This window comes from Tachyglossus aculeatus, chromosome X2 (assembly GCF_015852505.1).
Source record: "Tachyglossus aculeatus isolate mTacAcu1 chromosome X2, mTacAcu1.pri, whole genome shotgun sequence".
Classification (NCBI taxonomy): domain Eukaryota; kingdom Metazoa; phylum Chordata; class Mammalia; order Monotremata; family Tachyglossidae; genus Tachyglossus; species Tachyglossus aculeatus.
This window is the reverse complement of record NC_052100.1, coordinates 29,191,564-29,263,652: the sequence shown is the minus strand read 5'-3', so window position 1 is coordinate 29,263,652 and position 72,089 is coordinate 29,191,564. Positions and strand designations below refer to the sequence as shown.

General features: G+C 45.1%; 1 long non-coding RNA gene across 1 annotated transcript; it reads right to left on the bottom strand.

The window, feature by feature from the left end:
- Window positions 1–40,474: 40,474 nt before the first annotated feature.
- LOC119949573 lies at window positions 40,475–43,126 on the bottom strand. Its single transcript, XR_005457231.1, has 3 exons — window positions 42,955–43,126; window positions 42,710–42,868; window positions 40,475–41,001 (listed from the first exon to the last, which is right to left on the bottom strand). It is a non-coding gene; the product is annotated as an uncharacterized LOC119949573 (long non-coding RNA).
- Between the last annotated feature and the right edge of the window lie 28,963 nt (window positions 43,127–72,089).

Sequence of the window (72,089 nt, the reverse complement as noted above, 5' to 3'; positions counted from 1 at the left end):
CTGCTTTGAGATCTGTCGTTGGAGATACTAGTTGACAACTGAACTTAGTCTTATTACAATCTGATTCAGTTTGAGTTCCAGTTCATCAATTCTTCTGTGTCCAACCCATTTCAATGTATGAGAATGGTGACAGTGACAACAGGATCAATCTGAGGTCCTTTTGGATCTCTCTCTCTTTCTCCCTCTTCTTTTCTCATCATCTCTTCCTCTCCTTCTGTCTCTCCCCCCACTTTCTCTTCCCTCTAGCCCTTTCTTCTTAAAAAAAAAAACTTAAAAGAATAATGAAGAGATAAAAGATGTAATCCTTTATTTCAAGGAACTGACAACCTAGCCAGGAAGACAAACACACACTAATTTAGGAATAGAATGAGAAAGAGATTGCAAAGATAAGATCTGTGGTTGAATAAGTGCCTAAGTACTAGAGTCTGAAAGTCAGTAATTATGAAAGGAAATTATTTTTACAATTCACTTTGCAATCCTTACCCTCAAGGAGCTTACAATCTCATGGAGATTGTAGAGAGCAGCGAGAGGGAGGTCCTTCTGCCATCCTGTTTCTCACTCGAAGCCCTCAATCTAATGGCTCTTTTTTCCATTTCCACGTGGGAGAATTGTGTTTTACATACACGCTTACATTCTTTTTTCTTAAAAAAGTGGCTGGTTTTCACAAGCAGCAAACTCTGTAAGTACACTCGCAAAATTTTAAATTTAGGTCAGAAAGAGAGTGACCTGTTTACCTTGTTTACCCTGTTCTGAGTCTTCAAGGAACACAGGGCTCCAGGAGATAGCAGCAGAAGCAGAGTGCAGGGAATTAGCTATTAAAGAGTTGGGTGAGAAGAGTTAGAATAACCAGAGTGATGGATTAGAGTATATGTATGTATATATATGTATGTATATATGTTTGTACATATTTATTACTCTATTTATTTATTTATTTATTTTACCTGTACATATCTATTCTATTTATTTTATTTTGTTAGTATGTTTGGTTTTGTTCTCTGTCTCCCCCTTTTAGACTGTGAGCCCACTGTTGGGTAGGGACTGTCTCTATATGTTGCCAGTTTGTACTTCCCAAGCGCTTAGTACAGTGCCCTGCACATAGTAAGCGCTCAATAAATACGATTGATGATGATGATGATTAGAGTAACTAGCGGGGTCAAGTCACTGCTTGGCAGCTTTAACAGGGCCCAATGTGGCCCTCCATTAGCTCCCCATCAGAAAACCCTAGCCTTCAGTTTCAAGAGAAGCAGCGTGGCTCAGTGGAAAGAGCCCGGGCTTTGGAGTCAGAGGTCATGGGTTCAAATCCCCACTCCGCCAATTGCCAGCCATGTGACTTTGGGCAAGTCACTTAACTTCTCTGTGCCTCAGTTACCTCATCTGTCAAACGGGGATTAAGACTGTGAGCCCCCTGTGGGACAAACTGATGACCTTGTAACCTCCCCAGCACTTAGAACAGTGCTTTGCACATAGTAAACACTTAATAAATGCTATTATTATTATTATTATTATGTCTCTCCATCAGCTGTTTTTTCCTAACCTATCCACTCTACTTTCCAATGATTCCTCCACTCGCACTCTTTTTTTCTCCTTGGTATTTGATGATGATGATGATGGCATCTGTTAAGCGCTTACTATGTGCAAAGTTCTAAGCACTGGGGGTGGGGATACAAAGTGATCAGGCTGTCCCACAGGGGACTCAGTCTTAATCCCATTTTACAGATGAGGTAACTGAAGCGCAGAGAAGTTAAGTGACTTGCCCAAGGTCACCCAGCTAAGTGTATTTGTTAAGTGTTTACTATGTGCCAAGCACTGCTCTAAGCGCCAAGGTAGATACAAGCTAATCAGTTCCTATCCAGGTCCTTCTGATTCCCAAGACTGTGCTCTAGCCATTAGGAAAAACGGCTTCTCCCCTCTTCCCAAAGCATTCCCTAACCGAACCTCCCTTTTGACTGTCCCTTTCCCCACCTATTCCCTTGCCTGGAATTCCCTGCCTTCTTCTTCCTCCCAATCCGCTAAGCACCCAGCTGCTGCCAAAGTGTCCCTCCATCTGTTTGTTCTATTTTACCAGCTGTTGAGACTTTTATTTACTTTTCCCTCATCTCTGAGCCACGAATGGCTGAGATCAGAACAGGCAGAGACTCATCCTTCCCCTAGAGAGGAGCACATGGACACGCCTTTCATAGATAGTCTTTGATCAGAAGGTTGATTAAAAAATGGGGACAGTTGATGTCATGCTATTTCCAGTCTAAGCGACAATTGATAGTAAACTGGGCTTATTACAGACTTTGGCTTCTAGCCCAATACCCTATCAGCTAGTCAAATTTGGATGTTGACTAGGCAGATGAAGGGCAGAGCCTTTTCAAGTTGGCATCGTTTCCAGGAAAACAGAGGGAGATAGCTAGGAATCATTCTGAAAGAAACCAGACATTTCTGGGTGAGAATATTCTATTGACGGTTATTCCCGCCCACTGGATAAAGAATCTTCAGCCAACTTTTATGACAGCTTAAAAGTAGTCTGCAATGAGCTTTTCAAAACTTTATAATGAAACTACACCTTTCAGAATCCCTTGGTGGAAAAATCACGATTGAAGGGTAGGGTTTTCTTAAAATGTGGACATGAAATATTACAATTCCTTCCTCATTCCTTAAATCTTTCCATTCTCTTCTTTGCCCTTTTTTTATCCATTTTTTTATGTTTGTCTCCCCCATTATATTGCAATTTCTTTGTGGACAAATATCAGTCAATTAATGGTATTTATTGAGTGCTTATTGTGTACAGAACACTGTGCTACATGTTTGGTAGAGCACAATACAACAGAGTTGGTAGACATGTTCCCTGCCCACTATGGGCTTGCATTCTAGAGGGGAGAAACAATAATAGTGGTATCTGTTAAACACTTACCATGTGCCAAGCACTGTATTAAGCATTGGGGTAGATACAAGATAACTAGATCCCACATAGGGCTCCCATTCCAAGTAGGAGGGAGAGCTGGTATTGAATCCCCATTTTACAGACGCGAGAACTGAGGCACAGAGAAGTGAAATGACTTCCCCAAGATCACACAGCAATCAATCAATCAATCAATCAATCAATCGTATTTATTGAGCACTTACTCTGTGCAGAGTACTGTACTAAACGCTTGGGAAGTACAAGTTGGCAACAAGTAAGTGATGGATCCAGGATTAGAACTCAGGGCCTCTCCCAAGCCTGTGCTCTTTCCACTAGTTCATCCCCTGGTCTTTAGAGTGCCATTCCACGCACATAGGTATAGTGTCCTGCACTCTGAAAGTGTTCAATAGACTATTGATTGATCGATGAATCTGTTTTTCTCTTCCTCATCTCCAAGGAGCATAAATTATCTCTAATGGATTGCTGACCGATCACTGGTGGGAGTTTAAATTATAGAGGAATGCATGGTCAGCTCTAGAAGTCAAACAATGGGCGTTTTGGAAAGGGAGCAAGGATGGAGAGGGGAAAACTGCCAAGAGGAAACAGAGTCACACAGAAGCAAAGCGACACAACAAGCCATTAGCAAAGCCAGGATTAGAGCCCTGGTCCTCTGACTCCGGGTCTGTGCTCTTTCCACTAGGTCAAGGGAGACCTTTTATATTGAGAGAACTTTCTGGAGCCCTGATGTTTCTGGTTATGTTTTCCATGGCTGGTTGCCAACTTGTACTTCCCAAGCGCTTAGTACAGTGCTCTGCACACACAGTAAGCGCTTAATAACTAAATAAAATTGAATGAATGGAGGCCTGACCCTGGCCCTAGGTGGAATGGGGGAGATGACCTTCCTTGAGTGTGTCCAGGGTCTTTATCCAGCTGACCGGGACAGAAGGCCCAGATCTTCCCATACTCCTGAAAAATTGGACAGCAGTACTCCTGCGGCTTTTCGAAAATTCTGATCCTTTCAGAAGGAGAGGGGCTCGGGAGGGGCTTTTTAAGGCAGGTGAGCTAACTCTGAAGAAGAAAGTATCGGGAGAAAGCCAAAGGGTTGGGAAAGGGAGCCCAGATGATCCTTCACTTCCACAGATAATAAAAATGATGACGATCCCTGTCTGAATCAATCAATCAGTCGTATTTATTGAGCGCTTACTGTGTGCTGAGCACTGTACTAAGTGCTTGGGAAGTACAAGTTGGCAACATAGAGAGACGGTCCCTACCCAACAGTGGGCTCACGGTCTAGAAGGGGGAGACAGAGAACAAAACAAAACACATTAACAAAATAAAAGAAATAGAATAGATATGTACAACTAAAATAAATAGAGTAATAAATACGTACAAACATATATACATATATACAGGTGCTGTGGGGAAGGGAAGGAGGTAAGGCAGGGAGGTCTAACTTCTGAAGGCCGGAAGAAGGCGTAATTATCATCATTCTCATATCTCATATTTTAATTTCATCTTTTCCTAGGTATAATAATAATAATAATAATAATAATAATAATAATAATAATACATTTATTAAGCACTTACTATGTGCAAGGCACTGTTCTAAGCGCTGGGGGTATACAAGGTGATCAGGTTGTCCCACATGGGGCTCACAATCTTCATCCCCATTTTACAGATGAAGGAACTGAGGCCCAGAGAAGTTAAGTGACTTGCCCAAAGTCACACAGCTGACAAGTGGCTGAGCCAGGATTCGAACCCATGACCTCTGGCTCCAAAGTCCGTGCTCTTTCCACTGAGTCACGCTGCTCCTCACTTCAGGTATCTGTCATGAGTACCCCTCTACACTTTTACTTAAATTGGGAACACTTTGGGTGACAAGGACACTGTCTATATCTCATCTTGTACATTTTCCCCAGGGCTTGGACCAGTGTCTTGCACACAGTCGATGCTTAATAAATCCCACTGATTGCTTGACTGATTGATTGAACTACTCTGTTGTCAGCTGGGATGCAGGCTTGGCTGAGCCTCGGTTTTACGTTGCCCTTAAACAATAACCACTATTGATTGACTGAAAGTAATACTCTCCGTTCTACTGCAGCATAGGCAGGGACTGTCAGCTAACTTCATACCTATGGTTAGGATGATGCCATTAGTAGTTTTATCTTTGACACTGAAGGACAGGTTTATGTGTGTGTTTACGTATGTGTGTGTGAGTTTCTGGACACACACAGATAAGCTCTTCAGTGTAAGAGCTGCATTACTTCGCTTCTAAGCTTGGAAACGATTCTCACCATCTCCCTGGGTTTAATGATTTAAGATGGATCAGTGGATCAATGAATCGGTGCAGCAGGATGGTCTAATGGTTAAAACACGGGCCAGGGAATCAGACAACCTGTGTCTAATCCTGGCTCTGCCCTTTGATGTCTGTGTGACCTTGGGTGAATCACTAAACATCCTTGCACCTCAGTTTTCTCATCTGTAAAATCGGGATTAAGACTGAGTGTCCCCTGTAAAACCTGGACTATGTCCAACCTGATTATTTTGTGTCTCCAGCCAGCGATTAGCACAGTCCTTGTCGCACAGTAAATACTTAAGAAATACCATTATTATTATTATTCAGCTAAAACGCCTAATGAATCATCAAAAGCAGGTCTTGACAGAGCTTAGTGTTGGGTCTGCACAGAGTGAGCCCTCAGTAACTATGAAATAGTTGTCCTTCGTATCTGACGAAGACACCGGTATTGGTGAAATTCAGCTTGTGTGACTGTAAAAGACAATGTGGAACCCAAAGTTTCTGCCAAACCCTACACACACGAAGGCGAAGGCTATCCCTTGTTGTGTTGTCATGTTTAATATTTATTTTCTTTGTTTTCTTTTGCCCCCTTGTCCTTCTTGTTCCTTACAGAGTTTCTGCTCAGAATGAGCCATTTTCTGTTTGATGTGAGTGCAGCAGGTTGACCTGTCCTCAGTAATTGACTCCCAGTTCAGCTGGGATGCCTCAGTGCTCTTCACAGAGTAAATGCTCAATAGATAATAATAATAATAATAATTGTGGTATTTGTTAAGTGCTTACTATGTTCCAGGCACTGCACTAAGCGCTGGGATAAGTACAAGCAAATTGGGTTAGGCACAGTCCCTGTCCCACCTGGGGCTCACAGTTTTAATCCTCACTTTGTATATAAGGTAACTGAGGCACAGAGAAGTAATTGTCCCAGGTCACACAGCAGATAAGTGGCAGAGCCGGGATTAGAACCCAGGTCCTTCTGACTCCCAGGCTGGGGCTCTATCTATTAGGCCACACTGCTTCTGATTGACCGATTGATGGATTGAATTAACTCCCAGCTAGCTGGGATACAGACTTAGCCAACACCTTTCTATTTCCATGTTCTTAAACAATAATCACTCTTCATGAATGGAAACCAATGCCCTTGGTCCTGCCATAGTGTGGGAGTTTGGGCTCGGCTGCAGAGAGGGAGTTGGAGAATGTTCATCCGACACCGTAAGCTTGTTGTTTCACCCTGTGCCTTGGTGAGGATAGATAAGGTTCCCACTCACACGTTTATTCATTCTTCAGTCGTATTTATGGAGTGCTTACTGTGTACTAAGCGGTGGGGAGAGTACAGTGTAACGTGCGGTGCCAGAACATGGGGAATGATGCCGTGTGGGTTTGGAACCACGTGGGGATTTATAAGAAGGCAACCTCTCATTCTACGAGAAGGGCGTTTTTTTGCCCTATTTTTGGGTGATGTGCTTCCCCAGAACCATGTCCTACTCCCCAGGGGAGCATAGTAACCGCCTAGAGTAAACTGTAGTATGCATGCTTGCTCAAGTTGCTGACGACTTGACGCCTGTCCACTTGTTTTATTTTGTTGCCCGTCTCCCCGCTTCTAGACTGTGAGCCCGTTGCTGGGTAGGGACTGTCTCTATCTGTTGCCGACTTGTATTTCCCAAGCGCTTAGTCCAGTGCTCTGCACACAGTAATTGCTCAATAAATATGACTGAATGAATGAATGATACAGCAGCTTTTGTCAGGTGCTGCGGCCGTCCCTAGCGCCTGCTATGCTGCGAGATAATTACCGTCCTTTTCATCAGCCTGCTTCGGTCGACATGTCTGCCAGGCAGTCTGGTGCGGTGGCCCTGTGGAGATAACAGCTCAGCGGATCTTTATGGAGGGTTGAGAATTCCTCAAAAAAAAATTCCCGAATTGCCACCTTCCTAATCCAAAGCTGCCCGTCAGGTCCCATGGTTAGACTCCTTAGTAATGCTGGACTCATGGAGTTTTTTCTTTTGATGATATTTATTTAAGCACTTACTACATGGCAAACACTGTTTTGAAGCACCGGGGTAGGAGAAGCAGTGTGGCTCAGTGGAAAGAGCCCGGGCTTTGGAGTCAGAGGTCATGGGTTCAAATCCCGGCTCTGCCAATTGTCGGCCGTGTGACTTTGAGAAAGTCACTTCACTTCTCTGTGACTAAGTTACCTCATCTGGAAAATGGGGATGAAGACTGTGAGTCCCATGTGGGACAACCTGATCATCTTGTAAACTCCCCAGCACTTAGAACAGTGCTTTGCACATAGTAAGCGCTTAGTAAATGCCATCATCATCATCAATGAATCAATCAATCATTCAAGGTCCTCTGATCTTTGTACTAGGACACACTGCTTCCCTCCCTTTTCAGTTCCAATAGTGGCCGTGACTATGTGCTAAGACCTGGGGCAGGTACAAGAGAAGACGGTCAGCACAGTACCATGTTCTTCTCAGTCTACGAGGTTAGGTGAGGCAGGTTATGTGACTTGTCCAAGGTCACTCAGCGGGCCAGTGGCTGAGCTGGGACTAGAACTGAGATCCTCTGCCTCCCAGCCCTGTGCAGTTTCCATTAGGCCATGGAATGATGTCCAAAGAGAAGCAGCGTGGCTCAGTGGAAACAGCCCAGGCTTTGGAGTCAGAGGTCATGGGTTCAAATCCCAGCTCTGCCACTTGTCAGCTGTGTGACTTTAGTCCGGTCACTTAACTTCTCTGTGCCTCAGTTACCTCATCTGTAAAATGAGGTAATGAGGATTAAAACTGTGAGCCCCACATGGAATAACCTGATCACTTTGTAACCTCCCCAGCGCTTAGAACCGTGCTTTGCACATAGTAAGCGCTTAATAAATGCCATTATTATTATTATTATAAATGGGGAGGACGTTCCAGGTTAGAGGCAGGATGTGGGCGAGGGGTCGGTGGCAAGGTTGGCAAGATCGAGATAGAGTGAAAAGTTTGGCATTAATAGAGCGAAGTGTGTGGATTTGGTTGTCATAGGCGATCGGGGGGTGAGGTAGGAGGGGGCAAGGTGATTGAGTGTTTTAAAGCAGGCGGTGAGGAGTTTCTGTTGGATGCAGAGGTTGATGGGGCTGTACAGTTTCTCTGCTGAACTGACGTCTGCCTCTCCTGAATTTTCAGGGTATTGTAAAGCATTCCCATCCTTGAAAGCCTTCGAGTGGTAACTTGATTTGCTTGTTTTCCACGAGGATTCTGGAGTGGAAGGACCCAGAATATATGACTTGATAAGTGAGGCCTGGGAATCCAAGCCAGCCCGCAATTTAATTCAAATGCCTGTCTAATTCTGATTTACTGCCCCCGGGACTCTGACTTATTGCTTTCCCCTCCGTCTCTCCTCAACCTGTTCTTCAGAAGCCTTTCTCCAGCTTTACCTCTAGGTCTGGGCACACAGCTAGCTTGGAATGGAGGGAATAGATCGGTGTTTTATTTAGTGCCGGCGGTGGAGATTAATCCTGGAAGGGACATAAGGTTCTTGGTGGAAGGCAGGTTGGAGTGGGAGGGAGGCTAGGAATGGGTGCGTGTTTGGGGGTGTCTCATTTATCAGATGGAGTCTGGAGTTGTTCACTGAGAGCAGGGTGTTGTTCCCACCAGACCCTGGTTCTCCTCATCTTCTAAGATCCCTTCCAGCTCCTAAAAGCCTCTCTAATTCATCCCCAATCCGCCCCCGAAGTTGTAGTCACCTGTAGGATTTATGATTAGCTGCTATCTACCCCAGAGCGCCTACACCAGTGCTTGGCACATAGTGAGTGTTTAGTCAGCTAATCGATCAGTGTCATTTATTGAGTGTTTATTGTGTGCAGAGCACTGTACTAAGCACGTGGGAGAGTACAGTACGATAGGTGATGATTATTATGGGGTTTGTTAAGCACTTACTATATGTTAAGCACTTTTATAAGCACTGGGGTGGTTGCAAGTTAATCGGGTCAGACACAGTCCCTGTCCCATATGGGTCTAAGTTGGAGGGAGAAGAGGTATTGAAACCCCATTTTACAGAGGAGGAAACTGAGGCCCAGAGAAGTGAAGTGACTCGTCTAAGGTCACACAGCAGGGAAGTAGCACAGTCGGAATTAGATCTCAGGTCCTCTGACTCCTGTGTTTTTTCCACTAGACCACCCTGCTCCTCACTTAGTAGGCACAATCTATACTGCAATCATGATGCGTGGCTCAGTGGAAATAGCCCGGGCTTTGGAGTCAGAGGTCACGGGTTCAAGTCCCGGCTCCGCCACTTGTCAGCTGGGTGACTTTGGGCAAGTCACTTCACTTCTCTGGGCCTCAGTGACCTCATCTGGAAAATGGGGATGAAGATTGTGAGCCCCCCGTGGGACAACCTGATCACCTTGTAACCTCCTCAGCGCTTAGAACAGTGCTTTGCACATAAGAAGCGCTTAATAAATGCTATCATTATTATAACTATCATTTATTTATTCAGTCCTATCCTCAACTCTTTTGTACATATGTATATTTAGTAATTATTTATCCTTTGTCTTCTTCCCGTCATACTAAACCTACTTTTGACTATGAGTCCTAGGTGGGACAAGGCCGGAGTCCAATCTGCATATCTACAATCTGTATATATGTATATATGTTTGTACATATTTATTACTCTATTTATTTATTTATTTATTTTATTTGTACATATCTATTCTATTTTATTTTGTTAGTATGTTTGGTTTTGTTTTCTGTCTCCCCCTTTTAGACTGTGAGCCCACTGCTGGGTAGGGACTGTCTCTATATGTTGCCAATTTGTACTTCCCAAGCGCTTAGTACAGTGCTCTGCACATAGTAAGCGCTCAATAAATACAATTGATGATGATGATGATACAATTTGAATCTCCCCAGCCACTGTATCTAACCATGAGAAGCAGCACAGCCTAGCAAGACGCAATCTGACCGAAGTAGACAGATCAAAGCCCTGGGAGTCAAAGGACCTGAGTTCTAACCCCAGCTCTGCCAATTACTTGCTGTGTTTCCCTGGGCAAGTCGCTTAACTTCTCTGTGCCTCAGTTTCCTCAACTGTAAAATGGGGACAGAAACCCGTTCTCCTTCCTACTTAGACAGTGATCCCCATGTGGGACAGGGACTGCGTCTGACTCGACTAACTTGTTTCTAGAACATAGAAAGCGCTTAACAAATATAATAATAATAACAGACAATCGTCATTATTATCATTATTATCTGTGGGATGATCCTAGCTCTGTGGGACCATAAGAGTTCTGCAATATTTAGCTCAGAGCACAATACGAGGAGCAAACTGACACCTAAATTCCGGGAGGTGCATGAAAAAAGATCCCCAGGAATCTGCTAAAAGCACTTAAGATTTTGAAATTGACAGTAAACGCCTCTCGTGACTGAACATGTTTTATTCACGGGAAAACAAGTGCACTCGCACCAAGGATCCTTCTTCTGAAGGTTGTGCTGTTTCTAAACACAGCAGGGGAAGAAAACCGCAGTATTATTTAATAGCTTTACCTCTCGGAGTCTGAGTAGAATAACTCTAACCTGCTAATTCAGATGTTTTAGGACGGCTTCTTACCAAAGGAGAATGAGTCTTGTGGGAGGTTTGGATTTCACGGGGGATGTCAGGGCGAAGATGAAACTTTTTCAGCCTCGTCTGGTGCCGAGGAAGTAAAGTCAAAGCTGCCTGTTTGAAATTCTAGCAGATCCCTTCGAAAGAGATCAAATAGCGATTGGAATAAGAAACGAGGGCATAGGGAAAGAAATACTGCGAGCGAATGAACTGGAGTTGAACAACACCATTAAAATATGCCAAGTCGCTGAAGCTAAATCATTATGTTGTGATTAATGAGACTCAACCTAGACAGGATTCAGGCAGAGGATAAACAGAATTGGGTCGGGGTGGATCAAATCAGAAGAAAATATCAATACGGTGAGAACGGGAATGACATGAGGCTGCAAAATATGCAGCAGGAGTCGCCATTCTGAAAGACGACGTGCGTTGGGAAAGAAATCTGTGCTGCGGTCCGATTAGGCCGCGTTTATTTGCAGAAAAGAGAACTTCTACCAAATCTAGCTGTCTTTTGCTTTCAGAGGTGGCACTTTCAGTAGGGAGAGCCCAGCCGGCCTGCGGGGAAGCTTGGAAGCTCTCCCTCCGTGGCTGGTCTCTCTGAATGTGTGGGTTGAATGAGAGAGAGGAGTCGAGGGTAACGTTAAGGCCACGGGTTTGTGCCAAGGTTATGGACTTCGGGAATAAGTTTCCTTTAGGCCCATCGGACCAGTCTGCCAGTTCTCCTTTCCAAGGCTCCCAGCAAACTCTGTTTCAGCCTGGGGAAGGGCTGGATCGGTGGTAAAGTGAGGCCTCCTCAACTCTTGGAAAGTTGAAAAGGCCTCTCGGAATGTCGGTCGGACCCGGGAGGAGCCTGGAATCCTGCTGCTCCTTTTCTATTTATCATCGTCCGCGTCGCTTGTGCTTCTGTTCACCTTTCCCTAAGTGTCTTTCACCAACACCCCCGCCCTCGCCTTCCCTCCTCATTCTTGAATTCTGGGCTTCCTCCTCCAAAACTGCGAGCCCCACTGAGAGAGAAGGTACTACGTCTCTTCTCATTGCATTTAATCTACCCAAATGCTCAGCACAGTGCTTGGCACATAGTGAGCACCGCTGATGAAGGTGATAGCATTTATCAAGAGCTTATTATGTAGCCACTGTGCTAAGCTCTGAGGTTGATGCAGTGCAATCCAATCAGATGCAGCCCCAATCTCAGTCTAAGAATGGAGACCGAGTAACGTCTCCTCATTTTCCAGATGGGGAAACCGAGGCACAGAGCAGTTAAATGACTTGTCCAAGGTCACACAACAGGCTAGCGACAATATTAAGTTTGGAACCTGATAAAATCTCACTGTTGTGGCACCATTTTTTAACCGGAAGGATAGCTTTCTCTCTCTGGACTGTAAGCTCATTGTGGGCAGGGAACGTGTCTACAGATTCTGTTGATAGTTACTTTCCCAAGTGCTCAGTACAGTGCGCTGCACTCAGTAAGTGCTCAATCAGTACCGCTGATTGATTTTATGAATAGATGATATGGGATAAACCAGCTGTGGCCATCAGAGCTACACTGTTACATCTTGCTCCAGCATATCCTACTGAGAGCTCACCTCCTCCAGGAGGCCTTCCCAGCCTGAGCCCCCTTTTTCCTCTCCTCCTCCCCATCCCCCCACCCTACCTCCTTCCCCTCCCCACAGTAACTGTATATATGTTTGTCCAGATTTATTACTCTATTTATTTTACTTGTACGTATTTACTATTCTATTTAATGATGTGCGTCTCGCTTTACTTCTATTTATTCTGATGACTTGACACCTGTCCACATGTTTTGTTTTGTTGTCTGTCTCCCCCTTCTAGACTGTGAGCCCATTGTTGAGTAGGGACCGTCTCTATATGTTGCCGACTTATACTTCCCAAGAGCTTAGTACAGTGCTCTGCACACAGTAAGTGCTCAATAAATACAATTGAATGAATGAATTATCCAAAGGCTTCCTTAGAGTAGATAATAATAATAATAATAATGATGATGGCATTTATTAAGTGCTTACTATGTGCTAAGCATTGGGGAGGTTACAAGGTGATCAGGTTGTCCCATGGGGGGCTCACAGTCGTAATCCCCATTTTCCAGATGAGGTCACTGAGGCCCAGAGAAGTGAAGTGACTTGCCCAGAGTCACCCAGCTGACAAGTGACGGAGCCGTGATGGGAACCCAGGACCTCTGACTCCAAAGCCCGGGCTCTTTCCACTGAGCCACGCCGGCCGCTTCCGTTCCCTTTATATTTCAAGGATCCCGGATCTGAATTCCCTTGAATTCTCCTAAACGGGCTGTCTCAGCTTTTTCCTCCCTGCATCATCATCATCATCATCAATCGTATTTATTGAGCGCTTACTATGTGCAGAGCACTGTACTAAGCGCTTGGGAAGTACAAATTGGCAACATCTAGAGACAGTCCCTACCCAACAGTGGGCTCACAGTCTAAAAGGGAGAGACAGAGAACAAAACCAAACATACTAACAAAATAAAATAAATAGAATAGGCCGGGTGACGAGCTCCCTTGGCCCAGGATTTTAGAGAGGAGGAAAACCACTGCTCCTTCCTTAGCTCTGGATTGGGGTGGATTCACTAGATGGCAGTAACACTTCAGTCAGAGGGTCTGCCTCATTTTCCCCCCTCCCCCTGGTCAAATCCGGAGGGAAAATAAAATATACTCCTGTACCCGGCTCATTCAGCCAAGCTGATGTACAGTAAACTCTGAAAACAAGCGCGTGGAATGAGTCTTTAAGTCCCGCGGTTTAAAGATTCCAATTAGGAGAGATTTGCCAGGCTTCGCTGTCGGTCAATCCATCCGTGGTGGTTGCCGAACACCTACGCTGTGCAGAGCGCTGTACTAAAGCCGTGGGGGAGTAGAGTGAAAACCAGAGGGGCGTATTCTCTGCCTTCAGGGAGCTTACAGTCTAATGGCTTTCTTTGTAATAATAATAATAATAATAATAATTGTTGTATTGGTTAACTTCTTACTAAGGGGTTGACCTCCGGAGAAGCAGCGTGGCCTAGTGGAAAGAGCCCGGGCTTGGGAGTCAGAGGTCGTGGATTCTAATCCCGGCTCCGCCACTTGTCTGCTGTGTGACCTAGGGCAAGTCACTTCACTTCTCTGGGCCTCAGTTACCTCATCTGTAAAATGGGGATGAAAGGAGGACTAGCTTCGCTCTCATGTACTGAAAGGCATGGTGAGGGAACTGCAGCATGAGGGATTTGGTTTAAACCCCAGGCTCTGTTTGAGAACTTGAAGAGGAAGGGCCCAATCTCGTTTCTTTCCCGACAGGCCGTTAGGTCTAGGGGAAAGAGAATCAGAGAGTCAGAGGATCTGGTTTCTACTTCAGGCAACTCCCTCGACCTCTTTTTTTTTTTAATGGTATTTGTTAAACGCTTACTATGTGCCAGGCACTGTACTAAACACTGTCCCACGTGGGATGACCTAATTACCTTGTATCGACCCCAGCGCTTAGAAAAGTGCTTGGCACATAGTAAGTGCTTAACAAATACCATTATTATTATTATATGCACAGGATCCCTGCCCACAAGGAGTTTATAATCAATCAATCAATCGTATTTATTGAGTGCTTACTGTGTGCAGAGCACTGTACTAAGCACTTGGGAAGTACAAGTTGGCAACATATAGAGACAGTCCCTACCCAACAGTGGGCTCACAGTCTAAAAGGGGGAGACAGAGAACAAAACCAAACATACTAACAAAATAAAATAAATAGAATAGACATGTACAAGTAAAATAAATAAATAAATAGAGTAATAATAGATAATAATAATAATAGACTAGACTGTGAGCTCATCGTGGGCAGGGAATCTGTCTACCAATCTGTTCAATTGTAACTTCCCAAGCGTGCAATAAATACTATTGATTTGTTGATTGATCCAATGGATTGTACCATGGGATGGCAGGCCTGAAAAAATCAGGAGAATTAACAGGAAATGCCCTGGGCCTGCGGTGACTTTTTCAGAAAGGCAGCAAAGCTTAGTGGCAAGAACATGGAACTAGGATTCAGGAGACCCGTGTTCAAATCCCAGCTTCACCCCTGGCCTGCTCTGCAACCTTAAGCAAGTCACTTAACCTTTCTGGGCCTCAACTTCCTCATCTGAAAAATGGATAAATAAAATATCTTCTCTCCCTAACTCTTAGATTGTGAGCTCCATATGAGATTGGGTCTGTTAGCATTGTTCTGTATCTACTGTGCGAGGCGCAGGAGAGCACTACGATGATTACTATTTGAAGGAAGGGAAAGATGTGGTTTGGTAATAATAATAATAATAATGATGACATTTATTAAGCACTTACTATGTGCTGTTCTAAGTGCTGGGGAGGCTACAACGTGATCAGATTATCCCACGGGGGGCTCACAGTCTTAATCCCCATTTTACAGATGAGGTAACTGAGGCCCAAAGAAGTTATGTGACTTGCCCAAAGTCACACAGCTGACAATTGGCAGAGCCGGGATTTGAACCCAAGACCTCTGACTCCAAAGCCCAGGCTCTTTCCACCGAGCCATGCTGCTTCTCTAAAGCTGTAAGGATGTTCCAGGGGGAAGGAAAGCTGGATTGAGGGTGGAAGGTTTAATGCCTCAGTTCTGCATCCCTAAAATTGGGATTAAATACCTGTTTTAGACTGTGAGCCCCATGTGGGACAGGGGCTGTATCTGATCTGATTATCTTGTATTTATCTCAGTGCTTAGAACAGTGCTTGGCACATTCATTCATTCAATCGTATTTATTGAGCGCTCACTGTGTGCAGAGCACTGTACTAAGTGGTTGGGAAGTACAAGTTGGCAACATAGTAAATACTTAACGATACCAATATTATTATTATTGCTTTCATATAATAATAATAAGGAGGGCAAGTTGATAGCTTTGCATGGGAGGAGAAAAACTTGGGAAGTAGGGTGGCCTGTAAAGCTCAGGCTGAGAGTCAGAGGACCTGGGTTCTAATCCTGCCTCTACTATTTTCCTGCTGTTTGACTTGGAATAAGCCACTTCTCTGTGCCTCAATTTCCTCAACTGTGGAATGAAAGTTCTCCCTACTACTTAGATTGTGAACCTCCTGTGGGGCAGGGAGTATAAACAGCCTGACAAACTTGTTTCTACTCCAGTGCTTAGAGCAGTGCTTGACATATGGTAAGTGCTTAACAAATATTATCCAAAAAAAAAGTATGCCCTGGGGTAGAAGTATTAATTAATTAATTCATTCATTCAGTCGTATTTATTGACCGCTTACTGTGTGCAGAGCACTGTACTAAGTGCTAGGGAAGTACAAGCTGGCAACATATAGAGACGGTCCCTACCCAACAGCGGTAGGGATTTTTTGGGCAAGTCACTTCTCTGTGCCTGAGTTACCTCATCTGTCAAATGGGGATTAAGACCCTGAGCCCCCCGTGGGACCACCTGATCACCTTGTAACCTCCCCAGTGCTTAGAACAGTGCTTTGCACACAGTAAGCGCTTAATAAATGCTATCATTAGTATTAGTATTATTATTAGCCCGATGTGGGATCTGATTACCTTGTGTCGACTCCAGGGCTTAGTACAGAAGCAGCGCGGCTTGGAAATCAGAGGTTGTGGGTTCCAATCCCGACTCCGCCGCTTGTCAGCTGTGTGACTTTGGGCAAGTCACTTCACTTCTCTGTGCCTCAGTGACCTCATCTGTAAAATGGGGATTAAGACAGTGAGTCCCACGTGGGACAACCTGATTGTCTTGTATCTACCCCAGTGCTTAGAATGGTGCTTGGCACATAGTAAGCGCTTAACAAATGCAATAATAATAATAATAATAATAATAATATAGTGCTGTGCACATAGTAAGCACTTCAAGAATACCACAATTATTATTATTATTTTTATTACTGGGATGCTACGGTGAATTGAACACTTACTGCTTTCAGAACACTGTACTGGGAGTTTACTGCATTCGGAGGACTGCACGAGTTGCCTACTCTTTGCAATGCACTGTGTTAGACACTGTGCAGAGCACTGTTTTAGATACATCCGGGGGACCAAGTGCTATATACTATACACCCGGAAGTGGTGAAAGTCACAGGCAGGAAGTCCTCTTGGGTCAGTGGAGGGTTTTATTCCTTCGGGAGGTTTTCCTCTTACTCAGAGAAGCCGCAATTTAGTCAGAAATAGGTAGAAAGGGATCCTCCCTCCAGGGTTACAAATCTCCTCACATCAATCCTCTCAAGTAGCTTTTGTTTAAAAATACATATTCTGAGTTAAGCAGGAAGTTAAGCAGGTTCACCTGAACAGGAGCTTCTGACAGAAGAGGAATTGTTGATGCAATTCATTTTTCGTTCAAGTTTCTAGTTCAAAGGCAAGTAACAGAACCGGCTTGTGGAGCAACCACCGGAGGAACATAAACCAAGTTGACATGATGTAGCCACTCCCGGTAGTTTATGGTGATTCTCTCCAAACCAAACTGTATTTAGGGTGAACGCACTTAAAATAATGATTGTGGTTTTTGTTAAGCGCTTACTGTGCGCCAAACACAGTACTAAGCATTGGGGTGGATGCAAGATTATCAGGTTGGACAAAGACCCTGTCCCACAATGGGGAAGTACTTAACGGATAGAGGAAACTGAGGCACGGAGTGGTTAAATGACTTGGCCAAGGTCACACACACACAGATGGCAAGTGGGGATGCCGGAATGAGAACCCAGAGGTCTCCCGACTTCCAGGCTTCTGCTCTGTTCATTAGGCCACACTGCTTCTCGTTCTCATCGTCATTATCATCATTATTATCATTGACATTGTAATATCGTGTGTGACATCATCATCATCTTGTCCAAAAGTCGAAAGGTCACAGATCCAAGTGAATAGATGACCCAGAAGGGAGAATAATCTAAGGGAAAGGGGGCTAAAATCGGGGAAATCATTTTTTTAGGGTGTTTATTAAGCATTTACTTTGTGGCAGGCACTGTTCTAAGTGCTGGGGTAGATTAGAAGGTAAGCAGTTTGGACGACAATCCCTATTCCACATGGGGCTCACAGTCCTCATCCCCATTTTACAGAAGAGGTGACTGAGGCCAACCCTTTTATAAAATGGGGATGAAGACTGTGAGCCCAACGTGAGAAAAGGGCTGAGTCCCACCCAATTATCTTGTAGCTACCCCAATTCTAAGTGCAATGCCTGGAACAGAGTGAGCGCTTAACAAATACCACATTTATTCTGCTCAGTCAGGGAAAGGAAGGAAGATTTGAGGAGGATTTTCCAGCTGAGCCAGCCCCTGTTCTCTTCCACATTCCACTCCCCTTTTCTACCGGCTTTGGCTCCCGTCGAGTAGCTTCTCATGAGGATTTTGTTTTTGATACACTATCTGAGCCTCTCTAAATGGGCAGCGATCCCAACCTCCAGTTACATCCCACGTTGGAAGTTTCACGGGCCTTCAGCATCTTTGCTCTTCTCTCTGATTCTTGGTCCGGTAACCCCTGGGACAAGATCCTTTCAGCAGAGATGCTCTCACGAGAAATAATGCATAGATAAATATATTCCGTAGCCATACTGTCCCCTATAATGCAAGACCCTCTGGAACCCTCAGCCATTGAAGCCCTTACTTTTCATTTCCTTGGAAAGCACTATATTGCTTATTTTATTGCTGCGTATGAATGAATTATAGAGCACTAATAATATATTTATAAGGATGTCTCGGGCTGAGTACAGCAGCGTATAAATAGCTCGCAAATAATTTATTTTGGTACATGACAGTTATAACATATCAAAACCCCAGCAAGTGCACTCTGTCCATTTTTAAGGTTCGCCTATTTCAGTATAAATGGCTTAGGTGGGTCCATAAAATCATTTGTAATGGGGTGGGTGACCCTTGAAACTACAGTCGCCGCGTTTTTCGGGGTCGCCGGATATTTGAGACAATTTAATAGGGTGTTTGAATCAAGCAGCGTGTGGAGCCACGGAACCCTTTTGGGTTAATTAGACATTTATACCTGATTTCAAGAAAGTGGAGAGGGATGAAGGCTAGTTCAGATACCCTGGCCGTCTCCTGGAACTGCAAACTTGTTCCTACTGTGGATTTTGGGCCTCTTAGTGCTCTGCTCATCAACCTATCAATGGTGTTTATTGAGCCTTTACTGTATGCAGAGGACTGTACTAAACGCTTCTAGATGCTTATGGATGATTGGAGTGATAAGGATTCCATCATGCATCTTGGGAATTTCTAGACACTCAAATAACTCCAGCTCTTTCTCTATTTATATTGCAGTCTCTTCTGGTAGGTAGAATACTCTTGTTCTTAGAGTGTATTAACCAACTGGTGGTATTTATGGAGCGCTTACTTTGTGCAGAGCACTCTACTAAGCACTTGGGGAATTACCTTAGTGCATGGTGCAATATGTTGGAGTTGTGTGGATAAAGCACTCGCTGAGCGCCTCTTTCTGCTCCTCACTTGATCAGTTTTCTTCTTCCTGATCCCATTATTTGTAAACAGTTTGTGAGTCTGTCTCTTCCACTAGATTGCAAGCATCTTGTGGGCAGAGAATATATTTTCATGACTGTTGTATCTTCCCAAATCACAACACCAAAGAGCCATGGAGGCAGCTCCTCGGAAGCAGGGGAGGAAAACAGCGTGGCGTAGTGGAGAGAGCACGGGCCTGGAGTCAGAAGGTCATGGGTTCTAATCCCGGCTCCGCCTCCATCTGTGTCTTTGTGTGTAACTCCGCGTGCTTGCCAGTCTTTGTGTCTACATCTCTGTGTGCACACATCTGTGTGCAGGGGTCTGTGTAAGGAGGTGTCATTGCTTCTGTAAGAGAAGCAGCGTGGCTCAGTGGAGAAGAGCCCAGGCTTTGGGGTCATAGGTCATGGGTTCAAACCCCGGCTCCGCCAATTGTCAGCTGTGTGACTTTGGGCAAGTCACTTAGCTTCTCTGGGCCTCAGTTACCTCACCTGTAAAATGGGGATTGAGACTGTGAGCCCCACGTGGGACAACCTGATCACCTTGTAACCTCCCCAGCGCTTAGAACAGTGCTTTGCACATAGTAAGCGCTTAATAAATGCCATTATTATTATTATTATTATTCTGTCTTTGCCTGCATCTGAGTGTGTATATGTTTGGACTACATCTCTGGGAGTATCTCTGTGTGTAGGACTGCTGTGGGAGGGGTTTGTATCTGTGTGTGTACGCGTGTGTGTGGGATCCCCTATTGCCTCTTTGTGACTTCTCTCCTGCCCATCTCCCACTCTAGTCTCCTTGCCCATTTTCTGTAATTTTTCTAGTCTTTTTCTCTCTGAGGGGCTCCGTTCCTCTCAGTCTCTTGGTCGCTCTGCCTTCCCAGATTCATTCATTCAGTCGTATTTATTAAACACTTACGGTGTGCAGAGCACTGCACTAATCGCTTGTGAAAGAGCAATACAACACTAAATAGTGACACTCCCCGCCCACAATGAGTTCACAGTCTAGAGAAGCAACGTGGCTCAGTGGAAAGAGCCCGGGCTTTGGAGTCAGAGGTCAGGGGTTCAAATCCCGGCTCTGCCACTTGTCAGCTGTGTGACTTTGGGCAAGTCACTTCACTTCTCTGGGCCTCAGTTACCTCATCTGGAATATGGGGATTAAGACTTTGAGCCCCCCATGGGACAACCTCATCACCTTGTAACCTCCCCAGTGCACAGAAGAGTGCTTTGCCATTATTATTATTATTATTATTATTGTTATTGCTAGAGGGGGACTTTCCTTCCATTTCCTTCCTTTCCCTTCCCTTCCCTTCCCTTCCCTTCCCTTCCCTTCCCTTCCCTTCCCTTCCTTTCCCTTCCCTTCCCCTGGGCTTCGAGCTAATCCCCGAAGTTATTCTAAAATCTTTAAAATCAGAGGTGAAAGTACAGGTGTCGAGGATCATATCTGTAATGAATTTCTGTTCATACAGCGTCATGAAGCCACACCAGCAGGGGGAAATTAATACCGTGATTCTACTCTACACCCAGTTGAAAGATTCTGCCTTGTCCAGGGAAAAGTCATTTAGTGAGATTTTTTTGCTCAGAGACTGAAATAAGCTCTGGAGAATGAAGCGGGCATCAGGTCGACCTTGTCAAAGGGCTCTGATCATACCCTCCTCATATTCTGGATCAGCCAGGGAAAAAAAAATCGCATTTCCAAAAAAGAAATCCAGATTTCAAATATTTTTAAACAGGCATTTGCTTCCAGTTGTCAGATAAAAAAGGAACATTCTATAATCAGGAGAAGAGAGAGCTCAGCGAACCAAAGATGAAAATTTTAAACTCATTCCCTCCCTCCCTCCCCCAACACTCACACCTTCCTTATTTCCTCTCAGTAAATCTTTTGTTCCCACACAGAAATGAACAAGAAAACCAGTCCCATTTCTGGAAAGAAAATCCATCCTGTCTTGTGATTTCTCCCCTTCCCCCTCACCCCTTCTCGTCTGCCTCTTGAAGGTTCAATTCTATTTTCCAGTTGGCATTACCATTCTTAATTATGCAGTTGTCTATTTGCTTTGTGAACTGAATGGATGTGCCAGAAAGAGACAGACAAGAGAGAGAAAAACAGAGAGAGAGAGCAAGAGCGTATGAGAGAGAGAGCCAAAGAGATAGAGAAACAGGGGGAAAGAAGATAGAAACTCATTACCTTTTGCAAACTGCTAATCATTGTAAATGCTCACAAAAGGGCCAGAGGAAATTGCACAAAATTACTGCCAAGCGTGAAGAAATAAAAATGCCCTAGACTATATTGAAAGAATAAAAAGGAGGAGTAGAAATCTCATGACTGGTTACAGCAAGAAGACTGGAAAGAGTCTTGAAAATGAAGCAGGGTGAGGCTCCTGGGAGAATCCCACGAAGAGAGAAGGAGGGAGAGGATTTGGTCAGTTCTTTCTGAATACATTGGGAAGCCAATATCAGATACAAAAGGCCTCTAGGCCATTTTTTAGTCAACCTCTTTGCTTTCATCTATTATTCAGGAGTTCTCTTCAGTATCACAGTCAGCCACTGCCCTCCTCCTTTTCCTCCTCCTCCTCCAGCGTCTCTAGTAAGGCGGCCATTTGTTTGGTGTTTTACCAATCCATCCCTTATCCTGAGGAGATAATAATAATAATTGTGGGTTTTTTTTAAAGCTTTATCTATGTGCCACTGTACTAGTTACAAGCAAATCAGGTTGGTTACAGGCCTAGTCCCACGTGAGGCTCATAGTCTTAATCCCCATTTTACAAATGAGGTAGCTGAGGCCCAGAGGAGTGCAGTGACTTGCCCAAGGGCACCCAAAAGACAAATGGTGGAGGCGGGATTAGAACCCAAGTCCTTCAGACTTCCAGGCAAAGCTCTGTCCACTAGGTCACCCTGCTTCTCAGTGCCGCACGGATGTCTTTCTGTCCACTGTTATTTTCAGTGCCCAGCCTCTCTCTACTTCATTCATTCATTCAGTCATATTTATTGAGCACTTACTGTGTGCAGAGCACTGCACTAAGCACTTGGGAGAGTATAACATAACAATAAACAGTGTGATATTAATAACACTCTGAAGGTGGGGAGAGGGGTGGTCTGGAGTATAAAGAGGTAGAATAACAATGATGGCATTTATTAAGCGCTTACTATATGAAAAGCACTGTTCCAAGTTCTGGGGAGGTTACAAGGTGATCAAGTTGTCCCATGTGGGGCTCACAGTCTTAATCCTCATTTTACAGATGAGGGAACTGAGGCCCAGAGAAGTGAAGTGACTTGCCCAAAGTCACACAGCTGACAAGTGGCGGAGCCGGTATTAGAACCCATGACCTCTGACTCCCAAGCCTGGGCTCTTTCCACTGAGCCATGCTGCTTCTCGATTTGTAAAGCGTACAAATCTAAGTACATAGGTGATGCGGAGGTGAGGGGGAGTAGGGGGAAAGAGGGCTTAATTGGGAAAGGTCTCTCGAAAGAGATATGATTTTAATAAGCTTTGAAGGTGTGGAGAGTGGTGGTTTTTGGCGGCTGGGGAAAGTGGGCGAGGGGTCAGCGGCGAGGTATCGTGAATAAGTTTGTGTTTGAGGACCAAAGTGTGTCAGCTGGGAAGCAGTGTGGCTCAGTGGATAGAGCCCGGGCTTTGGAGTCAGAGGTCAGGGGTTCAAATCCCGGCTCTGCCAATTGTCAGCTGTGTGACTTTGGGCAAGTCACCTAACTTCTCTGGGCCTCAGTTCCCTCATCTGTAAAATGGGGACGAAGACTGTGAGCCCCCCGTGGGACAACCTGATCACCTTGTAACCTCCCCAGCACTTAGAACAGTGCTTTGCTCATAGTAAGCGCTTAATAAATGCCATTATTATTATTATTGTAGCAGGAAATCATTGAGGTGAAATCGGAGGGGGAAAGGTGGCTGAGTGCTTTAAAGTAAATGGTAGAGTTTCTGTTCGATGCGGAGGTGGATGGGCTACCACTGGAGATTCTTGAGGAGTGGGGAGATGGGGTCCGTACTTATTTTTTTAATTATTTCTTTCAGAAAAAATGATCTGGCAGCAGAGTGAAGTAGGGACTGGAGCAGGGAGAGGCAGGAGACTGGGTCCTTGGCCGAATTAAAGTCCTGAAAGTTGGTGATTTAACAGCTGGGAAAGCAGGAGTCCTGATGTTCTTGTAGGGCTAAGGATTGATTTTTTTTTCCAAGTTCATCCTCCCAAGCCTTCATTTGACAGTCTACAAACACAATCAATATAGTTACACCACAGGTAATTACTCATTAGTGGGGGCTCCATCCACCCTGAGCATTGGGTGTATCAATTTATCATTTCATTTTCCCACATGTCAGAAAGGCGCATTTACCTTTCTGAAACATCATTTGTGCAGACAAGGTTAATACTAATTTAATTCGCTTGAACAGCGATCCAAATAAAATACCTCCGTGAAAAGGAGGAAGTGGGCAGACATCTGATTCAGTCTCACCCCAAATGCTTTGCCTCAGAGACCCAACTTTTAACTTGTATCTGCCCCAGTGCTTAGAACAGTGCAGAAAAGTGGCAGAGGAAGAACTAGAACCCAGGCCTGCTATCTTTCCACTGAGCCACACTGTCTCTTCTAATATGTACAGAACATGCCTATCGACTCTGCTGTAGTGTACTCTCCTAAGCGCTTAGACCAGTGCTCTGCACACAGTAAGCTCTCAATAAATAGGATTGATAGATTGACGCAGAAGTGCCAGGAGATCACAAATTCCTCAGGGGACCTCACCATAAGGAACACGGGAAGAGAAACTCGGAAGGGGAGGAAATAATTCAATCAGAAACCAGATTGAACATTCAGCGGGGAAGAAACTCTTTTTTTTTTAATGGTATTTGTTAGGCGCTTACTACGTGCCAGACACTGTACTCAGTTCTGGAGTAGATACAAGCTAATGAGGATGGAAGAAATTCTTCCATTTTTATCCTTTCCAACTACCTTTCTGGTTGAGAAGGATTGGTAGGAATAATAATAATGATGATGATGGTATTTGTTAAGTGCTTACTATGTGCAAAGCACTGTGCTAAGTGCTGGGGAGGTTACAAGGTGATCAGGTTGTCCCACCGGGGGCTCACAGTTTTCATCCTCATTTTACAGATGAGGTAACTGTGGCACAGAGAAGTTAAGTGACTTGCCCAAAGTCACGCAGCTGACAGTTGGTGGATTTGGGATTTGAACCCATGACCTCTGACTCCAAAGCCCGGGCTCTTTCCACTTAGCCACGCTGCTTCTGGCTCCAACAGAGAATAATAATAATAATAATAATAATAATAATAATAATAATAATGGCATTTATTAAGCACTTACTATGTGCAAAGCACTGTTCTAAGCACTGGGGAGGATACAAGGTGATCAGGTTGTCCCACATGGGGCTCACAGTCTTAATCCCCATTTTCCAGATGAGGTAACTGAGGCACAGAGACGAGAAGTGACTTGCCCAAGGTCACACGGCAGAGTCGGGATTCGAACCCATGACCTCTGACTCCAAAGCCCGTGCTCCTTCCACTGAGCCATGCTGCTTCTCTAAGTCACAGGACACTTTAGTGGGTAGGAAGTGGGCAATCGTTCCATCAATCAGTGGTAGTTATTGAGCACTTACCGTATACGGAGCACTGTACTAAGCACCTGGGAGAGTTCAGTGCAACAGGGTTGGTGGCTACGATCCCTGCCCACAAAGAGCTTCCAGTCTAGAAAATATCCAGAGCCTTTTCCATGAAGAACTTGCCATTTTAGGTTCTCAAAACTTCACATCAATGGCAGAAAAAGCAGCGTGGCTTGGTGGCTAGAGCACGGGCTTGGAAGTCAGAAGGTCATAGGTTCTAATCATGGCTCCACCACCCATCTGCTGTGTGACCTTGGGCAAGTCACTTAACTTCTCCGGGCCTCAGTTCTCTCATCTGTAAAATGGGGATTAAGATCGTGAGCCCCATGTGGGACAGGAACCCGATTAACTTGTATCTCCCCCAGTGCTTAGAACGGTGCTTGGCACATCGTAAACTCTTAACAAATACCATTATTATTATTATTAGTGGGCCTGAATCGTTTACAGCAAATAACTGCCCTCTCCACCCTCTTATGATGAATGAAATGAAAAGGAATCAAGGTCAGAATTGACTGTCCTGGGCCAGAGCCCAGGCAGGCCTCGAGAAGGGAAAGGGAGACGGAAGATTTGGTAAAAACGTCTCTGAGAAAGGCATCTGTCAAGTTCACAGTGAATCCAGGGTGTGCCCAGCTGACTTTGAGATTTATTGCCTGATCCATTTGGAAGCTGGGATCCAGAGAAGTGCGTGATCATCTCCAGTGAAGAGCAGAAAGGGGGTGGAGGAGCTCGTTAATATCCCTGCATTACCTGTGTACTGCTAAACAATAATTCTGGAAATCAACAGCAAAGGCACCTTGTAATAAATTACAGGACACGGCCCAACTTTACAAGGCTTATGGGTTACTCACCCCAGGAGACAGACCTGGATATCCAACCCATTGTTTTTCTTCCGACATAAGGATAACACTATTCTTGTACTTTACATAAAGTCTCCTGACCTCGATTCTTAAGAAAGGATGAATGTAATAACCTCTGTCTGTGTTGGTAAGCAATACTGGGGCAGGATCTTTGCCTTGCTACATCTTGAAGCGCCAGGAACTCATTTCTTTGAAACGATCCCAACTTTTATTTTCGAGTCCGCAGGGGAGGGGATGTCTCTCCTGGGAGGTGGAGAACCGGAGGTCATTGTCCTGGCTGTGCCACTGCCTTGCTGTGTGACTTTGAGAATATCCCTTAGCTTCTTGTTTTTAACTTTGTCTTTCATGGCATCTGTTAAGCATTTATTATGTGCTCGGCACTGTACTAAGTGCTGAGGTACAAGCTAATCAGGTTGGACACAGTCCACATCCCACATGGGACTCAAAGTATTAGTACAGTGACATGCTTAATCTCTCTGATCTCCTGTTTGCTTGTCTTTTTTAGTGGGGATTTATCAATCCTTCTAGACTGTGAGACTGTTGTTGGGTAGGGTCCGTCACTATATGCTGCCGACTTGTACTTCCCAAGCGCTTAGTCCAGTGCTCTGCACACAGTAAGCGCTCAATAAATACGATTGAATGAATGAATCAATCAAACGATGGTATTTATTGAGCACTTACTGTGGGGAGAAGACCGTACTAAACGCTTGGTACACAGAATTGGTAGATGCGATCCCTGCTGCACGGAACTTATAAACTACAGGGAGGAGACAGACACAAAAATAAATTATAGAGAGGGGAAATAGAGGATAAGGATTTTTACAAAAGTGCCAGTGGGCTGGGGTGAGTGTAAATGGCCTTCTTGGCATAGTGCTCTGCACACAGTGAAGGCTCAATAAGTACTGATTAATTAATTTGCTATTATACTCTCCCAAGTCCTCTGCACACAGGTGGACCGTAAGCTCCTTGGGGACAGGGACCGTGTCTACTAATTTTACTGTACCACGCTCTTCACACAAGAGTAGCCCAGTTAATGTTACTGACTGATTAAATGGACTGACTGACTCCTCAGGTAAAATGGTCCCCTCGGTACCTTGGGTGGACGCTCCTGGATCTGACATTAATCTGATCCAGAATTCCTGGGATGTTTAAGGCCAAGAGGATCTCTCTTTGGCCAACAGAACTGAGCTCTGCAGAAATAAATCAGGCCTCACTCAGGCCTGGTGAGGTTTGAATTGAAAGCCCTCGATTACCCAATATCCTTTTGAGGAAAACCGATATTAAAATGGAGGTGAGACTAATAAAGCAGGTTGTTTCCCGAGAAGGAGAGAAACGAGGGCCGGGAGTCCTCCAGAAGGTAAGATATTGGACAGATGAAGGGATTTCAGTCTGTGGTGAGGATTTTTCTTTGAGTCCCTGGGCCCAGCCTTCATTAACGCTGATGGCAGAGGCTCAGAGAGCCTCAGACATGCCACAGCAAGACTCTGTTTATCGCAGAGACACAGAGAAATGCTTTGCACCTTTCCCTAGCAGGCTGGGGCTTTTTTCCCCTTAAAGCAGCAATGAATTATTTAGTACTAGATTTGTCAAAGAAAAGCTTCAGCCTGCCACGGTGTCAGAGCTCTAGAACGAGAAGAGAGTTTTAAAAAATTACCGTGCAACAAAGAGGGAGACCAAAGCAGTTTGTTTCCTAATATATATCCCCAACACTCACATTTATTAACATTCAAGGGCTTGGGGGAATTGTTTCAAGCATGTTTTGCCTTTTAAACACTGCCTTTTATGTACTCTGGACATCTGCTCAGTCGAATGGCTCCTTTCTCTGTGAGCCATGCTCATCATTTCTAATAATTCCGTGGACATTTTTATACAGCCCTTAATATTTGCACCTCTGTCGTCTTGTTTTTATCCTCACAACATCCCTGGGAAGCAGGGAAAGGTGGGTATTATTATTCCCATTTGACAACTAAGGAAATCGAGGCCCAGAGGGGTCAAGTGACTTGCCTAAGGTCACACAAGCCAGCCAGAGGTAGTCCTGGAACTAGAACGATAGTTGTATTTAGTGCTTCTATTGACAAGTCCCCTAACTTTATGTGTCACAATTTAGCCTTCCCAACACTCCTGTGACATAGGGATGGGGGGCGGTCAGGCATTTTTATTCCCATTTTACAGACCTCTCCCTGTTTCCTCCAGGCCCCAAAGTTTGTGTCTCTGCAGGGCAATAACCTGGGAAAATCCTTCTTCCTCTCATTCTCCTCCCCCAGTGTAATAACCAGGAATATTCTGCCTGCCATGTGACCTTGGTCAAGTCATTTTACATCTCTGGACCTCACTTTTCTCATCTGTAAAATGGGGACTCAATATCCGTTCACTCCTCTGTCCTCATCCAGACTGTGAGCCCTGCATCAGTTTTTCATTCAATCGTAATTATTGAGTGTTTACGTTGTGCAGAGCACTACTAAGTGCATGGGAGAGTACAATATTCATTCATTCAACTGTATTTATTGAGGGTTTAATGTGTGCAGAGCACTGTATTAAGCGCTTGGGAAGTACAATAAATATAGCAATGTAACAAACAAATTCCCTGCTCACAGTGAGCTTACAGTCTAGAGGGACTGAATGTGATCTAATTATCCTGCATCTACACCACTACTCAGATGCGTAGTGCTTAGCACAGTGAGACCTTAACAAATATAAAGATATATAATAATAATAATAACCATAGAAGCATCCTTTCTCCTGTCATCCTTAGCATATAGTGCTAGTGCTTAGCACGTAGCAAACCCTTAACAAATATAAAAATAATAATAATAAATAATAATGACCACAGGAACATCCTTTTTCCTCCAGGGCATCCAGCATGAAGCAGCATAGACTAGCAAAAAGGGCCCAGGCCCGGGAGTTGGAGGACCTGGGTTCTAATCCTGCCTCTGCCAATTGCTTGCTGAGTGACTTTGGGCAAGTCACGAAACTTCTCTGTGCCTCAGTTACCCCATCTGTAAAATGGGAATTAAATCCTCCTCCTTCCAACTTAGAATGTGAGTCCCTTGCGGGATAATGACTGTGTCCAACTTGATAAACTTATCTACCCCAGTGCTTAGAACAGTGTAAACAGTAGCTGATACATAGTAAGCGCTTAACAAATGCAGTAAAAAAAAAGGCTAGTGGAAGGCCCACTTACCTATAGGGGATCCATCCAAGTGTTTTGCACATAGTAAGCACTTAATAAATGCCATTATTATTATTATTATTATTATCCTTCGCATCTCCACTTCAACAATGTCAAACATCCTCAAAAGCTGAGAGTGATCTAGGATTCATTCATTCATTCATTCATGCAATCATATTTATTGAGTGCTTACTGTGTGCAGAGCACTGTACTAAGCGCTTGGGAAGTACAAGTTGGCAACGTATAGAGACGGTTTATGAAAACAGCAGATTGCCTTCATGACAAAGTTAGACCGTAAGATATTCCTTTGCTGTGAAAGTTCTCCACAAATAACTGAATTTATCTGATGGATATCGAGGTCAAGTGAACGTGTTATAAATATTTATAAAACGCAATCATACTATATGCATAATTTATCAATATATATGGTACACGGAAGAGTGTGTTCGGAAATAAATCCAGCATAAGATTTCCAGGGACCTGAAAACCCTCTTCACAAACAATAACAGCTTCCAAAAGAGGCGGTGCCTCAGAGGAGGGAGGAAGACCATTCTGAGCTGTGCCTGGGAGGAAAACATGGCCATTTGTCTGGTTGTTAAGTGTGGGTCTTGTCTCTTGTCTGTTGTCCCCTCAAGACTTTAAACTCGTTTTCGGGTGGGGAACGTATCTGTTCTATTGTTTGGAGAATCAGCGTGGCTTAGTGGATAGAGCACATGCCTGGGAGTCAGAAGGAGCTGGGTTCTAATCCCGGCTCTGCCACATGTCTGCTGTGAGACCTTGGGCAAGTCACTTACCATCTCTGGGCCTCAGTTTCCTCATCTATAAATTGGGGATTAAATGTGTGAACCCCAAGTGGGACAGGACTGTGTCCAACCTGATTAATATAATAATGATAATGACATTTATTAAGTGCTTACTATGTGCAAAGCACTGTTCTAAGAGCTGGGGAGGTTACAAGGTGATCAGGTTGTCCCACAGGAGGGCTCACAGTCTTAATCCCCATTTTATAGATGAGGTAACTGAGGCCCAGAGAACTTAAGTGATTTGCCCAAAGTCACACAGCTGACAGGAGAGCCGGGATTTGAACCCACGACCACTGACTCCAAAGCCCGGGCTCTTTCCAGTGAGCCACACTGCTTCCCCAATAATATCTACCCCAATGCTTAGAACCTCCTCCTCACCACCAAACCAGTGCTTCCCCGAGCAAGGAAACACAGGAGTCGATTATAGTAGCCACCTCAAGACATAATGACAACAATAATCATAATAATAATAATAACAGTGACAATAGCATTGATGATGAAAATGATCATTATATAATAATTTATCATCATATCAGCAGTATCATTATTACAGTAGTTAAGCACTTACCATGTGCTGAGCACCGTTTTGAGCACGGCGGTCCATATGAGAGAAGCATATCTGACACAGTCCCCGTCTCAACCTGGGGTTTCACAGACTTGAGGCGCCCTTCGGAGAGAAAGACAATTTAATAGCTTCACGGTTCTGACATTTCTATTAAATCTTCCTTTTTCATGCCTCCAGTAGAAAGTAGAAATGTGTATTGAATGGATCTGCATCGATGAGCACTTGCTATATGCCAAGCACTGTACTAAGCTCTGGGGTAGATATAAGGTAATAATAATGATAACGATGATATTTGTTAAGTGCTTACTATATGCCAAGCACTGTTCTAAGTTCTGGGGTAGATACAAGGTAATCAGGTTGTCCCACATGGGGCTTACAGTCTTAATCCCATTTTATAGATGAGGGAATTGAGGCACAGAGAAGTTAGGTGATATGCTGGGCAAGTTACCCAGCAGACAAGTGGCAGAGCAGGGATTAGAACCCACGTCCTCTGATTCACAGTCCCACTCCTACACGGAGTGTACAGTCTAAATAGGATAGAGTGTGATTTAATCCCCATTTTGCCGATGAAGAAGCAGGCACTGAGAAGTTAAGTGATTTGCCCAAGGTCACACAGCTGACGAGGGAGGGAAACTGGGATCAGAACCCAGGCCCTCTGACACTCAGGCCCTCCCAGTCCGGAGTTCCTTCCTCTAGGCCACCCTGCTTCCCAAATGTATTTTGATTCCCAATTTTTAAACTAAAACTATGTCCTGAAAGCCAAGCTTAATAGCAGAGGACTAGGCCACCCCCAGAGTTATCAGAGACGGTTCTGCTCCCGACTGGATAAACCGTGATTGACACACTGGCTAAATTAGCTAGATTTGTCTCTCCGCCTCTATCCTAACCCTGCCCTGGCCATGAAAGGAGCCAGCTGGTCTCCATCTGCAAATTTCATCCTGTGCTCTGGCCGGATTCTTCCAGCTGATCCGCGGATAAATCACCAGCAATGAGGCGAAATGGCCAAAGCCACTGCAGTGAAATATCGCTCCGCGGTTGACCTCAAAGTTCAGATGGAAGTTCACAATTCAATAATCGTAAAAGAGAGAAGGAATGGATTTATTTGCCTGTCCTACTTAATTCTTCACCCAGCCGAAAGACCTTATTATTTTCAGAGGTTAAAAAAAAAATCAGAATTCATGTCCATGAATAAATGGCCGAATTATTAGTTGATCCATAATGGTTTTGAACTAAATGATGCAGGCGAAACTAAACGCTGCATTTGCTTGCTTGGCAAGATTTTCCCAGACACACTCATTTCTGTGATTGGTTTGAGGTGATGGCTCCTTATAATTGAGCTCATTCTTTTTTTAAAAAAATAATGCATTCTTAAAATAGAGTAAGAGTTCAGTTGGGTATAGTTTAAATATGCACCTAGAAAGGGCCAGCACCAATATAACAATTTCTGTACATTTTGGTCACAGTAATGGCAAACAGTGTCATTAATTAGGTGTTTCCGTGAGAGTCCCAAGCACAAAGTTCTCAATAATAATGATAATAATAACAATGGTATTTGGTAAGCACTTACTATGTGACAAGCACTGTTCTAAGCGCTGGAAGAGGTTATGACTCATGTAACCCTATTCCCTGCCTTTGAGGAGTTTACAATCTAATGGAGGATCCTAAGTGAAGAATTATTTGCAAATAGTGGAAGAAGAATTCATTCACTGGTTCAATCATGTTTATTGAGCGCTTACTGTGTGCAGAGCACTGTACTAAGCTCTTGGGAAGTACAGTAGAAAAATAAACTGACACAGTCCCAGCCTACAATGAGCTTATTGCCTAGAGGGGAAGACAGACATTAATATAAATAAACTACAGATATGTGCATAAGTGCTGTGGGGCTGGGACGGGGGTGATGAAGGGAGCAAGTCAGGGTGATGCAGAAGAGGAAAGGAGACCTTCGGGAAGTCCTCTTGGAGGAAGTGTGTCTTCAATAAGGCTTTGAAGGGGAGAGAGTAATTGTCTATCGGATATGAGGAAGGAGGACATTCCAGGCCAGAGACAGGATTTGAGAGAGAGGTCCATGGCGAGATAGAGGAACAGTGAGAAGCTTAGCATTAGAGGAGCAAAGTTATAGGAGGCTGGGTTATATAGTAGGAGAATAGAGAGGTGATGTTGGATGCGGAGATGGATAGACAACGACTGGAGTTTCCTGAGGAGTGGGGAAACATATCCTGAACAATTCTGTAGAAAAATGATCCGGGCGGCAGAGTGAAGTATGGGCTGGAGTGGGGAGAGACAGGAGGCTGGGAGATTCATTCAATTGTATTTATTGAGCGCTTACTGTGTGCAGAGCACTGTACTAAGCGCTTGGGAAGTCCAAGTTGGCCACATATAGAGACGGTCCCTACCCAACAGTGGGCTCACAGTCTAGAAGAGGGACACAGAAAGCAAAACAAAACATATTAACAAAATAAAATAAATAGAATAAATATGCACAAATAAAATAGAGTAATAAATTCATACAAACATATACACATATATATAGGTGCTGTGGGGAGAGGAAGGGGGTAAGGCGGGGGGGATGGGAAGGGGGAAGGGGACATCAGCAAGGAGGCTGCTACAAGCTGGGTAGTATATACTATCACCAAGCAGCGTGGCTTAGTGGATTGAGTACGGGCCTAAGAGTTAGAAAGTCACGGGTTCTAATCCCATCTTGGCCACTTATCTGCTGGGTGACCTTGGGCAAGTTACTTCACTTCTCTGGGCCTCAGCTATCTCATCTGAAAAAATGGGGATTCACTGTGAAGCCCGTGTGGGATAGAATTTTTGTCCAACCTGATTAATCTGGTAACTAACCCAGTGCTTAGAACAATGCATGACACGTTAGTAAGCATTTAACAAATACCATAATTATTATTATTATTATTAAGTGATTGGATTAACTTGGTAGCCATTTGGATGGAGAGGAAAGGGTGGATTTTAGCAATAATAATAATAATGGTATTTGTTAAGTGCTTACTATGTGCAAAGCACTGTTCTAAGTACTGGGGAGGTTACAAGGTGATCAGCTTGTCCCACGTGGGGCTTACAGTCTTAATCCCCATTTTACAGGTGAGGGAACTGAGGCCCAGAGAAGTGAAGTGACTTGTCCAAAGTCACACAGCTGACAAGTGGCAGAGCCGGGATTTGAACCCCTGACCTCTGACTCCAAAGCCCGGGCTCTTTCCACTGAGCCACGTTGCTTCTCTAGACTGTGAACTCGTTGTGGGCAGGGAGTGTCACTGTTTATTGTAGAATCGCTCTTTCACAAGCGCTTTCCTTGCAGAGGATGACCCTAAACTCGAGCGTGATTCTGGGCCTCCAAGGTGGAGACCGTCCCCTTGTCTGTTTTTTGGCCCTTGGCTTCCTGAGTGGGCAATGGGGTGGTCGGCGACCCTCCTCTCTGAACAAGAGCGAGCAGCATGGCCTAGTGGAAAGAGCACAGGCTTGGCAGTCGGAGGACTTGGGTTCAAATCTTGACTCCGCCACTTAATAATAATAATAATGTTGGTATTTGTTAAGCGCTTACTATGTGCAAAGCACTGTTCTAAGCGCTGGGGTACATACAAGGTAATCAGGTTGTCCCACGTGGGACTCACAGTCTTCATCCCCATTTTACAGATGAGGGAAATGAGGCCTAGAGAAGTTAAGTGACTTGCCCAAAGTCGCACAGCCAAGTGGCAGACTCAGGATTTGAACCCATGACCTCCGACTCCAAAGCCTGGAATCTTTCCACTGAGCCACGCTGCTTCCCCAAGGTCACACTTGTGCGACTGAATGACCAATACCATAAGGTCACACTTGTCTGCTGTGTGACCTTAGGCGAGTCCTTCTAGATGGTAAACCCGATGTGGGCACGGATTGTCTCTCTTTATTGCTGAATTGTCCTTTCCAAGACCTTAGAACAGTGCTCTGCACACAGTTAGCGCTCAGTAAATTCAATAAATAGAGAAGCGGCGTGGTTCAATGGAAAGAGCCCGGGCTTGGGAGTCAGAGGTCATGGGTTCAAATCCCAGCTCCGCCACTTGTCAGCTGTGTGACTCTGGGCAAGTCACTTCACTTCTCTAGGCCACAGTCGCCTCATCTGTAAAATGGGGATCAAGACTGTGAGCCCCCCGTGGGACGACCTGATCACCTTGTAACCTCCCCAGCTTTGTACAGAGTAAGTGCTTAACAAATGCCATTATTATTATTATTATTATTGAATAACCTGAATGAATGAATGAACCTGGGCCTCAGTGACTTTATCTGTAAAATGGGGTTTAAGATTGTGAACCCCACGTGGGACATGGACTGTATCCATCTTAATAAGCTTGTATCTGCCCCAGCGGTTAGGAGAGTGACTGAGAGGGACTTAACACCATAAAAAATACTTTCTAGACTGTGAGCCCGCTGTTGGGTAGGGACCGTCTCTATATGTTGACAACGTGTACTTCCCAAGCGCTTAGTACAGTGCTCCGCACACAGTAAGCGCTCAATAAGTACGATTGAATGAATGAATGAATGAAAAAAAAACCCCAGTACTGTTCATTACCAGTAACCAGAGAACTGTAACAGGTTTCCAGGTATCGGAGCACGGGGGGACGGGTCTTCCATATTTCCTGAAGTAGGAGATTTATGGGGTATGGTTTCTTGTGCCAACTTTTCAAATAAAAGCGTATTTTCTGTCTGCTTCTGGTCAACCCTGAAAACAGATGTCATTTTGCTCCATGATCTCAGCCTCCTAATGGGCGGTGATTAAGTCATTCAGTGAGCTCATAATGAGCAGGTGGAGGGGTGGGGAAAGATTAGCAAAGCCAGACCTTCAGTGGAGAATAAGGAAAATGGGGTTGGATGTCTAGGGAGATACGGTAAGATAAGGGGCTATAGAGGGCACCTCCCTTCCTTTCCACAAAGCCAGCCTGATTTGGTTGGTCGTTCAATCGCATTTATTGAGCGCTTACTGGGTGCAGAGCACTGTACTAAGCTCTTGGAAAGTACAATTCAGCAATAGAGACAATTATCATAACACCATTAATAATAATAATGATGGCATTTATTAAGCACTTACTATGCTCAAAGCACTGTTCTAAGCACTGGGGAAATTACAAGGTGATCAGGCTGTCTCACGGGGGGCTCACAGTCTTCATCCCCATTTTACAGATGAGGTAACTGAGGCCCAGAGAAGTGAAGTGACTTGCCCAAAGTCACACAGCTAACAAGTGGTGGAGCCGGGATTTGAACCCCTGACCTCTGACTCCAAAGCCCGGGCTCTTTCCACCGAGCCACGCTGCTTTTCTTTTCCTTTTCCTTTTCCATTTTCCTTTCTGTGTCGCCTGTGCGCTTGGGAACTGTGAGCCCCACCTGGGACAACCTGATTGCCTTGGATCTACCGCAGTGCTTGGCAAATAGTAAACGCTTAACAAATACCCTTCTAGACTGTGAGCCCGGTGCAGACAGGGATTGTCTCTCTTTGTTGCTGAATTGCACTTTCCAAGCGCTTAGTCCAGTGCTCTGCACACAGTAAGTGCTCAATAAATGTGGTTGAATGAATGGTGACGATTGTGCTGGGGCTTCTGATTATGCTGCTGATAATACTGTTGGTCTGAGGGAGGTCTGGGGCTCAAAGCTGCCCTTATTTTTGCAGGCTGGGGGTGGAGGGCACATGCAGATTGAGAGGGGGTGGGGGAAGATTTGGGGATCAGTTGGCCTTAGGGGAAGCCAGGCTTGGTTTGGGGGTAATTGCAGACCTGGAGTTGAGGGTTTGGCGTGGTGATGACACTTTAATGATATGTGGGGATATTATTATTAGTAGTAGTATTATTACATGATGATGCATATTCATGGTCTCTCTGTGTCTGCAGCAGCTTATCTGAGCACGGCCCTGGGAGTCAAAAGGACCTGGGTTCTAATCTCGGCTCCGTCCCATGTCTACTGTGTGACCTTGGGCCCCATGGATGGGTTGCCGGGCTACAGCGGGACAGCGGGTTCGCTGCTGAAGAGGAACTTGATCCGGGCAAGAGCGACGGGGCAGGCTTTGGGATGCCGACCTTCCCTGAAGATGCAGAGAGGAACCAGAAGATCCTGCAGTGGATCATAGAGGGTGAGAAGGAGATCAGCAGGCACAAGAAGATGGTACACTGGTCTTCAGGAGCGAAGAAGCAGATGAGCCACGATGGGTCCGGACCTCTGCCGATTGAGCGGCCAGGAGCCGTCCACCCCTGGGTCACGGCTCAGATGCGGAATGTGGTCCAGCCTTCCCACCACTTCATCCCACCCACGATGCCCCCCAACCCCTTCACACAGCTGGAGGAGGAAGAGAAGAGGGCCAGGAAGCTGCCTGCCAAGCAGAGGGCGAAGCTGCAGAAGTGGGCCGGCGGGAGCAGGGGTGGCTCCCAGCCCCGTGACGGCGTCGTGGTCGTCTGTTACTTCTGCAGAGAACCCATCCCCTACCAGACACTCATCAAGGGCCCGGTGGTCACCCTTTGCCAGTTTAAGGAGCTCCTGATCAAGAAGAGCAACTACAGGTATTTCTTCGAGAAGGTGAGCAACAAATTTGACTGCTGCCTGGTGTTTACGGAGGTGCGGAAAGACTAGGCCGCCCTGCCCATCTTCAAGGAGAAGATCATCGGGAAGGTGGAGAAGATGGATTGACCCTTCCGACAGTCCAGGTCACGGGGTGGGGGCTGGAGGGTCCGGGGGGTCCGGACGGGCAGCCCCTCATCCCCCACCACCCTCTCCTCACCTGGTCACCCCGAGCAGCCGCTCGGAGGGGGCTCACTGTAATGTAGCACTGTCCAGTTGTATTAGAAAGTATAATATGGCCTTGTTTACTAAAGCTCATATTTTTGGTATATTGTAATATATGGGGCGGGGGGGTTTCCTAGGTCCCAGTGCCCTTATGTCAAGGGAAGACTCACCAGCACAGGCCCGCGCAAGCCACCAAATGTGTACAGCTCTCCGCCCCCACCCTCCCACCCCAACCGGAGAAGCAGCTGTAAATATGTACATTTTGGGGATGGGGGCCTGGCCCCCTTCTTATTTTTCATAATAATAATAATAACAATAATTATGGCATTTGTTAAACACGTACTATGTGAAAAGCACTGTTCTAAGCTCTGGAATGCACTGATGACTTGTACAGTGATCTTTTCAAAGGTACTTGGAAAATAATAAAATCACATGAAATTGGGAAACCCCTTCCCCGGCTGCTCTTCTGACAGGGCACCTGGTGTTGGGGGGTGATAGGGCCAACCCCGGGGGTTGCCAAGGTGGGTATTGGCAGGACCCGGCTGGCTGGGGCCCACAATGGGCAGGGTCCACCCTCTCACTCCCACCCACCCCCTGTCAAGATCCCAATGAAGACCCTGTCTTTTTGACGCCCGTGAACTGGGCCAGCCTTGGGGACCCCTCTACCCCAGGCCAGGGCATTGAGTTCCTCCCCTTTTGGAGCACCCCCTGCCCAATAATGAATTATGATAGCGGTGAGCGGTGAGCACTTACTCTGTGGGCCGGGAACTCGTCTTCCACTCTGTTTCACTATACTCTCCCAAGCGCGTAGTACAATGCTCTGCGTACAAGTAACATTCAATAAATTCCATTGATTGATTGATTCTCTGAGCCTCAGTTAACATTCAATAAATTCCATTGATTGATTGATTCTCTGAGACTCAGTTTCCCTGTGTACAGTGGAAATTGAATACCTATGCTCCCTCTTCTCTAGACCTCGAGCCCTGAGTGGGACAGAGACTGTGTCTGCCGTGATTAAGCTGCACTTGCCCAAGCGCTTAGTACAAGCAATGTGACTTGCCCACGGTCACACAGCAGACAAGTGAAAGTGGGGTCATCTGAGGACATGAATGGGGTCATCCGAGGACACGAATGGGGTCACAGAGAGTCCCTTGGGTCATTTGAGGTGAAATCGGACACTAAACTGCTTTCTGAACATTTTCCCAAATTCATAAGTGAAAGTGGGGTCATTTGAGGACACAAATGGGGTCATGGAGAGTTCATGGGGTCATCTGAGGACACAAACGGGTCACAGAGAGTTCATGGGGTCATTTGAGGTGAAATGGGACCTTGAACCGCTTTCTGAAAATTTTCCCAAATTCATAAGTGAAAGTGGGGTCATTTGAGGACACAACTGGGGTCACAGAGAGTTCATGGGGTCATCTGAGGACATGGATGGGTCACAGAGAGTTCATGGGGTCATTTGAGGTGAAATGGGACCTTAAAGTGCTTTCTGAAAATTTTCCCAAATTCATAAGTAAAAGTAGGGTCATCCGAGGACACAAATGGGGTCATGGAAAGTTCATGGGGTCATCTGAGGACACGAGTGGGGTCCAGAGAGTTCATGGGGGTCATTTGAGGTGAAATGGGACATTAAACTGCTTTCTGAAAAGTTTCTCAATTTCAAAAGTGAAAGTGGGGTCGTCGGACACAAATAGTCCTGCCACTCATCTGCTGGGTGACTTTGGGCAAGTTGCTTAATGTCTCTGTGCCTCAGTGACCTCACCTGTAAAATGGGGATTGAGACTATGAGCCTGAGAATGTAAACTAGTCTGCCTTTGTGTTGTTTTATTAAATGTCTTAATTTAATTACATTTTATAGGAAAAAAATGGCTTTTTTTTTGAGAAATGTCACATAGTGTTTTACATAAAAGGGTAAAACTTTACCAGAAAGATACCAAAGTATTTTGGTGTCCAAATACTCATGGATTTATCTATCCCTAATTTATACTTTCCTGGTAGTCAGCAAGATACTAATGCTCAGCTCCACGCCTAAAAGAGGGAATTTCTTTTCAGTAAATTAAATCAATTTCCATACGTTCTGGGCTTACAAAATTTTATTTTCTCTTGCCTTTATTCAATTTAAAATGTATTCTTCTCGGAGCATGAATCAATTTCTTCCTTAGGTTGCAGAGATTCTCGCTCTGCTTTTACTTCAGAAGAGCCAGGGACAAGTCGAAACGCCCTTCCGCTATCGTAGAAGGCTTTTGGGAAATGGCAGTATTGTACCATGGGGGATCCAATTAATTCATTCAATCGTATTTACTGAGCGCTTACTGTGTGCAGAGCACTGGACTAAGCGCTCAGCTTTGCACATAGTAAGCGCTTAACAAATACCATCATTATTATTACTAATTAATGAGGGATAGCTGATCACAGGTTCAGTTTTTAGGGGACGGTCATAGGTCTTGGGAGTTTAAACAGGGCGGGTGATGGGGTGGGCTGAGGATTAGCATCCAGTCCCCATCCCCCCCGCCTTGCCTCCTTCCCCTCCCCACAGCACCTGTATATATGTATATATGTTTGTACGTATTTATTACTCTATTTTATTTGTGCATATTTATTCTAATTACTTTATTTTGTTAATATGCTTTGTTTTGTTCTCTGTCTCCCCCTTCTAGACTGTGAGCCCACCGTTGGGTAGGGACCATCTCTATAAGTTGCCAACTTGGACTTCCCAAGCGCTTAGTCCAGTGCTCTGCACACAGTAAGCGCTCAATAAATACGATTGAATGACTATGAAGCTGCTGCCCTCGTGGCCGGAATAATTCTCCCTCTCCGGCCCCAGAGACACGGCTCATTTTGGGGTCCGGAAGAGAGGAAAGAGTCCGGCTGAGGAGTTTCTGAGAATGCTGGTTTTGATGGCCAACTTTGGTTTGATGGCCAAGTTTGTTGCCAACTTCTACTTCCCAAGTGCTTAGTACAGTGCCCTGCACACAGTAAGCGCTCAATAAATACGACTGATTGATTGATGGGCCGATAGATGAGGTTTCTGGAAGACAGATTGAGAGATTTTTTTTAATGGTATTTAAGTGCTTACTATGTGCCCGTACTAAGCGCTACAAGCTAATCAGTATGGACACAATCCACAAGGGGCTCACGGTCTTCATCCCCATCTTACAGATGAAGTGCTTACTATGTGCCAGTACTAAGCACTCAGTAGGGACACAATCCACAATCTGCTTAATAAATGCCATCATTACTATCACAGCATAATAATAAACAGGCACATTCCCTGGCTGCAATGAGTTTACAGTCTAGAGGGGGAGGCAGAAATTATTATGAATAAATGACAGATAGGAACGTCATTCATTCATTCAATCGTGTTTATTGAGCGTTTACTGTGTGCAGAGCACTGTACTAAGTGCTTGGAAACATATAGAAACAGTCCCCACCCAACAACAGGCTCACAGTCTAGAAAGGGGAGACAGACAGCAAAACAGAACAAGTAGACAGGTGTCAATACCATCAAAATAAATAGAATTATAAGTGCTGTGGGGCTGGGATGGGGGATAAATAAAGGGAGCAAGTCAGGGTGACAACAGAAGGGAGAAGGAACCGACTGGGAAGCGTTAAGCAAGGACTTTGGCTTTGCCACTGTCTTTTCTTTCAGTCACTTCACCTCTCTGTGCCTCAGTTCCCTCATCTAGAAAATGGGGATTAAGATCCAGGAGCCCTATGTGGGACATCAATTTTGTCCAGCTGGATTAGCTTGTATCTACCCCAGTGCTTAGTATAGTGCTTAGTGCTTAACAAATACCATGAAAAAACCCCCCAAACACAAATCCTTTTCCTGAGGAACAACTGATAAGGCTATTTCTCTGTTGACTCCAAGAGCTGGAACAAAAAGGTCTCTCTGAGGAATCTGGGTCAAGGATGCACGGATATTTTTAAAGTAATAAGGAGAAACTTCAATTAATTCAACACTCCTTCTGCCTCTGGGGATGTCTGAGTTCTACAACCGAAAAAATGAGAACAGCACACAAAATATTTCCAGGCTTTCGCGGTTCCAATTATTAGACCTGTTGAAAGAAATAAACATGTCAGATTTATCCATTTGTTTTACCCTAATTTATGTAAATGAGCACCTGGTAAACTAATAACAGTTTTAGAAGGCAGCTTTATACCCAGGCTGGGTATTAAAATGATCTCTTTTTCTTCAAGATGATGTTAGACCTGGAACAAGCAATATTGCGCCGTGATATGATTAGAAGAGTTGCTAATGCAATAAATCTGCATTAAACGTCCTCAGGATGCTAGACAGGGGACTGGGCGAAATGGAAAGACAGATTTCCTGCTACGAAGAGAATGATTTTATAAAATGAGAGAAATGTTTTTGCTGGCCATAGCTTTACAAGCCAAATGGAGACATTGACAGCATTTTTTTAACCCCCTCGTTGCAAATCTTCCAGCAATAGTGCTCCCAAAAGCTCACCTCTTCCAGTTAACCTTCCCTGATTAATATTACTACCACTACTACTAGTAATAATAAGAATTATAGTGGTATTTGTTAAGCACTTATTAAGTGTCAAGCACCGAACTAAGCACCGGGATAGATGCTAGATAGCAGGGTCCCACATGCTATTCGCAGTCTGCGGAGAGAAAACAAGTATTGCATCCCACTTTGCGGATGAGGGAACTGTGTGGCCCAGAGAAGTTAAGTGACTTGCCCAGGGTCACACAGCAGACAAGTGGATTAGAACCCAGGTCCTCTGATTCCCAGGCCCTTACTCTTTCCCACAAAGCCATGATGCTTAACTCCACATTGCCCCAAACCATGTCAACCTTAGTAGTTATGAATTTTTACCCTCCCTCAGCCCAGAGGTATATATTGGTGTAAAGATACACCAACAACAGTGGGTTTATTTAGGCTCAGTCAGGCAGGTAATCCTATTTATTGAGCCCTTATTGTGTGTGGAGCACAGTACTAAGCGTTTGGGAGAGTACAATATAACACTTTCCCTGCCCACCACGAGCTTACAGTCTAGAGGCACTTAGTATAGTGCTCTGCACACAGAAAGTGCTTACTAAATGCCATCGATTGATTGGCTTGTGTCCACCAATCTCTGTTATTGGATTTTAAGCTCTTCAAGAGCAGAGACTGTATCATTTATTTTATTGAACTCTCCCAAGCATTTATTACAGCACTCTGCACACAGTAAGTGCCCATTCAGTGGTATTTATGGAGACTGTTACTTTTTTCCTTTTTCTCCAAGTGCATAGGTGAAGCAGAGAGCTAGAGGGCAAAGTGAAATTGATCTTGGGGAATCTCAGATTTATATCCTATCCCCTTCTCCTACCTGGAACTTGTTTCAGGATCTCTCTTCCTGTCATTCTCTCCCAAGTCCTTAGAGCCGTGCTCTGTACACAGCAGGCTCTCAAGGACTACTGTTGATTAATTGATCGATCGATTGAAGCTCTTGGATTCTTTGTTCTACAACTCCCATCATTGATGATAAGCTCCTCTGGGGCGGGGAATCACATCTGCTAACTCTATGTACTCTCCCAAGCGCTTCGTGCGGGGCTCAGCATATAGAAAGTGCTCAGTCAATAGCACGGACTGATCCAAAACCCAGTGGGTGATAAAGGAGGAAAAGGAGAAATGGATTTGAACCTGTCTCCCCACAACACACAAACACACCCAAACCTCACATTCTCACCCCTATTCCCTACTGCTTACAGAATAACAGCTTGGCCATGTTTTAACAAAAGCACGGTAGAAAAGCTTACCATCAGCTCCATCTGACAGAGGGCTTCATTAAAGGATTATTATACTATCAAGAAAGGTTTTTCTTTTTCAATTTGTCGAGCATCACGCCATCTTTGCCTTGGCCCAAGGAGAGGATTCGATAGCATCTCCGCCTTTTTCTTCTTTCTCTCCTTTCTTCCCTGTAAATCAAAGCGATCCGGGGAGAAGACCTTCACATTTGCCCCATTGATTTAGTGCCGGAACGGAGAGGGAAGAGTCTTTTTACCTGAACGGATGAGATCAAGAAGAGAAGGGGCTCGGAGAAAGCTGGCAATAAATCACACACATTCTTTCTTCCTAATTAAAGACAAACACTGGCTTTCAAGTCAGAGCAACATCCTTTCAACTGGGTCACTGGGGCTGGGGTGATGCGCAGATGGATTATTCTGGCTTAGGATGGGTTTCCCCCCCCCCCCCCTTCCTTTTCTTTTAAGCGGGTCTAACGCATGGAGGAAACAAATAGTTACACAAGTCAAAACGAAACACTCTGCTTAGGTTAGGGATACAATATCGATTTTATTCCTGAGCGTGTTAGAGATCAGCCTAGCTTCTGTTTGTGGAGTTTGGAGCTGGAGGATGTTAGAGCCTTTACTGGGGAGATTCATTTAAAACAGGTCAATTAATCAATCAATAGTTATCAATTTTTTAAATGGCATTTCAGTGTTTATTCTAAGCACTGGGAAAGATACAAGATAATCAGGTTGTATACAGTCCGTGTCCCATATGGGGCTCACAGTCCTAATCAGTCCTAAGCAGCGTGGCTCAGTGGAAAGAGCCCGGGCTTGGGGGTCAGAGGTCATGGGTTCAAATCCCAGCTCCACCACTTGTCAGCTGTGGGACTTTGGGCAAGTCACTTCACTTCTCTGGGTGTCAGTTACCTCATCTGTAAAATGGGGATGAAGACTGTGAGCCCCCATGGGACCACCTGATCACCTTGTAACCTCCCCAGCACTTAGAACAGTGCTTTGCACATAGTAAGTGCTTAATAAATGCTATTATTATTATTACTATTATTATCATGAGGTCCCTAGTTTTCAGTGAATTTTAAATACTCACAATGGGTTCCCTATGCAATGCTAATGAGGGAAAGATAATGGGGTTTCCACAGGATCCTATTATTGCTGGAAACGGCGTGGTGTCTGATCACATAGTAACTTTAAGGTATCTATAATTATAATAGTAATAATAATTATGCTACCTGTTAAGTGCTTAAGTTCTGGGATAAATACAAGACTGTCAAGTCAGATAGAGTGCACCTGTTCCATAAGGGCCTGGCAGTTTAAGTACCTGGAGGGCAGGTATTTATTCCTCATTTAACAGATGACAAAATTAAGATTTCCATTCTCAGTTCTGGCCCTTACCTGCTGTGTGACACTGGGCAGTCACTTAACCACATTAGGGCCCGTATTCCTCATCACTAAGAGGAGGTACAAAGTACAGGGACTATATTCGATCTGATTATTTTACATCTACCCCAGCTCTTGGCACCCAATAAGAGCTAAATAAATGACACACACTGTCATTTTGTCAGGACTGTTTTTGCCTTCAAAAAACACAAGGGCCGTCTTGAAATTGGTACTAAAAAATGGCAGGGAGCACCTAGGCCACTTAACGTCCTGATGGCTTAGTCCCTCCCTCCACTGGGCCTCAGTTTCCTCACCTGTAAAATGGGGATTCTATATCTGTTCTCCCTCCTCCTCAGGCTGTTGAGCCCCAAGTGAGACAGGGACTATTCATTCATTCATTCATTCAATAGTATTTATTGAGCACTTACTGTGTGCAGAGCACTGTACTAAGCACTTGGGAAGTACAAGTTGGCAACATATAGAGGTGGTCCCTACCCAACAGTGGGCTCACAGTCTAGAATCATGTCTAGACTATGTCTGACCTGATTTTCTTTTCTCTCTCCTGGTGCTTAGTACAGTGCATGCACATAATAAGCACTTAACAAATATGGCAGGTATTATTATTTTAATTATTACCATTACTAGGCAGCCTTCCATCTAGTTCTCTGTAACTATCCACCCCCATGACAGCACCCAATAAGCCCCCCACCCCCAGACAGGAAGTCAAAGAGATGGTTTCCACCCTTCCCTAGGAAGAGAAGGCAGCAGGGGCAGAGAAAAAATAACTTCCAATGTAGTGGGAGGAACTTTAAAGATAAGGCAGCAATACCCAGCAAATCAGAAAACTGCTAAACAAGCAGATGAAGGAGATCATTATCCTAACACCCCCATATCCTCTCAGACAAAGGCTTCAGACCAGAGCAAGGTTTTGAGACAGAGGGAGAAAGATGGATATTTCTATTCTGAAGCAAATCAGTCATATTTACTGAGCACTTACTGCATGCAGAGCACTGTTCTAAGGGCTTGGGAGAGTACAATAGAACAGCATAACAGATACATTTCTCCTGTCCACAAAGAGCTTACAGTTTAGAATCATTTTAGGGTGTCAGCTTCAAATCGACAAGAACTTGGAAGAAGTGCTCTCTGGAAACGTACTGTGGATTGCAATTATCCAAGAACCTGCAAATGTATTTGAAACACAGTGCTTTGTGGGTCAGTTTAAAACCCTGCAAGATTGGTCTAATTGACTCAAGAGGGCAGATCTGATTTTTCTTCCATGAAGACTCTATCCAGACTTAGAAATAATGGCATTTTGGGCACCCAGGTAAGGTTTGGGCAGTGGTCTGGTTTCAACATTATGAATTAATTCAGTTTATTCTGCTTTTAGACTCGTTCCTCCAGGCAAATGAGGACGTTTGGTCATCAAACAAACAGAATTATCACATCTTGGACCCATGCCACTGAAAACTATTAGTGGAGAAAATGGCTTGTGGGTTCTTCTGAGACCCAGCCTATTGCAGCTGTGGACTTTAAGAACCCAAATGGTTTAGGGGATGACCCCACTCCCTTTACCCCTAATTTTCCCCCTCCACTAGCCTCTGATCAACCAAAAAGATTCACACTCAAGCTGGGCACAGGTCTGTGAATCAGAAGGACCTGAGTTCTAATCCCAGCTCTGTCCCTTGTCTGCTGTGTGACCTTGGGCAAGTCACTTCACTTCTCTGTGCCTCAATGACCTCATCTATTAAATGGGGATCAAGACTGTGAGCCCAATGTGGGACAGGGACTGTGTCCAACCTGATTAATTTTTCATCTACCCCAGAGCTTAGTTCAGTGCCTGGAACATAGTGTGTAACAAATACCATTAGAAAAAACTTAACAAATACCTTTATTATTAGTTAAATAATTAAGGCAAAGGTAGTTCAATGCATGACTGGATAGTTGGTTTCCCCTGGCTTCAGGGACCTTGGGTTTCTCAAAAGAAACACTAGCATTTGTTACTAGTCCTGGCTTCCCTCCCCCAAGGACTAAACTCGAGATAAACCTTTTCCATTGCCTTTCCTGGCCACCGGATTCCCCTTCCCTCCAACACCCCCATCCTCACAACAGACTAGCAGCTGCTGTTGCTCCTGGAATATTCTCATCCCATCTGCCACCTTTCTTAACCCACTTTCAGGCCCCTGGGAATGGGGAAATTGTAGGGAGTGTTATCACTGTCTTTATCCTGGGCTGTGGCTCTCTTTCCTGAAATTTGCCTCTAAAATCTCCCTTCTTCCTCTTTCCTCTTTCCTTTCCCTTCTTCCCTCCCCACTCCCTATTCCATTTTAGAATAAGAAAGAGAAGAAAACCACAGCATTTTTTTGAATGCAGTGTCCGTCCCTCTCCACTCCTCTCCCTTCTTCCCCTTTTCCCTTTTCCCCCACTCTTCCTTCTTCCATTTCTCCTTCCTCTCTCCCTCCCCTCGGCTCCCCATTTTGTCCCTCTCTCCCTCTTCTTCCCAACTTCCCTTTCTCCCTCCCTCCCTCCTTCTCTGTTTTCCCCTCCCACCAGCCCGCTTCTCTCCCTCCCTCCAGCCTAATTGTGCTGATTTCAGTCATTGGTTTTTCCTCTGCTCATCCATCACAGGGCCTGAGAGGGAATCTGGGCCTCCAGGCCCCATGGCTGACTTGTTACTGGAGGTAATAGCCAGGGGGCTGGGTCTTTCCTGGGGGACAAAACTGCCAGACCACCCAGGCAGCCACTTGAGCTGTGCATCAGAAAGAGCTCCCTCTCAGCTCTCTGGAAAGAATGGCCCAGAATAATAATTAAGGTATTGATTAAGCGCTTACTATGTGCCAAGCACTGCATTAAGCCCTGGATAGATGCAGGATAATTGGGTTGGATCCAATCCCTGTCCCACATGGGGCTCAGTCTTAATCCCCATTTTCCAGATGGGGGAACTGAGGCCCAGAGAAGTGAAGTGACTTGCCCAAAGTCACACAGCTGACAATTGGCAGAGCCAGGATTAGAAACTAGGTCCCTCTGATACCCAGACCCTAGATCTATCCACTAGGCACGCTACTTCTCTAGGAAGTGGATCCACCCGCGGCAGTGGCCAGGACTATCGGCCGAGTCTCTTGGGCCAAGATTAGGAACTCTGCTGGGATGTAAACTCATTGTGGACAGGGAATGCGAATGAATGAACAAATACAATTAAAAAACCAAACAACCCCCCCCCTTTTTTATAGTGATGGAATTTACTAGGCACTAAGGGCCAAGAAGTGTGCTAACTTTGGGGATAGATTGGACACGGTCTGTCTCCAACAGTTCTTTCCTTAAATCGCTTCAGTTAGGGAACTAGGGATTGTGGGATGAAATGGACATGGGGGCTGCTACGGAGTCCCTCTCCACAAGGGCAGATGGCTCTGGATGAAGAGACTTAATGCCGGAATATAATAATGGAGAATCACTCTGTTTTATTAACTTAATCGTCTCAAGATTCTACCTTGGGGACTCAGTTCAGGGTGTATAATTAATTTACCCTCCGATCTGATATTTATCTGGGACCACGTAAACCGTCGTTAAATGGAATATCTCACGGGCTAATACGATTCTGAAGTGCTAGAACAATACCCAAGAAGATCTTCATTCTCATCTGAGGCAGTGAAAATGACTTCTGGGAAGCCATTTGGGATGGAAATGAGCTGCTTCCAAAAGCCTTCCAGCCCACACGTCCATTAGACCTCAGCAATCAGAGAAACTTCAAAAAATTTAGTGCCACTTATGGAAAGCAAATGACTGTTCACTGATCCTCCCAAGAGTTTAAGGACTTCCCAGGCCCCCTGGAGTTGGAAAGCCCATCAGGAGAAATTCCTAGGTGGGAAGAGAAGGCTCAGGCAAAGAAATATCTCAAAGCATCCACTTGGACCTCATTTTAAGCTTGGTGGGGAAACGTAAGCGATTCATCCGTCGAATGATGGCATACACTGAACGCCTACTGTTTTCAGAGCACGCTTCAAGCGCTTAGTACAGTGCTCTGCACACAGTAAGCGCTCAATAAATACGATTGATTGATTCTGCCTGTTAGGGAGAGGAAGTTAGGATTCTTGACTTGAGTGGGAGAAGACAGACAGTTACAAAGTATTTACAAATAGAGGAAGTAAGGAGAAAACCAAGCATGTAACAACGGGTTCTAATCCCGGCTCTGCCACTTGTCTGCTGTGTGACCTTGGGCAAATCACTTAACGTCCCTGGGCCTCAGTTACCTCATCTGTAAAAATGGGGATTAAAAAATGTAGGACAATCTGATTACCCTGTATCTACCCCAGCACTTAGAACAGTGTTTGGCACATAGTAAGCGCTTAACAAATACCATTATTATTATTATTATGAGTGTGGCTTAGCCTAGTGGAAAGAGCTTGGGCTTGGGAGTCACAGGACCTGGGTTTTAATCCTGGCTCCACCACTTTATTATTTTTTTTTCCTATATGTTATTTAAGTGCTTAAGATGTCTCAGCCATTGTACTTAGAGTTGGGGTTGATACAAGCTAATCAGGTTGGACACAGTCCCTGTCCCACATGGGGCTCACAGTCTTCATCCCCACTTTAAGGAGGAGGTATACGAGGCCTAAAGAAGTGAAATGACTTGCCCAGGGTCACACAGCAAGCAACTGGGGAAAGTGGAATTAGAACACTGCTCCTTCTGGAATCCCAGACTTCTCACTTGGGCAAGTCACTTCATTTTCTGGGCCTCAGTTGTGAAATAGAGATTCATTGCCCCTCTCCCTCCTGCTTAAATCTTGAATATCACCTGGGGCAGGTACTTTGTCCCACTGAATGATCGTATATGGACCCAAACAATTAATATTTCGGTAATAATTGCTTAACAAATAGCACAATTATTATTATGTCTGAGCACGGAAAGGAAAGCACAAATGAAAACAGAACTCACTGGGCTTTCCACAGGTAGAATTGTCAACATTTTCAGGCCCTATCCCTATTCGTTCCTTCAGGTAACTCTGAAACTCACCCATTTTCATTGATTCAGCTCACTGTCTTCTTGCTCCTTATTGATTTAGGAATGCATGCAATTCTTTTCAGGAATAGTTCATACTAACATTCCCCCTCAGTCACAACTTATCAAAAAGCCCATCAGTAACCCAAAACTCAGTTTTAATAGTTTCTTAGCTGATTCAAAATCATGGGCACCAATTTGCTACCAGACATTTGGCAAGCGTTTTTATATGAGATAAGCTGCAGTTTAAATCCCCATGTCAATTACTCTATTTATTTTACTTGTACATATTCACTATTCTATTTATTTTGTTAATGATGTGCATCCAGCTTTATTTCTATTTATTCTGATGACTTGACACCTGTCCACATGTTTTGTTTTGTTGTTTGTCTCCCCATTCTAGACTGTGAGCCTGTTGTTGGGTAGGGACCGTCCCTATATGTCACCAACTTGTACTTCCCTCTATATGTCACCAACTTGTACTTCCCAAGTGCTTAGTACAGTGCTCTGCACACAGTAAGTGCTCAATAAATATGATTAAATGAATGAATGAACCCATGATGACCTCTGCTGCTGATGTCTGAAGTGTCAGAGAGTCTCACTAACAGGAAATACTTGGGCCATAGTGGAAAGTGAAATTCGGTATTCCCTCTATCAAATCTCACCTTTTTCTGAATTCATTTATAAATATTGCCATTTGGGACAACGACGACAAAAAATCACTTCTCTAGAAAAGGCTTAGACATTTAGTATTGACCAAATGGTAAAATCACGATAATCCTGGAAAAATAATCCTGCTAGATTCTGTTTAGTGTTTAGTACAAGTAGAGTGTTTTGTGCTCAATCTATGTCCTATTGATTGATTGAAGAGGGCAGAGAGGGGGTTGGGGGAAAGGAAGAAAGAGCAGAGGGAGACGGAAGGAGAGAGGAGTAAAGGGGATAAAAGGCGAAAGGGGAGGGAAGAAGTAGGAACAAGGGAAGGAAGAATTGAAGGCAGGGTGGAAGACTCTCAGTATATATCAATCTTTCCAAGTCTGTCTCCTCCATTAGTGTGTCAACCCTTCGAGTGCCGGGTATTCCTACACTCCCTAGTCGTCGCCATAACTGTGGGAGGGCTAGAAGGCTTATAAGAAACAAAAAGGGGCAAGCGCTTAGTACAGTGTTCTGTACACAGTAAGCGCTCAATAAATACGATGGATGGATTGAAAGATCTCACCTTTTTCCTCTCCAGAGTGACCTGGGCACGCTTTGTTTGGGGAATGCAACCGAGATGGAGAATTTGTTTGCCTCAGACCTTCGAAGAGCTAACAACAGATCTAGCCAACTTCATCAGGGAGCGAGCTTCCAGTCGGACACCACTTAAAAAAGCATCACCATCAACAACCCGTTAGAACCCAGATGTACTGGATTTCCAGATAGAGCTTGGGACAGAATCACTTCCCATGAGGTACATGGTATGCTTTAGTTTTAATACAGGAAGCAGTTTGGCCTAGTGGATAGAACCCAGGCCTGAGAGTCAGAAGGACCTAGGTTCTACTCCCGGCTCCACCCCCTTGTCTACAGGGTGACTTTGGGCATGTCACTTCACTACTCTGGGCCTCAGTGACCTCACCTGTAAAATGGGGATGAAGACTGTGAGCCCCGCGTGGGACAACCTGATCACCTTGTAACCTCCCCAGAGCTTAGAACAGTGCTTTGCACATAGTAAGTGCTTAACAAATGTCATCATTAATTAATTAGCTTGTAACTACCCCAGTGCCTAATACAGTGCTTGGCATATAGTGAGCGCTTAACGAATACACAGGAAAAAAAAAGGGCATGGCCACCTTGGACGCATGTGGTTGTCCCTCTGACCACAGGGAGTGATCACTCCTGATCAATCAATCAATAATAATAATAGTGGTATTTGTTGAGCGCTCACTATGTGCCAGGCACATATTAGGCACTGAGGGCAATATAAGCAATCAATCACATGGGGCTCACGTTTTAAGTAGGCGGGAGAGCAGGTATTGAATCTGCATTTTGCAGATGAGGGAACTGAGGCCCAGAGAATTTAAGAGACTCGTCCCAGGTCACATAGCAGTTGAGCGATGGAGCTGGGATTAGAACTCAGGTCTTGGGACTCTGAGACCCGTGCTCTTTCAAATAGGCCAAGATGCTTTCCTTAGGCCATCTTTGCAAAAGCACCTAAAGAACCTCCACCCTCCCAGTAGAAAAGACCGTGAGTGAACAGCCGGTGTGTTCTAATATGCCTCCAGTTATCATGTTAAAATCTGATCGTGTTAGCAATTTTTCCATGGATTAGTGTTCGTTTTCAATAATGCAGAGTGAAAGTCTCTAATGACTACAAATTCTATCCCTTTAGCATGCGGGAAGAATGAAATGGAAAAAAAAAAATCTTGCTAATGCTGTTCACGGCGCTGTTGAAGCAAATTAGCAGAAACTCCTTGTGGCTATGGGGGTCTCTGAGTCAGCTTCGTATCCTCTTCTCTGGGAAAAACATGAAGGGAAAATAGAGCTGAGAAGATCTTGGGAGCCTCAGCTATTGCTTTGGTGAGTGCGAATAGAGCGAGCTAAGTCAGGGGAGGGCATTGTGACCCAGTGGATAGGGCACGGGCCGAGCTGGGTTCTAATCCCAGCTCAGCCACCTGCATGCTGTGTGACATTGGGCAAGTCACTTCACTTCTCTGGGCCTCAGTGATCTCATCTAGAAAACAGGGATTAAGACTGTGTGCTTAGTCTGCCGCCATTTCCCACTGGCATCCAGCGTTGTCTGGTGCTGTGCTTCTTTTTTCTTTTTTGGTCTGTAAGATCCTCAAGGGCAGGGTTCACGTGTGCCAATTCTATCGTATGCTCCTGAATGCTCAGAACAGTGCTCCACATGCAGTAAGTGCTCAATCAATAATGATAATGTATCCAGTACTTTTCTTGCCTTCCATCTGGGATGGGGATGGTTGAAAAACATAGCCCCATCTCCTTCTGCACATTCACTGTGCTGCCCGGATCATTTTCCTCATAAACTTTCAGGCTATGTTTCCCCACTCCTCAAGAAACTCCAGTGGTTGCCCACCCACCTCTTCATCAAACAAAAACTCCTCATCATTGGCTTTTTCAGCCAATGGAAACAGCTAAATGAAAACTTAGAACAGTGTTTGGCACATAATAAGTGCTTAACAAATACCATCATTATTATTTAGAGCACTCCATCACCTCTTCCTCTCCTACCTCATCTCGCTACTCCTAACACAACCCAGCCCTCACACTTTACTCTTCTAAAGCCAGCCTTCTCACTGTACCTCGATCTTGGCTATCTCACCGCTGATCTCTTGCCAACATCCTGCCTCTGGCCTAGAAGGCCCTACTTCCTCGTATCTGACAGACAATTACTTTCCCCTCCTTCAAAGCAGGCACATCTCCTCTAAGAGGCCTTCCCTGACTAAGCCCTCCTTTCCTCTTCTCCCTCTCCTTTCTGTGTCGCCCTGACTTGCTCCTTCATTTATTCCCCATCCCAGGCCCACAGCACTTATGTACATATTGGTAATTTATTTGTAATAATATCTGTCTCCCCCTCTAGACTGTAAGCTCGTTCTGGCCAGGGGATACGTCTGTTTATTGTTATATTTACTCTCTCCTAAGCACTTAGTACAGTGCTCTGAACACAGAAAGCACTCAGTAAATATTACTGATCGACTGACTGACGAATTTGAAAGCATTCAGCTTCCTTGGGCAGTCATTTATCCAGATTCTCAACTGGCTCCCCTAGCCCACCTAGGTATGGTTATAGGACCACAGTTGGCCATTTTGGTTGTCAAACCAGGGTTAACCAATTATCCCTTGGCTTCCTGGGTAATTAAGTCACCTGTATCGTCTATCAAAGAGAGACAGCAATTTTCTCTATCATCTTCATCTGTCTGGTGTCTTAAAGGAATACTTTCCCACTATGAATTCATCTGACTGGAAACTGAACCATCTGCCACATTCTAATTCCAACGTAGGAAAGAATCTAGAGGTCACTATGATCCCCTGCTCTCCAGTAAAAACAGTGGTGATGGGGTAACATCAAGGTTTCATCATCTTACCTTTCTCCTAGTTTCCACAATGATTTCTGCCACTAGGAATGTGAGGAATACCAGTTGGGCTGTGTCTTTCACCAGGCTTCTCTTGAGGATTCAGTCAATCATATTTACTGAGGGCTTACTACATGCGGAACACAGAACACCAAGAGTCAGTCCTTTCCTGATTAAGCCATCCTTTCTGCTTCTCCCATTCCCTTCTGCATCACCCTGACTTGCTCCCTTTATTCATTCCCCCCTCCCAGCCCAACAGAACTTATGAAAATATCTGTAATTTATTTAGTTATATTAACGCCTTTCTCCCCTTACAGACTGTAAGTTCTTTGTAGTCAGTGTGTCTGTTTATTGTTATATTGTACTCTCCCAGGAGTTTAGTACGTTGCTCTGCACAAAGTGCTCAGTAAATACATTTGGCTGACCAGCTGACCACTAAGCTCTGAAGCCGGGTCTGAATGTTCATAGTAGGAGCCAAGATGGGCAACTGTCAAACGCAGAACTCCAATGGGCTTTGAGGAGATCGTAGCCAATTTTGCTCCTGCCACAGGGACTGTTCACCCTGACACGTCCAATTCACCATTATTTTTAATTAGTCGGGGAGGAGTGACACCTTCACAGCGACACATCACGTACCTGTGTCCCCACCTGGATGATGGGCAGGAAGTTCTGACGAGGAGGGCTTTCGCATCATTCTCGGACTCAACCTCCAGGCTTGGAAGGGGACGGAAACAAGTCTAAATGTGAGAAAGTCAGGGAGAGGGAGATCCCTCTCTGACAGCGGAGGTAATTAGCAGGGCCTTTTTTTCGACCCCTGAACTCGATCGAATGGAGCCGCCTTTTACAGTTCCATCTTCAAGAGCGAGTGACTGATGTCCGCTCTTGTGAATCCACCAACCCCCTGTGATTAAATGTTTATCACAGTGAGAAGCCAGGGATGGGAAGAAGGGCAGGTCAGAGGCTGGGGTCACTCTTCCTTCTCAAGGATCGGCATACCCTGACAACTTGTTCGATCAATTGGTGATATTTACAGAGCTCCTATTTTGTGCAGAGCACTGTGCTAAGTCCTTGGTATCATACAGTACAGCTGCTCGACACAGGGCCTTCAAGGATCTTACTGTATCTTCTGCCCACCCACTAGGAGGAATTCAGGATGGAATCCATAATGACAATAGTAATAAGTGTGGATTTTGTGAAGTGCTTACATTGTACCAAGCACTGGGGTAGATAAAAGATCATCAGGACCTATATGAGGGTCACAGTCTTAGGAGGAAGGAGAGCAGGGATTAAATCCCCATTTTGCAGATAAGGGAACTGAGGCACAGAGAAGTTAGGTGACTTGCCTAAGGTCACACAGCAGGTAAGTGATGGAGCCAGAATTAGAACCCAGGTCTTTGAACTCCCAGGCACATTTGCTCGCCATTTGACCTTGGGTAAGTCCTTTAACTGCTCCGTGCCGCGGTTTCTGCCTCTGCAAAATGGGGATAAATTACCTGTTCTCCTATCATTTTGCACCGTGCACTCTGTGACTGTGGGACATGGACTATTTTGGGCTTGATTATCTCATCCCTCCTTCAGAGCATCTCATGGTGCTTGGCACCTCATCCACGCTTAGCCAAAATTACCTCCAGGGCCGGCACCAGGAGGAGAGATCCGAATCAAGTTCGCCCTCTTTCAAGCGTCCAGTCCACAGGAAGCCAGCTGCTCATAGGAAATTTCAGACTCGGTTGACTCGGATCGGAGCCAAATGTTGCCCTAAGATGAGAGATACGTTTACAGCAACTTAGGATGTTTTTGAAATGACCCCGACCATGAACCGAAGCTGTGGCAATTATAAAAGGGTAAATTCAGGACATGGTATAGCTGCTGCCAGGATATTTCAGCATTTCTAGCAGAATAACTTACTGTCCCAATTTCTGGAATGAATCATTCCTGGCCAAAATCCTGCCTGCCAGCAATCCGACATTTCGATATATCCACCAGGATTGGATGTTCGATCCCAAACCCAATAGCTTCCAGGTTTCTGCATCCTTGGATGTGGGAAGGGTGCTATCTGGGAATCCCTGGTTGACCTTTGGGAAGAGCCCCTTCTTCTTCGAAACCTTGTTCTGCTTTTTTTTTTTTTTTAATGGCATTAGTTAAGTGCTTACTGTGTGCCAGGCACTGTTCTAAGCGCTGGGGTAGACACAAAAGTAATCAGCTTGGACACAGTCTGTGTCCCACGTGGGGCTCACCATCTTATCCCCATTTTACAGATGAGGTACCTGAGGCACGGAGAAGTGATTTGCCCAAGTTCACCCAGCAGACAAGTGGTGGAGTTGGGATTAGAACAGATGTCCTCTTAATCTTAGGACCAGGCTCTTTCCACAAGGCTGTGCTGCTTCTCTGTCTCTATTATGGTGTCTGCCCTCTGGGAGTTTACCATCTAAGGCTTGAATTCCAAGGACAGCATGGCCCAGTGGGTACAGCATGGAGTCAGAAGGAACCGGGCTAATCCCTAATCCTGAGAATTGTTTTCAAGAAGGGTGATCAAACATCCAAGTATCCTGATCCAGAGTCCTGGACTGGATGGGCAAGGGTAGGGGGGTGGGGGTGGCCCAATAAAGAATCAGTCAATCAAGTCACAACTTCTGTGCCAGAATTCATTCATCATTCAATCGTATTTATTGAACACTTACTGTGTCAGAGCACTGTACTAAGTGCTTGGGAAGTACAAGTTGGCAACATCTAGAGACGGTCCCTACCCAACAGTGGGCTCATAGTCTAGAAGGGGGAGACAGAGAACAAAACATATTAACAAAATAAAATAAATAGAATAAATATGTACAAATAAAATAAATAGAGTAATAAATACATACAAACATATATACATATATACAGAATGGCTAGTCTCCTTATTATTAGTAGTAGCAGTATTGGAAGCAGGTTCCGTACCCCAGGCCCTGAAATGGTTAAATCAGGACCGCTCAATCCTGTGGGACAGATTCATTAGATGGCAGGTTTATCAGCCAAGAAGTCAATGAGTAAACGAGGTGGTGGGGAGTTGAATTACCCTGTTCAATGAACCCCAGGCCCGAACAGAGGAGGCATTGTAAGCCTCTCAATGGCTCTTTGTCCACTGGCCCAGGGCATGTGATTTTTGGAACAGCAGAGGAGGCTGAAGTTGAAGATGTCCTTCAGAGAGAATGGGCAATGTAAAGAAAAACCTCATTTCACATTGATCGGAGATGGGGCCGGGGGTTTGCAGTCCATGGAGTCAGGGAGCAGTTCGGCCCATCCTCACTGAGAAGCAGCAGGCCTAGCGGATAGAATACAGGCCTAGAAGTCAAAAGGACCTAGGTTCTAATCCCGGCTCCACCACTTGTCTCCTGTGTGACCTTGGGCAAGCTACTCACCTTCTCCGGGCCTCAGTTACCTCATCTGTAAAATGGGGATGGAGATTGGGAGCCCCATGTGGGACAGGGACTGCGTCCCGCCCGATTAACTTGTATCTACCCCAGGGTCTTAGAACAGTGCTTGGTACATAGTAAGCACTTAACAAGTACCATAATTATTATTATTGTCTAGAAAGAGGGTGGCCGGGACCAGACCTGACATTTTTCACCAATTCAGGCCGGGCTCTGGGTGGATGGTGCTGGAATTTGTTACTGGGGAAGACTCCGGCCGAGCTACGTCAAGATGAGCCTGACTGCCAGATGAGACTCTCGAAACCATTCAGCTGAAGAGTAGATGACCCTCTCTCTAAACACGCTTTCCCTTTTTTTTTAAAATGGTATTTTTTTTTAGTATTTGTTTTTATGATATTCGTTTCCTGCATTAGCCTGCTGAATCGCTCCATTTGATCTTAATAAAACTGGTAAGAAAATTAAGGGACCATCACCAGATCCTGGGATCTAGCCATTGGTATTTTTTTGCAAAAATTGTAAGCTCCTTGAGGGCAGGGAATGGGGGCTTTGTCTTTGGTGGGCTGGACTGTGCCAGGGGAAAGAACTAGGGTCCGGGAGACAGGAGATCTCAGGTCTAATCCTGGCACTGCCACTTCACTGTTGGGCCTTAACTTCTCTGTGCCTCACTGGTAAAAATGGGAATAGGATACCTGTTCTCCCTCCCGCTTAGACTATGAGCCCCACGTGGGACAGGGATGCATCCAAACGAATTCTCTTCTAACCATCTCAGTGCTTAATACCGTGTCGTACGTAGCAAGCGCTTAAAAAATTGCACAAATACTGTTATTATTATCATTACTCAAGCAATTAGTACAGCCCTTTGCATTTAGTAGGCACTCCGTAAATACTATCAGTTGCCCAGTTTCTCAGACTCTCCCCAAATCTGGAAGCTGATGTGAATTTTAGACCATTTTAGGTACCCAGAACCTAATCTGACACTTAGAACAGTGCTTTGCACATAGTAAGCGCTTAACAAATGCCATTTAAAAAAATCTGACATTGTGGACAGAGAGCCTCCTGTTTGGCAAATTCACCAAACTCCGATCAATTTCAAGGTGGCTTGTCAAAGCAGTTATTCCCTTTCTCGAGTTTTATCGTGAAAGCGGTAGATTATCACAATGCAAACCTACCGCGTCTCCCCTGGCCACGGAGGTGATCTAAGATCACCACATTACTTTGTTTCCTCACAATAGAAACACAATAGAGAGGCAGCATGGCCTAGTGAATACAGCACGAGCCCGAGAGTCAGAAGGATCCGAGTTCTAATCCCACCTCTGCCACCTGTCTGCTGTGTGACCTTGAGTGAGTCACTTAGCTTTTCTGTGCCTCATCTGTGAAAAGGGGAGGAAGAATGTGAGCCCCATGAGGGGCCGTGTCCAACCAGGTTAGCTTGGATCTACCCCAGGGCCTAGTAGGGTGCTTAACAAATAGTAAGCGCTTAACAAATACCACAGTTAATATTACAACGGTGGCCTTAGGTTGAGCTGCTGTGAAAAAGTGATGACCATGGTGGGCTTTGCTTCCAAGCATCAGTGCCCCAGGGGCTGCCATCCATCATTCCCGACATGTACGTGGGGAGGGGCGGACGGGAGGGGGGATCAATGGTAATCTATCTCCGACCCATTGGATAATTGATTTTGTAAATTTTGTGCAATTGATCGTTTTTAATTTTGTGAAGCGGTCTGGCTTAATACCTCGGTTCTCAGGAGTGTTTCCTTAATAAGGTTTCTCTTTATTGTTTTCATAAATATGAAATGGCCTCATCTGAGCGGAGGGAAGTGAGGGAGGGGGGATGGGGATCTGGGTAGGGTTGTCCCCTTCTCCGGAGTCCAACCATCTACGATCCAAGAGCAATTATCCCCCGTCCAATCAGATAGAGGAAACTTGGCTTCTCAAACTGAGTGCATTCATCTCGTATCCAGGTGAAAGCCAGAGGAAAGGCGATTTGGAGGGGATTTGAAGGGGCTTTTGTTTTTGAGCTTCTCCCTCCATCTGACTGCTAGGTTCCTGGAGGGGAGAGGGGCCGCCCGTCTCGGTCGTGACGCAAAACCCAAATGAAGCACCCATCCAGTGCCCAGCTTCTGCCCTGTGTCCCGGGGTCACTAAGCAAAAACAAACATGGGTGTGAATGAATCCGACTGATTTGTGTTGGCCATTTCCCCATCGTCTCTCCGGTCGCTTTCTCTCCGATCGGTGGGCGGCTCTGTCTGAGCGATTGGATAGACTCTCCTCCTGGACTTGTGGGAAACCTCAGAAAGTGAAGACATTCATCTCTGTGGCGAGCAGCACAGAGTTGTCCTATAAATCCCTTCGAAGGGAAAGGTCGCCCGACTCGGTTGGAAACCCGTCTGGGAACTCTAGAGCATCGGTTACATATTTTCTGGACTCTTAAAGGGCTGGCTTAGTTGCTTGGATATCTCGGGGTCAGCCAATTGTGTTGTGGATTCTGGCTTGGGCGTCCTGATGATTTCCAATGATATTGCTGTAGAGTTCCACATTTGCCATTCTCCTGTGGGAAATGCTTCTTCTCTATCAAGTAAACTCTCCCTCTAGACTGAAAGTTCCTCTAGGTTGAAAGCTCCTCCTCAAGACTGTGATCTCCTTGTGGGCAGGACATATATGTGTCTACCAATGCTGATGATTTGTATTCTCCCAAACAGTACAATACTCTGCACGCAGTAAATGCTCAGTAACTACTATCAATTGATTGATAGATTATTATTCTAGGACCCTCAGAGATTAACAGATCCTCCAAAACCAAATGTTCCCATTCAAGGTAGTACCCAGAGAGAACTGTATTTGCCCCAAATTAGAAAAAAAGTTTTAATCATTTGAAATCACATAGATGGGAATTATTGCCTGAGGAGTGGATTCATTTTAGATGTTTCTTGTCAAATTTATCTACTGGCGAGGTAGAGTGGGATAACTTTTTTTTTTTTTTGGCCAAAGAACACACAGTCATCGATTGGTTGAGGCCCTGTCTTATTACTGTGACATTAGCAATAAAGGTCCGTTTCAAAATGACGGACCAGAACTGTCACACCTGCTCACAATTTCCCTTATTAAATTTCCTCCTGTTTCACTTGTCAAGTTGCAAGACGTTTAATGTTCCTTTTGTAAAAAGCACTTTATTGCTGATGAGCCTAATCATTATGCAAATTAGGTAATTATTTGGCGAATATTAACATTCTATCCTGTACACAATAATAAATATATTTTCGGCAATCTTTTCTTGCATTCGGGGGTGCTACAGCAATTAAAAGAGAGTTATTGAACTCTCATTTGCATGCAAATGAAGGGGATGAAGGAGAATATTAGAGCATGCGAAAGAATGTTCAATTTTCTATTTCAAATATATTTCTTATTAGTTTGACTGAATATTGCTCGGTGTAATTTTGTTCAGGCATGTTCACATCATGCATCACTGGAAAAGCATGTGCTATTAGGTGGCGGGAGAGATTGCCTATACTGAGGTCCTAGAGTGCTTTCAGCTTACATTTGCTGCATTTATTAAGCACTTGCTATGTGCAAAGCACTGTTCTAAGCGCTGGGGAGGTTACAAGGTGATCGGGTTGTCCCACATGGGGCTCACAGTCTTAATCCCCATTTTACAGATGGGGCAACTGAGGTCCAGAGAAGTGAAGTGACTTACCCAAAGTCACACAGCCAACAATTGACAGAGCCAGGATTTGAACCCATGACCTCTGACTCCAAAGCCCGGGCTCTTTCCACTGGGTCACGCTGCTTCTCTAGCAGCGTGAGAACTCAGGTCCTCTGACTCCCAGGACTGTGCTTTTTCCATTAGGCCACACAGCTTCTCTTTATGAATTAGCCACCTCCATTTCCCTGGATTTCATTTACGACCCCGAAATTCTTCCAGGTCATTTCCAGCTGCTCTGCCCTAGCTTCAGACTCATTGTAATAATAATAGTAATAATGTTGGTGTTTGTTAAGTGATTACTATGTGCCGAGCACTGTTCTAAGCATTGGGGTAGATACAAGGGGGTCAGGTTGTTCCCCGTGGGGCTCACAGTCTTCACCCCCATTTTACAGATGAGGGAACTGAGGCCCAGAGAAGTGAAATGACTTGCCCAAGGTCACACAGCTGACTAGTGGTGGAGGCAGGATTAGAACCCATGACCTCTGACTCCAAAGCCTGGGTTCTTTCCACTGAGCCACGCTGCTTCTCATTGTACAACCTCCCAATCCAGGTGGGCCACTAGGTTTGATCCCATCACTTCCTGTTGGAGGCCTGCAGAAATTTTGTCGGATTGTCTCCTGGTGAAAATGTCTAAGTGACCTTGGGCAAGTTATCTAACTTGATGATGATGATGATGGCATTTATTAAGCACTTACTATGTGCAAAGCACTGTTCTAAGCGCTGGGGTGGTTACAAGGTGATCAGGTTGTCCCACAGGGGGCTCACAGTCTTAACAGTCTTAACAGTCACGGTCTTCTAGACGTGAGCCCGTTGTTGGGCAGGGATTGTCTCTGTTGCCGAATTGTAGTTTCCAAGCGCTTAGTACAGCGCTCTGCACCCAGCAAGTGCTCAACAAATATGCTCAACCTCTCTGTGCTTCAGTTTCCTCATCCGTAAAATGGAGAGCCAATACCCAAGCTCCCTCCTGCTTAGACTGTGAGCCCTATGTGGGTCAGGGACTGTGTCCAACCCATCTATTCCAGCATTTAGAACGGCGCTTGACACATAGTAAGTGCTTCACAAATACCCTAAAATAAAATTAAAAAAAAAATGCTGCCTGGCGTGTTTGCCTGATTATTACGGCTCTGATTGCTTTCCAGAGGATTTGTGTATTTTGGCCATCACAGCTCAGGATGTGGCACTTGGTAACAGAGGTCAAGTCTGGTGCAGAGAGCACACCTCGTAAACAAGAGGCCCCGTCCAACCTTGAGGGATATTACGCTTGGCACAAGGAGGGGTCCCTCCCACTGCACTGGAACGGGAAACTGGAGAAGGAAAACCCTCCTCAGTCTCCGTCTCCAATCTTCCCTGTTGCTCTCCCGAAGCGGGAAAAATGGAAGGGAGGGGTATGTCCAACCACAAACGTTTCTTAATACAGTCCGGGCTTCCTCCTCCAATTTGCTTTAGTGACTGTTCCCCGTGCTAGACTAGAAGCTCCTTTAGGGCAGGGATAGTGTCTACTAACGCTATCGCACTCTCCCAGTTGCTCAGTACAGTGCTCTGCACAGAGTAGACTATAAATTCCTTGAGGGCAGGGGTTATGTCTACTTCATTCTACTCTCCGAAGTGTTAACACAATGCTCTGCACATAGTGGACTATAAGCTTCATGAGGTCAAGGATGATGTCTACTAACTCTACTGTACTCTCCCAAGAACATGGTACAGTATTCTACACAAAGTGTGTGTTTACTGATTGATTGATACATAAAAAATGGATCACCTTGGTATTACAAATGCGGTCATTTCCAATCTCAAAGAAAGAAAGAGTACAGGGAGACTTTGATGTTCAATTGAGGTAATAATAATAATAATAATAATGGCATTTATTAAGCACTTACTATGTGCAAAGCACTGTTCTAAGCACTGGGGAGGTTACAAGGTGATCAGGTTGTCATTCATTCATTCATTCAATTGTATTTATTGAGTGCTTACTGTGTGCAGAGCACTGTACTAAGCACTTGGGAAGTACAAGTTGGCACTGTTCTAAGCGCTAGGGTGGTTACAAGGTGATCAGGATGTCCCACGGGGGGCTCACTGTCTTAATCTCCATTTTACGTTGAGGGAACTGAGGCCCAGAGAAGTGAAGTGACTTGCCCAAAGTCACACAGCTGCCAATTGGCAGGGCTGGGATTTGAACCCAGGACCTCTGACTCCAAAGCCCGGGCTCTTTCCACTGACTCGCGAGGCTTCTCTATTGACTACATCTCTAACTTCCTTCTGGTCTTGGTTTTTTTTATGGTATTTGTTAAGCGCTTACTATGTGTCAGGCATTGTACCAACCACTGGAGTAGATCAAACTAATGAGGTGGGAAATGGTCTGCGTCCCACCAGGGGCTCACATTCCGTCGCCATTTGACAGATGAAGTAACTGAAGCCCAGAGAAGTGAAGTGGCTCGCCCAGGGTCACCCAGCAGACAAGTTGCAGGCCCACATTAGAACCCAGATCCTTTGAAATCCAGCCCCTTTCCACTAGGACACGCTGCTTCTCTGGAATCAAAACTCCCGTCAGCCAGCCTGGCCAGGAAAGGAATTTACTTGGGCAACATTCAGAGGGGGAAAAAAATAGAAAGACAAATAGCCAGAAGGACGGAAAGGGACAGAGAATTCTTGGGAAAGCCCCCTACCCCGTCTCACCAACAGACAGCCGACAGATGCTTTTGAGAAATGAGAAGTGAGCCTGGTCATGGGGAAATGTGATTCAAAGCTATGGACGATCCACACGTGGCTAAGCTATGTGGAAGGAGAAAATAACGCTCCTGTGCTGGAAACCACTGCAGTTTCCTCAGCGAAATATGATTTTCCTCAGCCATAAGTTGGGACCTAAGATACACAGGCAGATGGGTGAGTGAGCCATAAGGACGTCTGCTTGACTGACAAAAAACCCTGAATGTCAAATTACCACAACTGCACAAGCGCCTTTCTCTTTAAACTATTCATTCACTATGATCCCGGTGTCTCAAGACCCCTGATTTCCCCTCTCGCTTTATCTTACTTTAAAAAGCCACAGGAAAGAGGAAAGAGAAAAGGATGTATAGGAAATTGGAAATACGCCTATCTGAAATCTTACCAAATTGAATGTAAGGATTAAAACTCCCCCCCTTCCCAACCCCTCCGCCCTCTCCCACATTAATACAACACACCCGAAACACAAATCTTGGAATAAATGAACTGCACACGCACACACAAACACACACACACACACACACACACACGTACACATTGATCCATTATAGAAGGCTAGGTCTTCATGTCTTAATTACATTTGCAAACCATGCGATGATGCATTTTCATATATAAATGATAGCTACCATATGCCAAAAGTGATTGGATAATTAATTCCTTCAAAACAGAACCCGAGTCCGCGGTAGAAAACAAGAAATACGATTATTTCATAATTGAGTTATTTGCTTGAAAAATGGCTTCCTAGGCTTGTGGGGAGGTTGTATTGCCACAGAATATTTATAATTAAGCAATGCCATTGTGGTGGGGTGGGTCAGGGCTACATCCCACGGCAGCCCCATACTTTCTTAGATGCACAACCTCTTGGTTGAAGAATGGACCTCTCCATCCTAGAAGGAACATCAGAACTTTTCCATCACTCAGTAGCTTCCGAGGAGAAGACGACGCCACATCTGTGCTCAAAGGTTCGGTCAATTATAAAGAAATCTAGATCCATCAGAAGACTCTCAAGTCTAAAACAACCTTGGGAGTTATGGGGAAGTTCTGACTTCCTAGAATGTGGTGTAGTGGAAAAAACAAGAGACCGCGAGTCGGGGAGCTGGGTTCTAGTCATGACACTGCCACTTGCCTACTGAAGCAGCGTGGCTCGGTGGAAAGAGCCCGGTCTTTGGAGTCAGAGGCCATGGGTTCAAATCCCGGCTCCGCCGCTTGTCAGCTGTGTGACTCTGGGCAAGTCTGTGCATGGGGATTAAAACTGTGAGCCCCTCGTGGGACAACCTGATCAACTTCTATCCTCCCCAGCGCTTAGAACAGTGCTTTGCACATAGTAAGCACTTAATAAATGCCATTATTATTATTACTGTGTGACCTTGGGGAAGTCATTTAACTTCTCTGGGCCTCAGTTTCCTCATCTATAAAATGGGGATAAAATACCCGCCGTTCTCCCTCACTCCTAGAAAGTGGGACAGGGACTATTCTGATGATCTTACATTACGTGGTTGGCACAGGGACTGTGCCTATTCTGATGATCTTACATTACGTGGTTGGCACATAATAATTGTTTAATAAATGCTGTTATTACATTGACATTAATAAATTCATGCATTATAACATAATGTATTATTATAGTATTTTAATGAACTATTCTATTATTGATAGCCTAAGGATTATTCTCCCGGAGCGGCGAGGAACTTAAGTATTGCATCTTCCAAAGATTCTACTTTTTTATGCTACTTTGGACTTGTCCATTTGTAATTTGAAGCAGCCTGGCTCAGTGGAAAGAGCCCGGGCTTGGGAGTCAGGGGTCGTGGGTTCTAATCCTGCCTCCACCACTTGTCAGCTGTGTGAACTTGGGCAAGTCATTTCACTTCTCTTGGCCTCAGTTCCCTCATCTGTAAAATGGGGATTAAGACTATGAGCCCCTCGTGGGACAACCTGATAACCTTGTATCTACCCCAGGGCTTAGAAAAGTGCCTGGCATATAGTAAGTGCTTAACAAATGCCCTCATTAATTAATTAATTAACTCTTATAATTAATATAATTAATTAATTAATGACCATTCTTATCGTTCTGTCTGTCAGTCTTCTCCTACAATACTATGTTGGCCCTTGCGGGACCACGACTTTGTCTGACTGGATTATTTTCTAGTGACCCCAACACATAGCTCAGTGCTTGGCACGTAGAAAGTGCTCAGCACATGGCATAATTAACTATTGCCAGCTAATTAAAAACCCAGCGGTCATCCCGTTGTATTTTCCAGAAAGATAACACTCCAAGACCCGGAGAAATAAGACGGGAGAAGGCAGAAGAATACACGTGTTTTAGGGTTGGCTTGTGATAGTTGCTGCAAAATGATATGCAGGCCTGCGTTAATCCCAATGTGAGGCTCTAAGATACAGAATACGGGAGCCTCAGGCACAGTTAAATCCTTCTCTGAGTGGGGGGAATTGGAAATGCCAGATTTGCCAATAAAATCTCCCCATGGAGTCAGAAGAAGCTTCCTGCACTGTTTTAAAATGTAAATCTCCCCTTAAGAAAGCAACCCGCTTGACACTTTCTCCTCCCCATGTCCCCCGCTGCTAGGATTTCAGGGAAATAATTCTAATGAGTTTCCGTGACTGTGTCATTAAGTAGCACAGTCACCTTGGTCATCTGAAGAGCAGACCAGAGATTGGTTACTCCTCCGGAGTTTGAGTTCTCTTCTTATCAATCAATTGATGGTATTTATTGAGTGCTTACTTTGCGCAGAGCACTGTACTAAGCACTTGGGAGAGCATTTCTGGACCGTGAGCCCGTTGTTGGGTAGGGATCGTCTCTATCTGTTGCTGAGAAGCAGCGTGGCTCAGGGGAAGGAGCTCGGGCTTTGGAGTCAGAGGTCATGGGTTCAAATCCAGCCTCTGCCGATCATCAGCTGTGTGACTTTGGGCAAGTCACTTCACTCCTCTGGGCCTCAATTCCCTCATCTGTAAAATGGGGAGTAAGACTGTGAGCCCCCGGTGGGACAACCTGCTCACCTTGTAACCTCTCCGGCGCTTAGAACGGTGCTTTGCACATAGTAAGCACTGAATAAAAGCCATTATTAATTAATTAACTGTACTTTCCAAGCACTTAGTACAGTGTTCTGCACACTGTAATCCCTCAATAAATATGATTGAATGAATGAATGCAACAGAATGAGCAGGCACGGTTCCTGTCCAGAGTGAGCTTACAGTCTAGAGAGGGACACAGACATTAATATGAATAAATAAGTAATTTAACATATATAATATAGAGATAAGTGCATAAGTGCCATGGGATTGGGAGTGGGACAAATAGCGAATGTCCAAAGTTCACAGACTGAAGTACATAGGATATTCAGAAGGGAGAGCGAGCAGGTGAAAAGAGGGCTTAATTGGGAAAGAAATCTTGGAGGAGGTGTGACCTTCGCCCTAAGTGTCACAAGAAGATGCTCGCTTACCAAGTTCCAGGCACTGTACTAAGCGCCAGGGTAGATACAAGCTAATCGGGTTGGACATAGTACCTGCCCCACTCAGGGATCAGTCTTAATCCCCATCTTGCAGAAGAGATAACTGAGGTGCAGAGAAGTGAAGTGATTTGCCCAAGGTCACACAGCAGATGAGTGGTAGAGCCAGGATTAGAACCCAAGTCTTCTAACTCCCAGGCCTGTGCCCTTTCCACAAGGCCATGTTGCTTCTCATAATAATAATAATGGCATTTATTAAGCGCTTACTATGTGCAAGGCACTGTTCTAAGCGCTGGGGAGTTTACAAGGTGATCAGGTTGTCCGATGTGGGGCTCACAGTCTTAATCCCCATTTTACAGATGAGGGAACTGAGGCCCAGAGAAGTTAAGTGACTTACCCAAAGTCACACAGCTGACAAGTGGCAGAGCAGGGATTTGAACCCATGCCCTCTGACTCCAAAGCCCGGGCTCTTTCCACTGAGCCACGCTGCTTCCCTTTTTTGGTTTCTGTCTCCAAAGGGTAGAGGGAACAAATCGTAATTTGAATTTGTCCAGTGCTGTTCTTTTTTCCCCAAAGACTTTCAGTGTTCTGATCCCAGCTGCATCACTTACCTGTTGGGTGCGATCGGGCAAGTCACTTCACTTCTCTGTGCCTCAGTCGCCCCACCTTGATTGTGAGTCTGAATGAACCAGGGTTGGATGATCCGATCATTTTCCTGAAAGAGCAACAGAACAGCGAATCGGCTGGGGAATGGCAGTTGGTCAGATTGTACACGCTTTTGTCTAAATCGATATTGTCTTAATGAAGCTTTGAAGTAGTAAGGAAGGGACACAGACCGGGGAATCATAATCACCGTCCTCAGCAGCAGCGGGGGACCGCGGGAGACTCACCGGAATGAGTGAGTGAGTGAGTTTCTAGACTGTGAGTTTCTAGACTGTGAGGCCACTGTTGCCAACTTGCACTTCCCAAGCGCTTAGTACAGTGCTCTGCACACAGTATGTGCTCAATAAATACGATTGAATGAATGAATGAGTCTTAAGTGTCTACAGAGCACTGTACTGAGCCCCTCCGTGTGTAGAACACGGAGCAGTTTCCCGACTGTATTCAGAGTTTTTGCAGTTTGCAAATGCGCTGAGAATCAATCAATCCATCAACCAACGGAATCTTTGTTTTATGGTATTTGTTAAGCAGTTACTATGTGCCAAGTACTGTTCTAAGCGCTGTGGTAGATAAAAGCTTATCACATTGGACACAGTCCTGGTCACACATGGGGCTCACAGTCTTAATCCCCATTGTACAGATGAGGTAACTGAGGCACAGAGAATCAATCAATCAATCATATTTATTGACCACTTACTGTGTGCAGAGCACTGTCCTAAGCGCTTGGGAAGTACAAGTTGGCAACATACAGAGATGGTCCCTACCCAACAGTGAGCTCACAATCTAGAAGGGGGAGACAGAGAACAAAACAAAACATATTAACAAAATAAAATAAATAGAATAAATATGTACAAGTAAAATAAATAAATAGAGTAATAAATACGTACAAACATATGTACATATATACAGGTGCTGTGGGGAAGGGAGGGAGGTAAGGCAGAGGGGATGGAGAGGGGGAGGAGGGGGAGAGGAAGGAGGGGGCTCAGTCTGGGAAGGCCTCCTGGAGGAGGTGAGCTCTCAGTAGGGCCTTGAAGGGAAGTGACTTGCCCAGGGTCACACTGCAGACAAGTGGCGGAGCAGGGATTAGAACCCAGGCCCTTCTGATTCCCAGGCCCGTGCTGTAACCACTAGACCATTACACTGAGAGTCAGAACTAAGAGCAAGGGGCCAAAATCTCACCCACAGGAGCATCTCTTGGGAGCCGAAAAATAGTAATTTTGAAGCAAAAATCAAATGTCTTCACACACAAGTAAACCAGTTGCCTAGTAGAGTAGAGTGTAAGCTCCCTGAAGGCAGGGACTGTGTCTAATTCAGCTGGGCTCTCCCAAGTGCTCAGTACAGATCTCTGTACGGAGTAGATACACAATCGATACCTTCTATCGATGGTTTCCACGCGTCTAAGATGACAGGCGGATTGATTTGTTCCGCGTCTTTCAGCCCCAACTAAAGTTCTTCGGCTCAAAACCTCCCAGACAATTCCCATCCAGTTCAGAGACCCGTCAGGTCTAGCTAGCAAGGGGCAAATTTAAACCGAAAGTCATTTACCTCATGGTTGCATGTGGATATTGCATCCAGATAGATTTAATATATCAATAGAGGCAGGCAGCGTTGAGTGCAAAATCAAATTACCCCTCTGCCTGTTGGGACTTCAACATCTGCCTCGGTGTAAATTGATTGGAGAGCGTTAGGCCATCAAAAGCTCTTTGTCTGGGTGGGACGCGGGGAAACAGCTGACAAGTGGCCATCAGATATGGTAGCGAGACAGCTGCGTGATGGAAGTTTGACAGCTGACTTCATTAGAGTCCCTAGGATACATGCTGGAATGGATTTGTTCTTTAATTGAGATGGGCCGGGAAAATAGTCCGGAGACGGGGCGGGAAGGAAAACAGACCCTTTTTATGCCACGGCCGCAGTCCAAGGACCGGGCGGAGGCGAAGGGGTGGTCAAGCAGAAATCATCACTGCCGTTGGAGTGAGAAATTCAGGTGGTGTTCAGCTCTGAATTCCTTAACCTTTCGAGGATGAAAAAACTGACGGTTGCCCCGGTCTCAAGAAAATGAAGTTGTATAGCATTAAGGCGGGTCTCCGTCCTCTAAGGCTGATGATGATGACGGTGGGATTTATTAAGCACGTTTTAATGGTATCTGATAAGTGCTTACTATGTGTCAAGCACTGTTCTAAGCCCTAATCACTGGGGTGGAACCGAACCAGAACAGACCCACTGTTTAAGAATGAGGGAGAAGAGGGATTGTATTGCTGCTGTACAGATAAGGACACTAAGGTGCGGAGAAGTTGAGAGAAAGAGGTGGAGACAGAGGGATGGAGATGGAAATGGAGACAGAGACAAGTGGGGGAGAAATCCACCTAATTAAAGTCCCTGTGACAAAGCCACCAGGTCTGATTAAACCCTCCTTTTCCCAACCTCCTTTCCCTTCCACATCATCTGGGCACTTGGATCCTTACCCTTTGGCCATTTGGTGTTCGCCCCACGACACTAATGTACAAATCCATAATTTATTTATATCAATGTCTACTGTACATTAGCCTTTTCAGCCACACACGCACTCATAGGTAAACTTCACCCTCAGGGGTGTCTTCTTCAAGCACAAAGGACAACTTTATATCTGACTGATTGATTGATTGCTTTGAATGATTGATTATTCTGAGCTCAGGCAATGTGCGTCGCCCAATCTATTCTACACAAGAAAAGTCACCGTCACTTGAATAGTCGCTTGGCTATGCCAGTCAGAGGGCTGGGGTCTGCACAGAAAAGACACCGCCTGGGATGGCTTTGGTTGGGTGGACCGGATAAAAATGAAACCCACGATTCACCCAGGGGTTTGTGCCAGCGTCACAGAAGTCAGCGGCTGGATCAAGAACCACAATCCCGGGGCACTCTGCCAGAGCGGCCTGGCATTTATAGATCTGGGCAAAATTCGCCTCGGGCTTGCCAAACCAACGCAAACACTGCAGTGGGACCCAACCGCAACCCCACCATTTCGTCACAATTCCTTTACTTCGTTGGCAAAACCAGAGGGAAAGAAAGGGAAATGGAAAAAGCCGGGTCAGAGTTTATTCCTGGAAACAGAAGACGGAAATTGTGCAAATTCCAATATTCTTCTGAACTCTGACCCAGGCCTTATGAATATTAAAGGAGCATATTTATGTTAGTTTCATATATGCTCATTTGACATAATTTAGGCAACGATCTATATGTGGGTGTATTTCTGCCTCTCCCTTTCTGTCCCTAGAAATGGGACAGAAAGACTGTGAGCCCACTGTTGGGTAGGGACTGTCTCTATATGTTGCCAACTTGTACTTCCCAAGTGCTTAGTACAGTGCTCTGCACACAGTAAGTGCTCAATAAATACAATTGATTGATTGATTGAAATTTTTTTTTTAAATGGTATTTGTTAAGCTCTTACTATGTGCCGGACACTGTACTAAGTGCTGGAGTAGTTGCAAGCTAATGAGGTTGGACACAGTCCATGTCCCGGACGGAGAGCACAGTTTTAATCCCCATTTTACAGATGAGGTAACCGAGGCCCAGAAAAGTGAAGTGACTTGTCCAAGGTCACACAGCAGACTAGTGGACGATCAGGATTAGAACCCAGATCCTTCCGACTCCCAGCCTGTGCTCTGTCCACTACGCCTCACTGTTTCTCATGTTCAGAAAATAATGGAAAGAGCACGGGCCTGGCGTCAAGCAGTGTGGCCCAGTGGAAAGAGCACGGGTTTGGGAGTCAGAGGTCATGGGTTCAAATCCCACCTCAGCCACTTGTCAGCTGGGTGACTTGGGGCAAGTCACTTCACTTCTCTGTGCCTCAGTTCCTTATCTGTAAAATGGAGACTAAGACTGTGAGCCCCATGTGGGACAACCTGATTACGTTGTATCTACCCCAGTGCTTAGAACAGTGCTTGGCACATAGTAAGCACTTAACAAATGCCATCATCATCATCACTTGGATTCTAGTTGCAGCTCTGCCACTGGGCTGCTGTATGACCTTGGGCAAATTACTTAACCTCTCTGAGTTGTAATACACAGTCCCTGCCTTCAAGGTGCTTACACTCTATTGTTTGGGATCTTACAATAGAGTTAGAAGACATGATAAATCCTGGCTCCACCAATTGTCCGCTGTGTGACTTTGGGCAAGTCACTTCAATCAATCAATCAATCAATCGTATTTATTGAGCGCTTACTGTGTGCAGAGCACTGTACTAAGCGCTTGGGAAGTACAAGTTCACTTCTCTGGGCCTCAGTTCCCTCATCTGGAAAATGGAGATTACGTCTGTGACCCCACGTGGGACAACTTGATTACCTGTAGATACCCCAGTGCATAGAACAGTTCTTTGCACATAGTAAGCGTTTAATAAATGCCATTATTATTATTATTATTATTATCTCCCATCTTTGTACAGCCAAACAGGTGGTCTTCACTCAACATTGGGCTTCACTGCCCCATGAAAACATCTGCTGTGCCTATCTGCTGCATGCAGTCCGTTGATGGGTAGGGACCGTCTTTAGATGTTGCCTACTTGTATTTCCCAAGCGCTTAGTACAGTGCTCTGCACACAGTAAGCGCTCAATAAATATGATTGAATGAATGAATGAATGCACCTGCCCTGTTTCACATGGCTGACTCCCAGGCAACTTTTTCTCTTCCTCTCTTTTTCTTCCTTTCTTTCATTCTTTCTTTTTCTCTTTCTTTCCCTCTCTCTCCCTTTCTTTCTTTTATTTTCTCAGTTTCTCTCCTTTTTCCTCCTGGGGCTAGGCGAGCTGGGCTGTGTTGGGGGGAGGCCTGCCTCAGCGCGGATGAGCTGGCCGCTCTCCAGAAACAGGCATCAGAGCAAAATCCTGACAAGCCACGGCGATTGCTCCCTAAAGCCAAAGGATTGAAGCTCAAGACTGATATCCAGACCTGCTCTGATCCTCTTATGTCTGTTGTTGTCTGCTTAGCGATACACAGTTGGTGGGGCACGAAGTGTGTGGTCTTTTTCTGTTTTTTT